General features: G+C 36.6%; 1 protein-coding gene across 1 annotated transcript; it reads right to left on the reverse strand.

The window, feature by feature from the left end:
- Positions 1–720: 720 nt before the first annotated feature.
- On the reverse strand, positions 721–40,146 carry cngb1a (cyclic nucleotide gated channel subunit beta 1a). Its single transcript, XM_083552848.1, has 40 exons — positions 40,075–40,146; positions 38,380–38,493; positions 36,551–36,584; positions 35,811–35,859; positions 34,804–34,906; positions 34,623–34,645; positions 31,157–31,253; positions 30,191–30,229; positions 29,769–29,805; positions 29,603–29,684; positions 29,388–29,512; positions 29,195–29,237; positions 29,080–29,097; positions 28,704–28,770; positions 27,881–27,905; positions 23,207–23,543; positions 21,874–22,023; positions 20,312–20,353; positions 20,069–20,125; positions 16,288–16,302; positions 15,079–15,382; positions 13,852–13,882; positions 12,608–12,734; positions 12,480–12,497; positions 12,282–12,377; positions 10,940–11,094; positions 9,887–10,105; positions 8,565–8,773; positions 8,402–8,452; positions 7,583–7,669; positions 7,303–7,367; positions 5,573–5,695; positions 5,328–5,469; positions 5,047–5,206; positions 4,609–4,706; positions 3,910–3,993; positions 2,937–3,055; positions 2,698–2,844; positions 1,229–1,409; positions 721–1,130 (listed from the first exon to the last, which is right to left on the reverse strand). The coding sequence occupies exons 2-40, from the start codon at positions 38,470–38,472 to the stop codon at positions 873–875; spliced, it is 4,110 nt and encodes a 1,369-aa protein (XP_083408974.1). The 5' UTR covers positions 38,473–38,493; positions 40,075–40,146; the 3' UTR covers positions 721–872.
- Positions 40,147–72,089: the final 31,943 nt, after the last annotated feature.

The following is a 72,089-nucleotide window of genomic DNA, read 5'->3' on the forward strand; positions in this document are numbered from 1 at the left end:
TGGATTCTATTTCTCAAATCTTCAGAGTTTTCTTTGCCATGAGGTGCAGTGTTGAACATCCAGTGGTCAGTATGAGAGAATTGTACTCAAAGTACCAAGTTTTAAATGCTCTAATACAAGATACACAAATTTGTATGGTCCTGTCGAGCAGACAAAAACATGAACATGATCACCAGGACATGTGGCTTTTCATGGTTAAACAATGTACAGCTGTTATCATTTAGGGTGTACTCACTTTTGTTGCCAATTATTTAACGATCCTGGCCGTATGTTGAGTTATTTTCAGAGGACAGTAAATCTATTCTGCTATACAACCTGCACATTGACTACTCTAAAGTAAATACAAGTTTAATTTCTACAGTATTGTCACTTGACAAGATATACTAAAACGGTTGCTGAAATGTGAAGGGTGTACTCACTATTGTGAGATACTGTACATGTATCATAAATACTGCCCATCCCTGGCTATAGTACTTTTATATTGTGCATACAACATTTCTTGCTCAGTTGCTCAATTTCCATACAATAATCTCACCCATGTCATTTACAGCGGTGTCATTTATTTTTGGTGTTTAAACTTGACTGCTCTGTTTATAATATATAAAATGTCAAAAATGTCCTCACTCACTACATCATGTATGTCAATGTATTTGCTAACATGCAAGAATGGCTATAATGTAAGAGAGCGTGGCAGCATAAACACCCACACACTTAGACTCCTTCCTTAAAGCCAGACTTTACTGAACCACTACCAATTCTGACTACAAAGCAAACACACATTTGCATGTGGATTCATTTAAAATATTTCTTTGTAATAGTAAAATCATAATAATATATCAGGTCATTTCCCAAGCCCATGTCTTCTCAAGTTTCTATTTGTCTTTCTTCTCCTCCTGGTCAGTCGTCTCAGCCTTTCCATCTTCTTCTTCTGCCATTTCGACACTGAGGATCTCCTCTCCATGTTGGTGTGGGGTTATGCGGATGATCATCGTGCTGTCCGTGGTCTGTGCAACCATGTCTTCGTCGCCGCCGTCCTGGGTGACCGTGCATTGGATAGGTGAGCGGCGATGAATGGGTGAAGGAGGAGGCACAGACGCTGCTGCAGTGGATGCCGCTGTACTGTCTGAAGGCTGAGAGAAGAGACGGGGCAATGAAAGTTTACGAAAAATCATGTATAATAAACTTTTTTGCCACTTTACCACAGACTGTTTATACACAAGGCAAGCACCTGTAGTGTGGCTCCAGTGTCTTTGTAGGTCTCTTTCAATTTAGCGAACGCTTCTCCTTTTCCCACCTTCAGGGCGGCTTTAAACAGTTTGGGAGTCTCTTGACGTGTTGAGATCACCTGACCAGACTCCTTACCCGACCCTTTTTCTTCTTCAGGTTTCTTATCCTTTGTTAGCATCTTCCTGATTAACACAAAGGAGCAAATATAGTCAGCCAAAAAGATCATAAGCATCAGTTGATGAAGAGACATACTGTAGCAGAGGATAATGTACTGTATATGATTGCTGTATATACAAAGTTGATGTAGGTAGGGAATAAATTGGCATACTAATAATTTGAGCAATAAGGTCTGTAAGAGCAGTAAACAGTGCTGTAGACTTTAAGCACCAGATTCTAAATAAACTCAGCAAACTAGAGTGAGTAAAGCGAGTACACACACACACACACACACACACACACACACACACACACACACACACACACACACACACACACACACACACAACTGAATTAGACCCACAAGTGAGCAGTCATGAGACGCACCTCTGACTGATTTCAATAACATCTCTACTAATGTAATCACACCCAACATTTCTGTTCAGTACTCTGTTTCAGCTACAAGCAGACTGGTTTCAAATTCATGAATACATGATGTCTTTCATACATTGTACTTAACCAGTGTATAAAAATGAACATAAAAGTATGTACATCGCTTGGCAAGAAGATGGGTCAAGCCGAAAATGTCAAAATACTTTGACTATAGTCTTAACAAGAAATCATAGCAAGTGTAAATTAGCAAGAATTACACAAATTGATAAAATTACTTAGTACGAGAAAGCTTTCACTTTGTAGTATCTTAAAGTAATATAGTATGTCTTTTTTCTGGACGGTTTTGGTTATATGTATAAGAACAATGTTTTACTTGACACCTGACTTTTCCAGCCATGTGATTCTTCCCCAAACTGCTTCCACAAAGTTGGAGACACACAGTTGTATAGGATGTCTTTGGGTGTGGTAGTGTTAACGTTCACCTGAATTAGGAATCCTGTTCGAGGTTTACATGGATTGAAGTGGAAGTTCTAAAGATCTCTCACCTCATCCTTAATAAACCCCTTTGGGATGAACTGTAACCCTGTCTGCACTCCAGGCCTCCTCTCTCTATATCAGTACCTGACTTTAATAACACTCTTGTGGCTGAATGAGTAAAATCTCCATAAGCACACCCCAAAATCTAGCAGAACATCTTCTTAGTAGAACGGAGGTTACTATAACAGCAAATGGAGATTAAATGTGAAATGGGATGTTAAAAAGCACATATGAATCTTATGGTCCTTACAATGTATATTCAATAAAAAATGACTAAAATGTCCAGATACTTATTTTCCCCCACTGTATGTGTATGTATATGTGTTTGTATGAGTATAATGTTGTAATGTAATGTTTACTGAGTCAAAGCCTCTCTATTCTTACTTGGCCTTCTTGCGCAGTATTTTTTGCGACTCAGGGTAGTGCACCATGATCTCAGAGAGGTCCTTCTTATCCAGAATGAAGAGGTTGGCAAAGCCATGTGCCACAACATTAGCAGTGCGCCTGTTTCCTCCACCTACAGCCAGCAAGCTGATGGAAGAAACTTACTTTGTTATGGATAAAAAAAACTTGTTCAGAAATGATGGTAATTATTTATACTTTGACATTTTTAGAACACTTACCTGATTTCCCCAAACACAGATCCGGCCCTTAAAGTCACAAACACTGTTTTACCATCAGGGCCTCCAACTACCTGCACCTCTCCTGCTTTAATGATGTACATCTCCCTGCCGATCTCACCCTGAACCAGAAGGAAAGAATAAGTTGTTACTCACAAACTATAAACTGCATTTACAGTATATTAACTTGTGACCTTAATAACAATAACAATATAAATAATAATACAACTTTATTTAATATAGAACCTTTAAAAGTACACCATATACTGTATAGATATAATTTCATATAATTTCATATCATATAATATAATACTGGAGTTTTCTTGTGGAGATTTGTGCTGTGTTATTCAGAGATAAGGGTGTTAGTAAAGTCAGGTTCTGATGTAGGTGGGGAAGCCTGGGGTGCAGTTCAGTGCTCCAATTCATGCTAAAGGTGTTCAGTACAGTTGAGTTGAGAGCTCATATCTTCATGGAGTTCACTTGTACATTGTCATGTTGCAACATGTTTGGGTAAAATGTGGCTAAAAAAGTAAACTGTCCCAATACTTTTGTCCACATAATGTATCTCTAGTGCATATATACACTTCACATTTACATAGTTAATGTCTTTTTTAATTTGTACTTACAAATATACACAAAATGAACATAGAAAAAGATATACTATATAGCTAAAAGTTTATTGAAAACCACATATGGCTGATTCCCGTGGGCTCACCACCTGCAGGAGGGACCGTAAGGGACCGGTGCTGAGAGGATTGGGCAGCAGTCGAAGGCGGGGGCCTTGACAGCCTGATCCCTGGACACAGAGAAGTGTCTGGGGAATCTGCTTAGACTGCTGCCGCCGCGACCCGAATTACGGATAAGCGGGAGAAGATGAAAAACATATGGCTGAAAAAGTCAGGCCGCTTCTGAACAATCAGATTCAAGAATTTAACTGTGCCATGTTATAAACTGGAAAAAAAAAACTTTCTCTAACCTTCTTACAAACATAGTCTCCTGGGAGGTAGACCACAGACTTCAGACTTTTCAACATGTCAAATATCATCTGTCTGTCACAACCCTGAAAATAAGAGCAAGACACATATTAAGATAAGGTGGCAAGACTCTGTGTAGACTGTGTAGCATTGAAAAAAAACAAAACATAACATATCTTAAATATATATTAAATATAATATGCCTCATTATAGCATGATAATGAACCAAATATCTATCTATCTATCTATCTATCTATCTATCTATCTATCTATCTATCTATCTATCTATCTATCTATCTATCTATCTATCTATCTATCTATCTATCTATCTATCTATCTATCTATCTATCTATCTATCTACATTTTTTATATCTGGAAAGAAGAAAGCTATTGCCAATAGAGTAGGAAAATTGGTGTTTAAAATAATAATTATAATGTCTAGAAATAGGCTTTGATTATTCTACTTTATAATACGAATAGTGTGTATAGTATGAATCTTAAACAATTAAACACAAATAATTTTTTTTAAATATTTTCACTTGTTAAGTTAGTAACGAGGTACATTTTTTTACACCTCGTTTCTTAGTTTTGCTGGTGACTCAGGTGACCTGAGTTGAATTAATTTATATACTAAAATAATATACTGTAGAAAATATAATAACATCTCTTCCATGTTCTAATGCATGTGTGTTTTTACTTACCTGGAAAAGGGCCACTTTGCTGACAATGGTGTAGTTAACATCGACGGCGATGTCCAGACGCATCTTATCAGGCAGCTGTATGAGCAACTCCTGTTCATCTATACATAAAGATAGCTCTCTCTTATTAGTATTCGCAAGGATAGGAAAAATCTATCTATCTATCTATCTATCTATCTATCTATCTATCTATCTATCTATCTATCTATCTATCTATCTATCTATCTATCTATCTATCTATCTATCTATCTATCTATCTATCTATCTATCTAATCTGAATTTAGTGTAAAGAAATAAAAAACACTGATCAGCTACATTTGGGGGTATTAATTTTTTAAAACACTTCTTCGAAAACATTTTAACATTTCTATTATAACAATAATCGATTATTTTGCATGTAAATGACAAAAAGCAATTTAACTTCATTCGACTTGCTCTTACCCAGCATGCCTTGGGATTGCCAGGTGTAGTCATACCAGGTCTTGACTCTGTTCTGAACCTCACGTGGGATGCGATAGGCGGTCATGTACTTTACTGTGCTGTCCACACATGACCTGTAGTACGCCGGACCTGCAGTGGCTGCTCCTACTACATCTCTCATCTACACACACACACACGCGCACACACGTGCACACACACATGCACACACACAGATTATATGTGACTTATAATGATGTATGAAATCTCTTTATAGCATTGCAGATGCAAAAAATTTCACCCACCTGCCCAATCATAATTGAGAAAGCGAACACACCCACAAAATAATTAACCAGCTGAAAGACAATTTCGAAGACTGTCGTGGGATCTGGAAGACCTCCGATAGTGATCAGAGTTTTTACAGCAAAGTAGTAGCAGCGGATATAACTGCATGAAAAAAAAAACACACATCCACACAAACTACGTGCATCTATTTCTGTATGGTATTGTGATAATCAGATGTTGGTAGATTGCATGGTACAGGAGTCACCTGTTGCCTCTGCCATCGTAGACCCATTTAGTAGAGCCAAGGCCTTCATAATCAGAGCCCCAGTAGAATAGACAGGCATTGCAGTGCAACGAGTAAAGCAGGTACAGGCTGGTCCGGATCACTCTGAGACAGAAGATAGAAGTGGAAGCTGACACAATAGCTACACCCTTTTTTATTAGAATAATTAGAAGAATTACTTTTACATAAGGAGGTGGGTGATGTAATAATAACTTGAGTATCTGGGATTTTAGCCCTGTCAAAATCAGTCATGTCTGTATTTTTTATAAACTGTGCATGCACATATCTAGAAAGATTACATCACACATTTTCTTTATTACTGTCTAAATAATGGTAAATAATAAACTAAATTCTGTCAATTTCGACAATTACTGTTTTTTAAAAGCCAATTTCCCCCTGAACACATGACTGACCAATCATCAAATGTCTAAGGACCAGTAAAAATTCTTCTATTTTCTAATTAAATACAAACATTCTGATTAAAAATCTTACAACATGAAATAATAATAAAAATATTTACACTACATTTTCGATATTATTAATATTATCTTACTAATATATAATACAATATTAGTAAGATATTATTAATATTATCTTACTAATATTGTATTATATATCATTATATTGTATTTGGTTTGTCCTTTTTTGCTCTAATGATACTGTGCACTTGAGCTGGCATGGACAGTGCAAAAGCTCCTAGAGTTTTGCCTAAACACTTTTTTCTCACCTTTAGTACAAAGAAGCAAATCAGTGACAATTAAATACAGTATCCAGTGCATTTCCACATTTTATGTTACAGCCCTATTTCCATTCATTCATTCATTCATTTTCTCCCGCTTATCCGTAATTCGGGTCGCGGGGGCAGCAGTCTAAGCAGGCCCCCGCCTTCGACTGCTGCCCAATCCTCACAGCACCGTCCCTTACGGTCCCTCCTGCAGGTGGTGAGCCCACTGGAAGGCGGCCCCACGTCACTCCGAAGTCGTCACGGACCTTGATATTTCCCTCGTAAGGGACCCCCTGAGCATAGAGGGTTAAGGGCCTTGCTCAAGGGCCCAAGAGTGGCAGCTTGGCGATACCGGGGCTTGAACCCCAGACCTTCCGATCGGCAACTCAGCGCCTTAACCGCTGGAGCCACCACTCCCTTATTTCCAAATGGATTAAATTAATTATTTATTAATTAGGCATAACATTATGGCCACCTTTTTAATATTGTGTTGGTCCCCCTTTTGCTGCCAAAACAGCCCTGACCCTTCGCTCCTCATGTGCATCAATGAGCCTCGGCCACCCCTGACCCTGTCGCCCGTTCACCACTGTTCCTTCCTTGGACCACTTTTGATAGATACTGACCACTGCAGACCAATTTGGCCCTTGTCAAACTCGTTCAAATCCTTACACTTGCCCATTTTTCCTACTTTTACTACATCAACTTTAAAGACAAAAGGTTGCCTAATAAATCCCACCCACTGACAGGTGCAATGATGAAGAGATAATCAGTGTTATTTACTCACCGATCATAATGGTATAATGTCAATATTATACTTGGTCTATATACTTGGATATATATAATTTTACTGCATCCAAAGACTTTAACTTTGTGGTAACAGTTCGAAAAAGAACCACATATGGCTGGAAAAGTCACTCTTTTCTTTTGTCATATAGTATTGTACTGTGTAATGTAGGGCATTATCGTAATGTATGTACTTTAAACTTACCTGTAAATGTAGGCTTTTTTCATCACCGCCTCCAGACGATCATTAAATTCAAAGAACGCCATGTACTGAGAAAAAAAAGCATTACTATTAATAAAACAAATTTTGTTTTATATGGTAAACAGAGACATATGTTTATTAACCAAACCTATATATATATATATATATATATATATATATATATATATATATATATATATATATATATATATATATATATATATATACACACACACACACACACACACACACACACACAAAGGCTGGTTAAGGCTGGTTTTACCTTTAAAAGACGCGGGAAGCGCAGAATGGATTTAACACCTGTAAAAACGTACAAGATGTCCAGGGGCATCAGACTGATCACGTCCATCTGAAACAATAAGATATCAGTCAAACACCCGTATTTAGTTGATCATCCAAGAAAAGCCTAATGTCGTATGTTTGCTTCTTAAACTTTTATGATATCCATCTATCAATATTATTTATACAAAAGGTGAATGGGGATCCTGAAGCTTATCACAGGGAAATCAGGACACAAGATCGAGATCAAGAACATGCTGGACAGGGTGCCAACCCATTGCAGGGCACAATTACACACACTAATATACTTCAAACATTTGGAAATGCTTAGTTTTAGACTGGGGGTGAGGAGCACTAGACCCCAGAAGTCTCGGACAACATGCAAACTCTGCACAAGCATGGCAGAAGCAAGAGTTCCTCCAATCATATAAATGTGAGTCAAACATATCAACAAATTAATCTATTTAAAAAATTGGAACGTGCTATGCAATGCTGCTTACAAGTGTAATTTCTTCTAAATTAGCAGTTATTAAATATAAAGGAGGAAATACATAAAAGCTAATGTGGGACTTTCCTCCAAAATATCCTGAACATAAGGGCATAGGGGCATTGCTATGTATTTCCAGGTATTTATTACGGGTGAGAGATTTCTAGTACTTCATTCATTATAGTATAACAGCTTATAAAGCAACTGCATGGTGATGAAAAGAAGCTAAGCTCTGACACTGAACATTATTGGTCAAACTCAAAAGATCATTTAGTACATATATTTTTTTTTGTTCCTTTAAAACCTGGTACTCACCTTAAATCGTTCCGTTTTCATGTAATGTTCCCTCATATCTTTTTTATTACACTGAAACACACATCCAGACACACATCTATTAATAAACGTATTATATGTTTTGTGTATTTTTAACGATGCTAAGCTTTAATAGGTTTTCCTGAACAGTGTTTGTGCAACACACCACTATATCTCCCCCACGGACGAACTCAAGCCTAGGCTGAAAGACCGTAATGTCCAGGATGTAGATGGCGTCACATAAGTAATCAGCTAGCAGCCACAGGTGGATGTTCTCTGAAGTTTGATATGGGAATGCCCAACGAACTGGGATCAACCACACGTTATAGTTCCAAGCGCACATCACAAAAAACAGCCACACCACATAGATCATATCTATGGAGGAGAAGAAACAAATTCAAAGCCATAATATGCATGACAACAGCAACTCCATCACCTCTATCAAACTAGTGCATTTCTTAATATAGCAAGCACTAACTATAATAAACCCAGCTTACCCAACTTAATCCAATTTGGATTCTATTTTTACTAAAGCAAAGCTCCAAACCTCTACACCACCACCACAACTGTGCACCTACATCATCTGGAGCACTTCAGAATCAATATTTGTCTTATAACATGACAAAAACATTAAAATTGTAAAAAGAATATAACTTAGTCACTAGAGATGCAGACTCATAATTTGCACCGCTCCTCAGAGGCTGTAATTCAGTGGTACCGTTCGTATTCACTGGTCTGGAAGTGGCAAACAAACCCTTTCCTGGGCTGAGACAAGCTAGCTAGCTTCGGGGTAAGCCAACCTCTCCTCACGATGTCTAGCTTCTCTTAAAACATTTTTTTTAAGTATGTCCGAGACCAAATCAATTTATCTTCATCTGTAGGCATAAAAGGCGCTACACACATGTTTTGCTAGTTGAACTTGGCTGTAACAGTTACCCTCTGACCATCCAAGAAACAGATTTCTAATAGAAACTAAGGTAAAAAGGCCAGCAGTACTGACTTTGAAGGCCCTGGGCAGATTAGATTACATTCAGCACATAGAGGCTGGAATCTGATTGGACAAACATCCACATACTGGAATCAGTGCAGGCAAGAGAAATGGCTACGAAATGAAGAGAATAAACTGTTAAATTAATAAACTTTCATGGAACAATATTAGATTTTAGGGTGTAAATGTAGGTCAGTGCTTCTGATAGTGTTTAGGCCAGCAGAGAAGGATTTGCTGACCCTGACCGCCTACCACTGGTGAAAACAAATGAATTGTGTAAAAAAATGTATCTGAATCTAAATATTGCATGCAAAGAAAAAAATAATGTTTTCAGTAAGGGGTGTGTTTATTTATTTATTTTTTTATCTATTTTAGCCATATCAATATATTATTTTGGATAAATTATATCAGAGGAGCAACAAACACACCAATCAGGAGATGAATTATCTGTCTTGTCAAATTATTCTGTACATACAGTCTAAGTAATTGCTGTGTCTGACCAGTGAAAGGGTCGATGCTGGAAGGGAAACGATACTCCACGATGGCTCTTAGCCAGTCTGGCATTTGAGGCATTTTGGGCACTTTGACTTGGTAGCCCATGAACTCCAGGAACTGCTCCTCTTCTATCTCATCACCAGCAGGAACATCTTTCTTCTCCTCATCGGGAGGAGGTGGTTGAGGTGGAGGTGGAGGGGCAGTAGCAGCCTTTTTGGAAGGTGCTACACATTTGAAAAAAAAAAAAACAGTGAAATGTCAAAAGTGCATCTTTTTCTTGAAACCATCCATTCGTATAATATTTATAGGAAATAAAAGAACAGTTTCAATCTTCTTCAACCAGTTTTAGTCTGATCACGGAGGTCTTTAAAGATTACAAGATAACACCAATGACAGACTTTATAATAACATATTATTGGGCCAGATTACATGATGAAGTTCCACTAATGATAAATCTGTAAATAAAATACAAAAAAAAAAAAAAAAAACTGATTTTCTGTTTACACCGTCAATAAATATGATCCAGGTTGAGGCAGAAAATCTACTCATATCAACAGAAATATTTTTATGACCTTGAAATTTTTTTTGCCCTTGTTTTAATGCCATTTCACCACTGTCACTACCGTATTTGTAACTTTTCCATGGGTCCTCTTACAGATAAGCATTCCGATTAGCTTTATAGCAGATAATATAGTTTGTAATTTATAATGTAATTTAAAAAATAAAAGAATGTAATTTACAAATCCTGACATGCCACAATGTTTTCTTCATTGTTGCTATTGGCACTAAATCACCTGTCACTCATTTTTGCCGATCTCAGCTCACAACTATTAAATTTATTTTACAATTTTGGTCTGTGACAGCAATATCTAAAGACTAAAGTAAATGTACAGTCTAAAGATGGCTTTAAAGAGATACTTCATCCCCTAAGGGAACATGTTTTGGAAAAATGGTGTTCCAATACCCATGCTGAATCTATGTCAATGTGCATCAAAGCTCTCCTTCCGGTTGTTTTTTCCCTTTTATTTGCCACAGTGTCAACACAAACCCCTACTCACTTGCTGAGGGACTCTCTTCTTCAGACTCGTCGGGGTCAATCAGCCTCTCTTTAGCTCGTTCTGTTCGTTCCTTAAACAGCCTGATCAGCACCTGCAGACGTTCATTTACCACAACACTTGTCTGACTGGCTGAAGAGAAAGGACGCTCAGAGTCCCTGCCGCAAAAAAATACAACACATTACATGATAGTACAGGTTTAAGTAAGCACGAATTTCAATTACAAAACTGTGCCACATTTTATATACTGTTTTACTATATTTGTCTTTTGGTCATTATGACATAAAGTACCCATGCTACGCCCTAGGTTCTTTTTAATAGCATTTTAAAAAACCCTCTCCATTAAGGATGTCCCTATGGACAATACTACAGCTTAACGGTAAACAACAATACTCTTGTACACCAATTCTCCTACTCTTATATAGGATTTCTTTCCTTGTTTGTAACCAACAAACAAACAAAGAAAATGCACTCTTTTTCTTATGTAATTGCTTACAACAGCATACAGTGTATCTAAATGTGTATCTCTAATTATGGCTATGGTGAAGGAAACTGTAACTAGAAAGAGAAAACCATGAACAATACAGACACATTGGTAAGCAATTTGGTTATCCTTAAAAGGGTGGTGTTTACAGGATGAAAAAAAAAATTCCCCAACAACAAACAATGGCAAATATTTATATGTAACAATTTTTATATTTTAGTTTAGTAATGTTTAATTGATACAATTACAGAAATAGGATTTACGTTTAGAAGCATGTCTTTATTGAGAGATATGTACACTCACCAGGCATAACATCATGAAATTATAACAATATAATAGCACTGATTATCTCTTCATCATGGCATCTGTCAGTGGGTGGGATTTATTATGCAGCAAGTGAACATTTTGTCCTCAAAGTTGATGTGTTAGTAGCAGGAAAAATGGGCAAGTGTAAGGATTTGAGTGAGTTTGGCAAGGACCAAATTGTGATGTCTAGACGACTGGGTCAGAGCATCTCCAAAACTGCAGCTCTTGTGGGCTGTTCCCAGTCTGCAGTGTTCAGTGTCTTTTAAAAGTGGTCCAAGAAAGGAACAGTGGTGAACCGGTAACAGGGTCATGGGTGGCTAAGGCTCATTGATGCACTTGGGGAGTGAAGGCTGGACTGTGTGTCCGATCCAACAGACATAATGTTGTCTGTTGTCTGTGTGGTCATAATGTTATGCCTGATTGGTGGCCATAAAGTTATGCCTGTTGGGTGTATTTTTGTGTATGTGAAAGATTAAATTGATTGAAAACTGTCTTGTAATTATTCTCTTAACAAGACTCTTTTATAGAATGTTAACCTCAAGGCCATTCACTCACTCTTCCTCTACAGTGAGAAGGCCACGCCTGGGGGTCAGAGTTTCCTCTTTCTCCATTTCATCCCCTTCAATTTGTTCTTCCGTCCGGAGAACCTTCCTGAATTAAATGACAAATAAGCATGCAGTATTAGCTAAAAGATTTCTCATAAAAAAAAAAAAAGAAAGATTAATAGTGTAAATAAAAGCTTTAAGAACTCACTCAATGTGCACTGCTTTGCTGTAGCAGTTTAGAAAATCAAGGTTAAAAAAAGAAAGAAAGACCTTATTAGAGCTTCATAAAGACCAATAAAGACTGTACCACAACTTTGGACATAAGCCGTGGATTACCTCTGAATAGCCATCACGGAAACAGGAACAGTTAGGGTAACAGCGTTAGACTCCTGGGGTTCAACAATTTGAGGTACAGTAGGAATAGATGCATCTTCTACTTCCTCGACATTCACGTGCGGACATTCTGAGATTGCATCAAAAAATATTTCAGAAATGAGTGCTTTCTGGCTTTTTACATCTCTGTAGTCAAAAATCTCCAGATATAGGATCTAAATGAATATTGACAACCATGAACATTTAATGTACAACTAACAGGAAGAGAAATCATAAAATCTTTATCTATTTCAAGATAATAGTAAGTCATTCAACTGGACATTTACCTGTACAACTCATCTATTTATTTTAACCATTGTTATTAATTTCTTGTTGAGATTTATACCACAAGACTACTAATATATAATAAAGAATATTTTTCATCTAACACCTTGGGATCAAACAGGTCATACGTACAGCAATAACAGCAACAGCAAATTAGGACAGCATGCATGAACACATCACAACAAGCTAACACCCACAAGATGCTAATTCACCTGAGTGTTTGCTTGAGGACTGTTGGACCTTAGGTTAAGGACATGCTTCAGACTGAGGCCCTTCAGATTCAATTTAAATGCTTGGGATGCTTGGGATTGTCTCAGGATGTGTTCATCAGGATGTGTTTATAGCACTAGCTACAGACAAACTCATATTGAGGCTTAAGCCGGCTGAGGTGCAGGAGAACATTCTGGCAGCACTGCTGTGCCTGTTTGGGGATTTGCAAGAGGACTTGGTACAGTGGGATTGGTTTATGTTGGCAGTTTGTGATGGTTAAAGCTTTTTTTTTTTCCAAGCTTTTCTGGGTTAACGCTACTAGGGCACTTAGGAGTGTGAGGAAAGCACAGTATATTTGTATTAAGTTTCTAATCTGGCATACCAGTGTAGATTTTTGTCATTGCTAGAGACTCAAAGCACTTTTGTACGTCGCTCTGGATAAGGGCGTCTGCTAAATGCTGCAAATGTAAATGTAATTGCAAATGTAAATGTATCCAGCGCTTTGCTGCAGAGCAGCTAGATGGCGCTGCAGGCAGGCAGATGAGCATGCCCTGGACGTTACTGCAAATGTGATGTTTGCATGATCATTTTTATGATACTGCTTCACATTAACTAAACATAACAGCTAATTCAGAATAACTGCAGACTGCTGTAAAGGTGATAAACTCTATTTTGAATATCAGCAGACTGGTTACTAGATGATCCACACTGACCTCCACATTCTTCTTTAAGCTCCTTAGGTTCCTGTAGAAAGATGAAATAATTATTATGGGGAGGTGGTAGCTCAGTGGTTAAGGCATTGGACTTTGGTTTGGAAGTTCACATCCCAGCACCCCAATCTGTCACTGCCGGGCCCTTGAGCAAGTGTCTTAACTCTTTAACTGCTCAGTTGTAAGTAGCTCTCGATAAGGGTGTCTGCCAAATCCCATAAATGTAAATGTATTAGAACATTAGCCAAAATGGCAAACCCTTGAAAAACAGGCCTCTAGAAAATCGACTCCTAATTACCTAGCACTAAATACAGAAAACCAATCTGTAACTCTAAATGAATGGCAGTGCCTAGAAACATATTCCCTATTTGTGGATTCCAAAAGGCAATTCCAAGTTAAATAGTACATATGGGAAACCAAAGAGTGGTGGTGAAACCGGGTTTTTAATTTGTGGACAAAATCTCAGAGATTACTAGTCATCTTATATCTTTATTCTCATCAACAGTCATAATCTATGGGTGGTGACTAAAATAACGTCAGATGGTGGAGATGAGGCTCTACCACAGGGTTGATTTGCTTCTCTGTAATAGGATAAAATATGTAAAAAATAAAAGATAATCTAAGAGTATAGTTATGCTCCTCTAAAGTGAAAGGGGCCAGATGGTTTGGACAATTTATAAGTATCAATATCAGGAATGTCTCAAAAGACAGAAGCAGGAGCATGTACCTGGGGGAAACCCAGAACTCACTGGAGAACATCATAGGATTGGCATGGAATAATCCAGTCATCCCATGAGAGGATCTGAAGTCTATACAGTAGTTCTAGATATAACTGTCTGGACTGACCTTCCCAGCCTGTTGTCACCGCTTACTACAAACCTAAAGTGCAGTCCCAACTTTTAGTTTCAAAAGATCAGACCCTAGTTTCAATTGTAGTCCTTAGTTATAATAATATAGATAAATAAAATAGTTACAAGTAATAGCTGGCCACATTTTTAAAAAGCAATCTGTACAAAATTACAGATCTCTATCTGCAATAACAGCACCCCAGTGGCTAAAATAGCATACCCTATTATTTGCAATTGTCAAATAGCAATACCTATGTTACAAATCCCTAGTGGATTATTAGAATTAGTAGAATATTCCTTAAAAAGGAAACCTTAGAATTTTCCAATCCCTAGTTACGATCAAATAGTAATCCTTCATTAGTTCCCAGATTTGTTTTATTACCTGTATTGTAGCTAGAGGAGATGGACCTGAAGAAGCCGCTTCAGGCTGATTGATAACATCTGGAGACATTACAAGTGGAGGGCTCTTAACAGATAATGACTCTATAGGTGAAGGGGTCTTTGCTCTTGCTTGATCTTCTCCATCAGGCTTTGGTTGGACAGTTGGCTTTAGTAGTGGGGTGTGTACTATCTCCAGTTGACTTGCAGGAGGTGGCTCTAGTGTCTCCTCCTTTTGTGGCATCTGCTCTTTAATCTCAGTTTTATGTGTTTTAAGATCCTCAACAAGGCAAACATCCACAAGACACCTGTATGTGAAATTCAAAATATGAAATGAGTCATTTATTGGGCTTTTTTACAGTTTGTTCAGGCAGAGTTTCACAAAAATGTAATTGTTGTAAATTTCTGAAATTGGCCTGTTTAAAAGGTCACTTAACTTAAATAAAAAAGGAATAGTTGAAAACATGGTTTAATAATTCTAACTAATGTAACTACAGTAGAAGCAGTGCTGGTCTTTACATTAATTCACATTCACTTAACAGTTTTTTAGGGTCAGGGTAACATTAAATACAATAACAAACCAAAAACACAACTTATATTCGTTTTAGTGGCAATATCTTATTGTACTTCCTGTATACACCATGATTCCACTAAATACTCTTATTTTCACTGCTTAGAACAATAGTCATTATTTAGAAATGCAAAACAGAACTAAATGTTTTTCCTTTCATTTTTTTTGCACAAAATGCTGGCATTATTTATTTTTGGAACTAAGCTTTAAAGATTGATTGATACCAAATTGCATTTACAGTAGATGACTTCACTCATAACATAAAATAAAACTGAATAAATTATGGATTTAGATTTTTTTTTTATGAAAAACTACTGTACTACTAGATTTTTTTAAAACAAAACACTACCATACTGCTGTCAGTTTGTTAGCAAACACATATATCTCTATACAATGACAATTATATGTGTCAGTTTCATATTTGCCAGATGTTCACTTCTCAAACATCAGTGTAGTGGTATTACCTTCCCCTATATTTGTAATATTTGTATTATTATTACCTTGCCTATATTTGTAATATGTAATATTTTAAGTTATTTTTTTTAAGTACTAAATGCAAGGAGATTTCTATGTGCACAACTGAACTATATAAAACTATGGACTTTATTGAAGAGGATGCAGGTTTTGTAAGGAGAAACATACCTCTTAATGTCTGCTCTGTTTACAACAGAGATCAGGATTGCAGTAAAATTTGTGAAACACACACACACACACACACACACACACACACACACACACACACACACACACACACACACACACACACACACACAAACAAAAATCAGTTCAAACACATAAACAGTTCATTTAAAGCCAGAAAGTTTGAAGCAAGCTGTCTGAACTCTACTCAGCCTCTCACTACAAAAGCTAGCTGGACAGAAAACATTTAATTGGAAGTCATGTGTCAGATAAACATCTACGAAACTAAGGAGGATGAAGCTAGTAGTTAGGGTCTGAGATCATTTCTCAAAAATAACATTCTGACCAGAAAACAAAAATAGATGGACATGTTAGAGGCCAGTACCCATTGTCCAAGTTGCTAACTAATTACATTATTTCCTGTACTTAGCCTTTTAGAACAAATCAGAATATAGAAATATACACAATAAATACTAGGAAAAATCTAAGTTTTAGTCGTTCCCAAATTTGGCACATTTTAATAGGTGATTGGGTGACTGGTTCCAGAGGTGAGAAGTAACGAAGTACAAGTACTTAATTTTTCTGGTATCAGTACTTTATTTCACTTCATTTATTTTTGTAACTTTTTACTTTCACTCATTACATTTTTAAAGAAATATCCATATCTTTCTACATTTTCAAAATTGGCTCGTTACTTTAGTTTTAATCTATTTAGTCAAATGTTAATATTTTTTCTTCTCACTGAGTGCCGTTTTCAGCCCATCAACCGATTTCCTGTCATTGTGTGGCTTTTTTAATCTACCACTGGTGTTTCATTTCCTGGCTCTCACACACACCACAGACGTAGACAAAAAAAGTAGTCTGGGGTTAAAGTGGATGAGTCAGAAGGAGTCAGCGATATAAACATGACATAACAGAGACATTCCTGATCATCTTTAGCTTTTCTCTGCTTGTGTTCTATATGGTGGATGTTGAGCCTGGATAACATAAATTAGATAACATAATTAGAAATTCTTTTGTATTAATATATATTAATTAGGACTGTGAAAATTAACGCGTTAACGCAAATTCATTTTAACAGCACAAATTTTATTAAAGCAGATAATGCAGTTCTGTTTGACCATTTGTATTAAAGATATAACTAAATAAATGTAGAGGTGAAATTAAAACAGATATAATTATTCAGATATAAACAAATAAATAAACTTCACAAAAAATTTTTTTGTAATCAGTAAACAATTGTTTTACTGATGCGCCAAGACTCAAATCAGCACCGAAATCCACCATGATGCACAGAATGAACTCTTTGGGGTCGACGAAGGCGCCGGCGCGTTTTGTGGCATTTTTTTCCCTCATAAGGCCGAAAAGAAAATTTATTTAATTTTTTTTTATCGTACAGATAAGAGCAATACATCATTCGAAACTGTAAAGGGTCTACTTTTATTTGTATACACTCATAACAACAAAACGCTGAAAAGAGAATGGGTGCACGCTCTGCCGTCTGTCATCTCTCTTTAAAACACATAAATAAAACAACCTGAATCTCAGTGAAAACTTGCCTCACATCATAATAATAATACTTTTAAACAAATATTCTTTGATTAGGTAATTCGTATAAAAGTTATGAGATACAGTTTTTCCGGTATCACCTCATTAACCGTCCGTGTGGAAACAGTAAAGGTTCCGTTTGGTGTCCTGATAATTTACTTTATTTTAAAGTACTTTAAACCATTTAAAAGAATATTTTGTCTTAATGCTCTATGTTGAATTTGGTTTCACTAATAATGAACATACATTTGCGTAAAGCATCCATATTCTCCATGCCCATGTTGATTAGAGTATTCAAATCTTGAAAAGTATTCATTCAAGATACATTTAAAACAGCTAAAAATGAGCGATTAAGTTGTGATTAATCGTAAAATAATTCATGACAATCACTTGTTAATCGCAATTAAATATTTTAATTGATTGACAGCCCTAATTTTTATATGACGTGAGGTCCAGTTACCAGTGTGACACTAAAACAGGTAGTAGTAATGACTAATCTTTACCTCAAGTACATGTCAGAGCCCAAATGTCTTTAATTTAACTTGAGTAAAAAAGTATAGTCAGTACTTCAACTTTTACCAGAGTCTTTTAAATCATGAGTATCTGTAATTCTAATAAGTGAAGGATGTGTGTACTTTTGCCTCCAATGACTGGTTCTTAAAACTGGCTGTAGACTAGAATGCTGTCATGGTGTAATTTTATTCAAATTATGACCTTATAACATAATGGTCAGTGAAGTAAATAACACTGATTATCTCCTCATCATGACATCTGTTAGAGTGTGGGATTTATTAGGCAGCAAGCGAAGATTTTGTCTTCAATGCTGATGTGTTAGAAGACAAAATTGTTATGCATAAAGATTTAAGTGAGTTTAACAAGGGCCAAATTGTGATGTCTAGACGACTGGGTCAGAGCATCTCCAAAACTGCAGCTCTTGTGGGCTGTTCCCAGTTTGCAGTGGTCAGTATCTATCCAAAGTGGTCTAATGAAGGAACAGTGGTGAACCGGCAACAGGGTCATGGGCCATCAAGGCTCAATGATGCACGTGGGGAGGGAAGGCTGGATCCAACAGATGAGCTCAAATTGGTGAAGAAGTTAATGCTGTTAATGGTTGATGGGTCAAGATTGTTTCGGCCACAAAAGGGGGACCAACACAATATTAGGCAGGAGGTCATAATGTTAAGTTATGCCTGATTGGTGTATATTTTTCTAAGTATTAGCATACTGTTTTCTCCTAGCCCTCCTTCCCAAACATTGTGTGTGCCCAAATTCTATTAAATACTAAATACGCGCCCCCATAAATATGCGAACAAAATGACGCATGGAAACTGTTAGCAGTAGTGCAAGTAACGGGCCATGCACAAGCAGTTATGTTTGAGCACCCAACCTCCAGCACAATCATAATTATAAAAATCGTGGAGTAAAACATTTAATTGTGTATCTACTCAATATATTTTATAGTATACATATACCATAACTACCATTGGTCCCATACCAGGAACTGTTCTGTTTCTCAATTATATAATATTTTTATAAAATAATTATATCATAATAATATTTTAATTATATACTAGTAGGATATAAGTGTAATTGCATTTGGGCAGTTAATATGTATGGAATATAACCTGACATATACAGGTAAAAACATCTGACATGCAGAGTTATTGTTATCCCCTAAATCTGGGTACATTCAATGTTGTGAAACATTCAACATATGTGGATTTTATATCAGATATAAACAGCTATTTGCTCAATAGTAAGAGATAATACAGCTTTATTTCTGTTTTATAAAGTACTGGTAATAAAGATTTTTTTTAATGTTTAATGTATCTAAATGATATTTGATAAAAAAATATATCAAACAAGTATTTATTAAGATAATTTTATTGCTCTAGGGAGCCTCAATCACAAAAAGTATGTAGGTATAACAGGAGAAGGTTATATAGAGAATTAAAATTCACAGGATTAACAGAAATGTTTTTATTAATCTTGCATTTTATATTTTGAGTTATGATGGACGCAGTTGTTGGTAGTGGACCCTAGCATTTAAACAATATTATATTTTTGCGCATGTCTAGTCCTGAAAGGATTTTTGTGTATTTTGCACCAATTTTCGCACTTTTCACGATGGAAACCTAGTTCAAGAAAAGTTCCCCTGTCCTGCATTAGTATTAATGATACACACTGAAAGGTGGGTGCTCATTTCTTTTGTTCTTTTTTGTTTGAAAACCCTTACTCAGCATTTTTACTCTCCCCACTGTCTTCCTCGCTCTCCTCACGCAGGGGCTGTAACCTGTATAGCAAGCCACAAAGAACAGACGACAACTCAGCTTCCAAAAAGGCACCAAACAAAGAGAATCTTCAGCAAAAAGAATATAAAAAGGCAGAATAAGCATTGAGTTTGCAAACTCTCAGTCTGCACCAAAGCGCAATAGATGGAAGGAGAGTATAAAGAAAGACAGGGAGTGATGGCACTTACTCTGGGTCATCTTCATTCTCTTCCTCCTGGATGTTGAAGAGCCTCGGAAAAAATAAATAAACAGTAAACAAGTGCAGACTAAAGATTGTGTGTATAAGACTGGTGTATATGCGGTTAAAATCCAAACCCTTATTGAGTATTTAAATCTGGGTTTTCAAGTATGTGTAGTTTTCCTTGAGTTACATTTTTACTTTTTTACATTCTGTATTTAAAAAGGTATTTGCTACATTCTAATACATCAGACTATTAAATCATTACTATGACAATCATTACTATGACATGGTCCTTAAAATCTTTCTCAAAAACAGCTTTGACATCTAAAATGAACCCTAATATCCTTCACTGTCGTCTATCTGCTTCTACTGTAGGAAAGGCAAGGATTGAATCAAGAAGTTAAAGCTGTACTTCAGTTTTTTAACTACTGTAGTTAATAATTTTGATCCGATAATCAATAATTTGATTGCTCTATTAAATCAGGATTATGGACTGAGACTATCAGCCACTCACCAGTCGCTCTTGGTTTTTATGCTCAAGTTATGATATTTTTATATTTCTTTGATTAAAAAAAAAATAATATAAAATACATTTTATAAACTGAACTTTGTGAATATAATACTGTAACAAAGGGGTGTATATATATATATATATATATATATATATATATATATATATATATATATATATATATATATATATATATATATATATATATATATATATATATGTACATACTAGTATATACAGTATACAGATCAGGCATAACTTTATAGCCAACTGCCTAATATTGTGTTGGTCCTCTTTTTTGCTGCCAAAACAGTTCTGACCCTTTAAGCATCAACAGAATAAACTTTTTCAGCAATTTGAGCTACAGAAGCTCGTCTGTTGGATCGGACCACACTGGCCAGAAGTCGCTCCCTACATGAATCAATAAGCCTCGGCCACCCATTAACCTGTTGCCAGTTCTCTACTGTTCCTTACTTGGAACACTTTTAAAAGCTACTGACCACTGCAGACCGGGAACAGCGCTCAAGAGCTGCAGTTGTAGAGACCCAGTCGTCAAGACATCACAATTTTGCCCTCATCAAACTCGCTCATATCCTTACACTTACCTATTTTTCCTGATTCTAAGACATCAACTTTGAGGGCAAAATGTTGACTGTTACTTGCTGCCTATTATATCCCACCCACTGACAGGTGCCATGATTAGGAAATAAACACATAATCACTTATAATTAATTAAATAAATAAATAAATAAATATATAAATAAATAATTAATTAAATATCTCTGTGTAAAAAAAATAAAATAATAAAATAATATATATATATATATATATATATATATATATATATATATATATATATATATATATATAATAAAATATATATATTAAAAATATATATATAGCGTAAAAATATATTATATATATATTTTTTGTTTGTTTTTTTAATTTGTTGATTTTTTTTTTATACTTTTGTCAGTGAACTCATGTGTGTGTGTGAGTGTGTGTGCATGTGTGTGTGTTTCTGTTTATGTGTATGTGTGTGTGTGTGTGAGACTTACTGCTCTCCGTTGTCTTGTTCAGACAGACGTTCTGACTCTATGATTCTGATTACAGTGTGTTCCTCTTCCAGCTGTCTCACTGCCAATTCAGCAGCCTGGCGTGCCAACTCCTCCGCCATCCTCGCCGCCTCCAGATGCTCACGCACCAGCCTGCATGTTCATTAATCCATTCATCCATTCAAACAGCTACTAAACTATATTACACTATACATTACACTGTACTATAATATGATAATACACTGCTTTTTCAAAATCTACATCTACATACTGGGCGAAAGTGGCCCTATCCAGTTTTTTCTATGTGACATGGATGAGGATTCTTTTTTCATGATATAAGTTAAGATGCCTTTACAATTGTAAAAAGATCTTATTAAAGATTTGTATGTATGATATTTTTAAATATAGCTTTTTTCATGTAAAAATATTAGACCAAATATTGGAAACTTTAACCCTAATTACAACCCCAATTTTAAAAAAGATGATGCTGTGTAAAATATAAATAAACGAGAATGCAATGATTTCCAAACCCGTATTTATGTTTTACAATAAAACATAAAAATATCAAATATTTGACCTAAGTCAATGTATAAGGTATTTTTTGGGATATACTTTAAAGTTTTCATTGTGCAGCTTATATCTGTATAGCAGTACAGATTTACTGTCCTTTGAAAATAATGCAACATACAGCCATTATTGTCAAAATAGCTGGCAACATAAGTTAGTACACCCTAAGTGAACATGTCAAAACAATGTCCAAAATGTCTATATTTTGTGTGCACCACTGTTATCTAACACTGCAGTAACAGTGCAGTAACAGTAGTAGTGCTTCTCCACCTTCTGCTTGAGGATGCCCACAGGTGCTCAATAGAGTTCAGGTCTGGAGACATACTTGGCCACTCCTTCACATTCACCTTAAGCAAGGCTGTTGTCATCTTTTAACTCAGTTTCAGGGTGTTACCGAACTTCTTATAGCTTAGACCATCTCTGTGGAAAGCAACAATTCTAATTCTTAAATCCTCAGAGAGTTCTTTGCCATGTTGAACATCTAGTGGTCAGTATGAGAGAATTCGACTCAAAGCACCACAGATTAACTGCTAATACAAGATACACACATTTGTATGGTCCTTTCAAGCAGACAAAAACATGAACTTAATGACTAGGACATGTGGCTTTGCATGGTTAAGCATGTTATCACTTATGAACTCAATTTTGTTGCCAGCTATTTAGACAATAATGTGTTTAGCTTAGTGGGACAAATCAAATTTGGTGCTTATAAAAAGAAAGATTGCAATATTTTGCTGATTAACACTGAATTCAGAGACATGTCTTTTACCTCTCTTGCATGGCGACCAAAGCTGCTTCCTCAGCCTCGTGTCTTATGTTTTCTATTAAAGGTGTCCAGCGCTCTGTTTGCGTCTCAGCATCTTCCTGCTGTGTGAGCAAGATATAAGGTGTGGTGTTATGTAGAACCTCCAGTGGAGAGCAAATCTGATCCTCCATCTGAGTTTCATCCTGTATCTCCAGCTTCTCAACAAGCAAACCACCCTGCTTGACTTGCTGCTGTTCCCAGTCTGAGTCAACCTCCTCCAGCACCATGTCCTTCTCCAGCACCAGGTTTTGCTCCACTAATAGGTTCTCCTCTTGCACACAGTCCTCCTGCAGGATATAGACTAAGCCAAAAGCAAAAGAAATAAATAGAAAGAACTAGGATGATGCATACTAATTGAATATTAGTAATTAATATGCAATTTCGAGACATAGTTGTGAACTAAAATAATACTTTTAGAGATGCTTATACATTTCTTATTGACTTAGTTAAGATGTGTTATGGTCTATTACATATTCATGCTTTGTTAGACAAACACGGTAGAAAACCTGATCAAAACACCCATCAGTTGGACTTCTGCAAAATGTTGCCCAAAGTTAAAAGCATACAATTATTTAAAATATCACTGTATGCTGTAGGATGAAAAATTTCCTTTCACTAGAACAAAGAGGCGCAGACTGGTTCCAGCATGACAGTGCTCTTGTGAAAAAAGAAATGTGTATATATAGACTTGGCTTGCTACAGTTGGTCTACTGGCCTGCACAGAACCCTCATTTCAACCCCAATTAAAATTTTTTGGATAAATTGTAATACTGACTGCACCCAGGCCCCTTCATCCAACCTCAACCCCTGACCTCATCAATGCTCTAATGGCTGGATGACCACAAATCTAGTGTAATCTAGTTCCCTGAAGAGTGGAGGTTATTGTAATTATTAATGTTTAACAAGCACATATAGGTATATTTGGCCAGGTGTCCACACACTGTTGGCTACACTGTATCTGGCAATAATGGAATAGCCAGAATAGAATAGCCTTTATTTGTCACATATACATTACAGCACAGTGAAATGTTGTTCTTCGCATATCCCAGCTTGCTTGGAAGCTGGGGTCAGAGCGCAGGGTCGGCCATGATACGGCGCCCCTGGAGCACACAGAGGGTTAAGGGCCTTGCTCAAGGGCCCAAGATAATAGGGGGTTTCATAAATAATCATGGACTAAATATTTAATATAAAAGATGAGTTCTGTTTTCAGTTAAGCTTCATTTGGTTTTACTATTACCACTGTATCTTTTTTTTATCCTGAAAGTTTTAAAAGAAAAAACCTGCAAAAGTATTCTAAAAGAAAACACCATACAAACAATTAAATACCACACACTATATTACCAAATATATTAAGACATTTGACTTTTCCAGCCATTTGTGATTCTTCTCTGAACCTTTACTGCAAATTTGGAGGCACCCAATTGTATAGAATGTTTTTGGATTTGGTACTATTAAGTTTTCCCTTCACCTGAATTAAAAGACCTAAACCAGTTCATTATGAGCCCCTGTGCAGACTCAATTAAGATATGGCTTCCATGAGTTGGAGATCTTTAGTGGCTTGCTGTAGACCTCTGACTTCAACCCTATTGAATAGCTTTGGGATGAACTGGAAAGCTGAATGTACCCCAAAACTCCTTACGTTAGATCGGTATGCTGATAACTAACTACTAACTTTAGGGGTCACCACAGCAGATCATGCAGCTTGTAGAGCAGTATAAATTTACTGTCCTCTACAAAAACCTCAACATACACCCATAATTGTCAAAATAACTGGCAACAAAAGTAAATACAAGTGAACATGTCAAAACTGTGTCCAAAGTGTCAATATTTTATGTGAGCAATGTTGTTATTCAGCACTGCCTTAATCCTTAACCCCCTCACCTTAGTAAGGCAGTTGTTCAGCCCAGTTTCTGAAGAAAGGGCATCATGTTCCCAGCAGCATTCATGCAGCCCCAGACCATAATGCTACCACCACCATGCTTGACTGTAGGCAAGACACAATTTTCTTGGTACTCCCCACCAGAGTGTCACCACACTGAGCCATCTGAGCCAAACAAATTTATTTTAGTCTCATCAGACCACAGGACATGGTTCCAGTGATTTATTCTCTTGGACTTGTTGTCTTTAGCAAACTGTTTGCAGGATTTCTTGTGATTCAGCTACAGAAGAGTCTTCCTTCTGGGACGATGGCCATGCAAACTGACTTGTTGCAGTGTGCAGCAACAAGAAGAACATTGCAACCCTTTTAACAGTCAGTAGACTGTGAGGTAGTAAATAACTTTTGGAATATCCATTTGGTATGACAAAACTAGCCTTAATTTACTTATTAGGTTCTGAATAATAATCTCACACCACACGGGGCATTCAGCAATTCAAAAATGATTTATTAAGTATTACAGGCAGCAAACATTTGCAATAAGGTTAGCCTGAACCAATCCAGCAGCAGCAACTCACATACAAAGAAACAACAACCACCATGAACAAAACAACAGCTTGCTAAGAATTTATCTATGTACCACAGCAAATCTACAGCCAGTCATTTTACATATTATGTATACATTTTTAGAGAACTTAAAGGAAACTGTAAAACTTTGTTTCTATTGAAGCCACAAAGCTGACTTTTAGCGTAAATTTTAACAGACGCAGAACAATATCACCACAAGCTGTAAAGATTTGACTGGAAAATTGATCTGTTGAGTGAAATTTGTGCTTTGTATTAGCACAGGTACTGAGAGATTAAGCAATTAAGCGAAACATGCTCCTGAAAAGCAGGAAAATAAAAAAGGCATGGATCACATGATAGCTATTTTTGCTAATTCAGTATTAGATCAATTATAATTAAGCAGTCAGCTGGTATTTCTACATAACCCTGGAATGTGTGTATAGATGTGTACTGTATGTGTGTGTTTCCATTGGACTGAGTTTTCTTTTCATTTTTTCCCCTCTCTGTCTCATTGGGTATAAGTCCCTCTCCCAGTCTTCTTCTCCTTATGTTTAAGGGGCTCTCATGGCTTTCTCCCCTGAAACAGATGGAGAAGATGAACTAAGTTACAATCTGTCTTAAATACTTAAACCTCAACAGCCCAAAGACACACCAAACAAGACTTGGAGTCCTAGAGCACTAACACCAGCCCACATGTCTCAAATCAACTATATAACTAATTTAAAAGCTTACTTTGAAAAGTGTTTTAAAGTGAAGAAAATGCAAAAAGGCATGAGCCTTGGCAATGAAATCTAGAAAAACCCCGCAGTACTACACTGCTATCTTTAGAAATAAAGAAAGAAAAAAAAAATTACGGAAATTTGAAGGTAAACGTAGATGGAATTTAGGCCAAAGGCTATCTGGGATACATAAATATATATTTTTTCTCAAGTGTGTTTTTGTACGCTATAAGTTCAGACTTTAATTGTGGTTAAAGTGAACATTTATACATTTACCCAATTTACTCAAGTAAGAAAAAAAAAAATTAGCTTTCAGTTCTCCTGTACATTTCAACAGGGTGTTTGTTAAACCCTGTGAATAGCCTTCATCATTTTGTAAGCATGGGCAAAGCGAAAACAATAAGGTAAAACCTTACTTTTCTGAAGAACTAAAAAAAACCAAACATTAGTTATCAATATGAGTAGTTGCTGCCTTGCTTTTTGACTAATGGTACCATCTGATTAAAAAATACAGAAAAGCCAAACTGCTGTTCTCCAAGTACACCAATAAGTTCTGCTTCACTAATTTGATTCATCTAGAAGTGTTCCAAGAGTGCCTATATTTCCTATAATAACACTGGAATGATTTAGTATGTGAATTAAATTTGCTCATCAGTGTTCATCATATACAGTTTCACTTCCTGGACTGAAATGGTTACTACAGTAATGTTAATGGACATCATCAGTGGACATGGCAAAGGATACTTACTCATACTTACTCATTTATAAAACTGTTGTATCAAACCAAAACCACACTCATACTTCTGTGATGAATTGCCCTACACATTTCATTGCTTTCAAGCTTGTGCAATTTAGCAATGTGTTCCATTGAAAAAATCGGCATACAAAAACCAGAATTGTGCATAATCAGCTGACTTTAATTACCACATTAATGAAAGATTATGTGTAAAAGATCAGTGATTGTACACTGTAATCAATATTATATGCTATAAAGACAGAAGTATCAGGACACCTGACTTTTCCAGTCATATGGGGTTTTACCACAAACTATTACCACAGAGTTGGAGGCACACAATAGTATAGGATGCCTTTGGATGCAGTGGCATTACATTTTCCCTTCACTTCAAATCAATAGACCCAAACCTGTTCCTGCCTGACAATGCCCCAGTGCTCTGTCTGAAGATATGATTTACATAGTTTACAGTGAAAGATCTTCAACTTTTCTGAATGCATGCCAGGCCTCCTCATCCTACATCAGTACCTGACTTTACTAAAGCTCTTGTGGCTAAATGAGCACAAATCTCCAGTGGAACATTTTCCCAGAAGAGTGGATGTTATTATGACTGTAAATGTGAGATGGGATGTTCAAAAGCAGCTAAATCTTATGGTCAGGTGTCTACAAAGTTTTGTCCATTTAGTGTAGACTGTTCCTATATATACTACACATACAGTATGAAAAAAGTTAGATAGACTTACTGTTTTGAACTGTATCTGAAGTATCCTGTAAAAAAAGAGTTGAAACCATTAGGATGAAATAAGAATGACAGTTTTATAATGGTAATGTCTAATTTCAATGACTAAAATTTCTTGTAGCAGAGGTGTGATTTTTAAGTTATTAAATTACCCGAGGCTCACATTTCACAGTTCTCAAAGCATTTTATATTCATTGTGGTCATTATTTATTCACCCTACAGAGATTTGGGTTTACTTGATTTATTGACTTCGCTGTCAGAATAATGATCGACTTTGTAAAGATGTACTTCTGGTAGTCTCCCAAAGCAATGCCCTGATGAGGCTGTGATAATTCAATAATTCAAACTCCCTTACTTAAGTGAGTCGGCTCAAGTGAAATTCGCTGATATTACACTTTACAGTTGGCAATATTGTAGTCATAACTGCACTAATGTACATGATGTGAGAAAGTGTGATATTGTATATTAGCTGGTATTTTAAAATGCAAAACTATGCAAAAGTTTCTCCTTCTGAGACCTACAGCCAGGCTTATATTAAAGGGATATATAATATAAATGAAACAGATGGAAGTTGCATTTCTTTATAATAATAGTCTCTCTATGACCATTCATTTTACATCTTTGCCACTCTGAGCCAGTTTACTAACTGGTAGAAAAATAAGGAGTATTATTTGAACTTCTCTGAGCTATCAATAAATGTAAAATAAAAAAAACCTGTGACGTTTAGTTTGAGTACAATTTAAAGACAATTCCTTGTTACAGAATATGTTTCACAATTTCTAAACATATCATTATTGAAAGCTAATAAAGCATCACCAATATCTTACCTCTTTTGGTTTCACAACAGGCTGTGGCATAATGCGACCGAGTCCCTGTACAATCCAGCCAACCACACTTTAAAGGGTACGGAATTCAGATTAGTTAATGGATACACCCGAGTTTGCATTCTATAATATGCATAGTTTTAGCCTGTAGTAAACTAACTAAATGTTTCTATCGTGCCATAACAAGGACACTACAGCTGGAGGTCTAAGCTACATGCAACTCAAATGCATTTACAGGAAACAATGAAAAACTTTAATTTAACTCATTACTAGGGCATTTAGTTTTTGTTTTTTTTATACCTAGCACTTTTTATTTATTTTTTATTTAAACAATTCAGGTCTTCAGAAGATCAGAAGGAGTACACAGTAATCTACTTACTTGGCTTCCCCCTCCACACTGGTTGCCATGGAAACAGACAAATGCCCCCAGTTTATTCTCATTTTGAAGGCTGTGTTATTGCTTTAGATATGAGTAAAGATATAAGTAGACCTACTTTGTGCTCTTGGTTGTTTCCTCAGCTGCTGAGAGTTCAGGTGCTAAATGAAAGAAGAAAAAAATATTTCTTTTCACAACACCTTTATGTAACAGATACTTATCTCAAGTATATTTAATTCCTTTTCAGCAACAAACAACATAACCTTTACACAAAGAAAGAATTCACGAAATATAGAAAGAATATTTCGTACCCTTTGGAGTCAGAGGTGCAGTATCTGTAGCAGGTTTCTTTTTTTCTGAAGAATCTGTAACAGATGGAGAGTGTCCAGGCTGAGGAACCACCTTCTCAAATCCTTGCTTTATCCACTCCATTACCCTGACAAATAAAAAAGATGTAGTTCAGTCCAAAATGTTACCCTTTTTTAAAATTATTTTTATTATTTTTAAATAAGTCAAGTAAAGTTACTTGGGAGTTAAGGACTGGTCTCCTTCAGGCTCTGCATCAGAAACCACCTCCACCACAGGGGCTTTAGTTGGAGGCTCAGGTTCTGAACAATTAGATATAATCTTTTTAAAAAGCCAAACAAATGTGAACAAAATAAGAAAATAATTCTTATATTTGATCCACTCACCCACTTTAATTTCTTTAACCTCTTTAACCTCCTGTACCTGTGGGAGAAAGCAAAATAATCACACAACACTAATGCATGCATATGTCGCTATGACTTAGGCACCTATTTAGTGAAGCACAAACCTTTATGTTGAAAACATTGTTCAATGTTTCTAATGAATTATTAATGTTAAAAAACAAAATACAAATTTATTTTAGGCAAAATATCTTTATGAAAATATAAAAAATATATGTGAATGTTAAATGTAGAAATTCTTTATAGATATACACTCAAAAAAAATTATGTTTAACGTATATAATTTAGATTTAATATTAATATTTAGATGTAATATTTACATTTAGGATTGTTTTTAAACATGTGCCAATTCTTTTTTTGGACTGTTTAGCTTCTAGCAGGTTTAGTGTCTGAGGTGATGTACTTACGGTGGGCTCTACCTTCACCTCTGGCACTACTTTTGGAACCTGAAAAAAAGAAAGAAAATCAAGTAAAACAAGAAAACAAGAAAAATCTGATGTTAAGCAGAGTAGATGTTCTCAAAATTATGATTATACAATAACAGCACATGCCAAAATGTTTCATTTTCTCTACTACAACAGCAAATCGCCAGTGATTTGTAATTAATTACTTAATGACAAGTTATACATTTATATTACAACTGTTGTAACTGTTACATCATATGTTTTATTGTAACATTTGATATTGTAGAATATCTAATACAAGCTAGTTCCTGTCATCTTATACATTATAGCACTTTTAGTTTGTCTTTTTCTTGCTCTTTTGAAGTATGAAATCTACTGATCATTAAAAAATGCTGACTCTGGAGACTCCTTCAATAAATGGAAAATAAATACGCCTTACAGAAAACTTTCTTTCGGCTTCGCCCATTAGGGGTCGCAACCCTCCCCATTTATCTGGGCTTGGGATCGGCACTAAGAGTGTCTGGGGTTGGTTCCCTGACCTGGGCCGCAGGGATGAGAGCGCCGCATCCTAACCACTAGACCACCAGGGAACCTTAAATACGCCTTACAGAAAACCTCATCATATCCATGAAAATACATTAAACTTTGAAAAGTTCATTATTAGACTTTGACTATATGGTGTAAAAGCGTTTGCTATAGAAACTAGAACACATGTGAACCAGCGCATTCACGTTAATTTAGCATTGGTAGCTGAAGATTTGTTCAACTGCCCAAATTGCTGTTATAGAAAATCCATTCCAGCCAATCAAATACAGAGCAGAGTGTCTATATAGTTAATCTAATTTTCGCATGTGCAAGGTCTGTGATATAACACAAAACATATTGGGTTGTATGATTAATATAATGGATTTGTTCAGTACTCTGTGCTACATATTATACTGTTAGGTAATGAAAATGCTGTCAGCATACCTCAGTCACCTGGGATTCAGTCTGCTGTTTGTGCTTGTCATCAGGTTGTGGAACCACTTTGCCTAATCCCTGCACAATCCAGGTTATCACCCCTGTCCTGTAAGAGGGAAAATAATCATTCATTAAACTCACTGGCCATGAAAGCAGAGTGAGTCTGCTGTATATAGAAAGGTGCAATGTTCTGAGCAAACACTACAAGGCAGCAGGAGACAGAAGCACAGTTGAGTGTTTATCGTGGGAGTTGCAGGGGTTTATGTAAAGCCTTAACTACAAGTGCCTGTATAAATAACGCGCCATTATGTTTTGGTAGAAGGTACGTTTTTTTCTTGGAAAATGTTACTATATATTTAAGATTTGAAGTATTTAATTTTACCAATAACTAAGCTATAAGAACACAAAAACAACAGTAGTATAGTATTAAAGCACAGTAACTCAAGTGGTCTTCACTTCTTTCTAAATGTCACAAATGTAACATTTAAAAATGCCAGACTGTTCAGGTCCAAATTTACAACAGTGATGCTAAATATTTTTCCTAAAGGCTTGCGTTTAGAACAGTTGAGCTGGACTGTAATATATCTACAGCAATCATGTCCAACTATCCAGATCTCTATAAGCTGTTTTACCATGTACTAGATTTCATTATTGCAGTGGTGAAGTCACAAAATAAATGTAATTTGTTACTGTATTTAAGTAGCTTTTTTATGTATCTGTACTTTACTAAGGTATTTCAATTTGGGAATACTTTTACTTTGACTTTACTACATTTTAAAGTCAAATTTCTTACTTTTTACTCAACTCATTTTTGCAAATTTAGTTCTTTTTTATTTATCAGTGGATAAATATTAAGCTGGTCAAACACACAGCAAGCCAAAAGTCAGGGTAGAGCACACACTCTGTTTTGAACTTGTTTTGATTGCCGCCTATTGGTTTCTACTTTGCACAAACATACAGTTTAGCATCAGTTCAACAGCAACAATAACATTTTGAGAGTAATAAATAAAAAAAAAATTTAAGTAGTTGAAAAGAAGGTTTTGGGCGCATGATAATTTTATTTGGGACCGATATTTGATTCATTTATTCCTATAATAGGTGAATTAATTAACCAATGGTCTTTAAATGATAATAGAAACATTATAGACATAATAAATCATAGTACTTTGGATACTCAAGTACATTTGAAGGCAAATACTTTTGACTTTTACTCAAGAGAACGTTTCAAGGGAGCACTTTTACTTTTACAGGAGTTATATTTTACCTAGTGTATCACTACTTTAAATCAAGTACAGTGAGGAAAATAAGTATTTGAACACGCTGCTATTTTGCAAGTTCTCCCACTTAGAAATCATGGAGGGGTCTGAAATTGTCATCGTAGGTGCATGTCCACTGTGAGAGACATAATCTAAAAAAAAAAATCCAGAAATCACAATGTATGATTTTTAAACTATTTATTTGTATGATACAGCTGCAAATAAGTATTTGAACACCTGTCTATCAGCAAGAATTCTGACCCTCAAAGACCTGTTAGTCTGCCTTTAAAATGTCCACCTCCACTACATTTATTATCCTAAATTAGATGCACCTGTTTGAGGTCGTTAGCTGCATAAAGACACCTGTCCACCCCATACAATCAGAAAGAATCCAACTACTAACATGGCCAAGACCAAAGAGCTGTCCAGAGACACTAGAGACAAAATTGTACACCTCCACAAGGCTGGAAAGGGCTACGGGGAAATTGCCAAGCAGCTTGGTGAAAAAAGGTCCACTGTTGGAGCAATCATTAGAAAATGGAAGAAGCTAAACATGACTGTCAATCTCCCTCGGACTGGGGCTCCATGCAAGATCTCACCTCGTGGGGTCTCAATGATCCTAAGGAAGGTGAGAAATCAGCCCAGAACTACACGGGAGGAGCTGGTCAATGACCTGAAAAGAGCTGGGACCACCGTTTCCAAGGTTACTGTTGGTAATACACTAAGACGTCATGGTTTGAAATCATGCATGGCACGGAAGGTTCCCCTGCTTAAACCAGCACATGTCCAGGCACATCTTAAGTTTGCCAATGACCATTTGGATGATTCAGAGGAGTCATGGGAGAAAGTCATGTGGTCAGATGAGACCAAAATAGAACTTTTGGGTCATAATTCCACTAAACGTGTTTGGAGGAAGAAGAATGATGAGTACCATCCCAAGAACACCATCCCTACTGTGAAGCATGGGGGTGGTAGCATCATGCTTTGGGGGTGTTTTTCTGCACATGGGACAGGGCGACTGCACTGTATTAAGGAGAGGATGACCGGGGCTATGTATTGCGAGATTTTGGGTAACAACCTCCTTCTCTCAGTTAGAGCATTGAAGATGGGTCGAGGCTGGGTCTTCCAACATGACAATGACCCGAAGCACACAGCCAGGATAACCAAGGAGTGACTCTGTAAGAAGCATAGCAAGGTTCTGGCATGGACTAGCCAGTCTCCAGACCTAAACTCAATAGAGAATCTTTGGAAGGAGCTCAAACTCCATGTTTCTCAACGACAGGTCAGGAACCTGACTGATCTAGAGAACATCTGTTTGGAGGAGTGGGCCAAAATCCCTCCTGCAGTGTGTGCAAACCTGGTGAAAAACTACAGGAAACGTTTGCCCTCTGTAATTGCAAACAAAGGCTACTGTACCAAATATTAACATTGCCTTTCTCAGGTGTTCAAATACTTATTTGCAGCTGTATCAAACAAATAAATAGTTTAAAAAATCATACATTGTGATTTCTGGATTTTTTTTTTAGATTATGTCTCTCACAGTGGACATGCACCCAAGATGACAATTTCAGACCCCTCCATGATTTCTAAGTGGGAGAACTTGCAAATTAGCAGGGTGTTCAAATACTTATTTTCCTCACTGTACATGGTTCATGGACTTTGACCACCACTGTATTATTGTGCACTGTATGAAGTGTATACCATCCGAAGCGTATTATTTTGTGTAGCATTGCAATGAACTGAATCAAATAAACTATTTGCTCTATAAAAAATAATCTGAAAAATATCGAAAAAAAATTATTGGACAAATCAAATCAAAACAAAAAATAAAAAACATTAGAGGCGACCATTTGGCCATTTTGTGAATGAAAGCCACACTGTACACTCTATATTAGCCTTTATCGTTTGAGAACACACATAATCCGTTTTGGGCCGAGCCAATTTGATGCAGGGATTTGACCTTTCAAATTAGATTTTCACCATTCTGCACAGAGTACATCTGCTCCTAAGTGTGTTTTTCTATAAGTGTAAATGAATTGGAACTACTCACTCTTCATTTGCTTTACTGCAATCCAGAATGAAATGAAACAAACATATGATAGAGGTAAATCATATGAACAGGTAATCAAATACTCTACCTGATGCACACACACACACACCCACTCACACACACACACACACAATATGAAATAATAATGAAATAGAAATGCAAATAGTACCTGGTGCTGTTATCCTCTTGTTGCTAAGAAATGTAATAGAGACAAAAAAGAAAGAGAGAGAGAGAGAGAGAGAGAGAGAGAGAGAGAGAGAGAGAGAGAGAGAGAGAGAGAGAGATTATTTTGAAATGAGAAGCAAATGTGTATTCACTTTCAAATTATGTCAGGCAAATGACATTCGTACCTTGGCATCACTCTCTGCCTTGTCTGTTTGAGGTGTAGTTGCAGGCTGAGGGAGAGCACTGGTCAAACCCTGAGAAATCCAGGTCAATACACCACCCTGAGTACTACAGAGAGAGGGAGAGAGAGAGAGAGAGAGAGAGAGAGAGAGAGAGAGAGAGAGAGAGAGAGAATAAAACAGAGAGAGGTTTGGTGAGGTTAGGTGGATGGGATGTGGGTGGCCACACTTAAAACAAGTGACTCATGAACGAATCATTCACTTTGAACGAGCTCCTAATGCGATTCAGAAGGACGAGTAGTCTGAAAGAGTGATTCATTCATTTTCTGCTGGACGCACATTAGCAAAGCTTTGCAAAATCTCTGTAAGTTATGTACAGTGAACAGACTTGAGTTTACTTTACATTCTCTTTTGTCACTTGAATCCCATATATGAAATGCATTACACAGGAAATTATTACAGGAAACAGAATTGAGTAGTTTATCTCGAGTCAAAATACTCAGTTCTGTTCATCATAATTTGTCCTTAGTTGCATTGTCAAGTCGAGTTTATTTGTATAGCGCTTTTCATAACAGACATTGTCTCAAAGCAGCTTTACAGAAATCAACAGTTAGGGTAAATTTATCCCTGATGAGCAGCCGTGACGACTGTGGCAAGGAAAAACTCCCTTAGATGTTATAAGGAAGAAACCTTTAGAGAAACCAGACTCAAAAGTGGAACCCATCCTCATTTGGGTGACATCAAGTTGTCACATATTCATTATTGGAACTATAGTCAAAGTTCGTCTTTACAGACGTTTTGGAGGATCTGCCTATTAAAAATGTAACTTTTAACTGTATTTTGGATCAAAGTCACTAAAATGATCTGATCTTCCAATCACTATTACACACTAAACACAGACACAGACACACAGACACACAGACACACACACACACACACACACACACACACACACACACACACACACACACACACACACACACACACACACACACACACACACACAGACATACCTGATTTCTTCCGAAACTTTATCCTCTTTCAGCTTAGCAGGATTGGCTTCTTTTTAACAAAATGGAAAACAAGGCAGTGCTGTCAAGCAACACATCATCAGCTTTGTGTAAAAGTAAAAATACCAATGATCACGAACATAACGGCTCTACTGTATATGTGTAAATACAACTCTTGCTCTATATGGATCAGTAATGAGTGGTATAAATGGTTTGTTCCAGATCAGTGTAAGATGCATAGTGCACCTGTGTGCATTTGTATCAATACTATGCCACTTGACTAATTTTTATATCAGTTATTCTACCTTACCAGTTCTTGTAACGTCTACAGTATGTACACCTGTGCCAGATTTACTGCTAAATGAGTATTTAAGTCTAAATTTTACCTCACATCCCACAGTTTGTCTTACATTTACTGTAGCTTTTATTATTGTCATCAGTGTGTTCATTTTTCAGGTAATTGTTCTTGCTTCCTCTTGCATATTTATTATTTATTTTTTATGTCATTGTGTAGACCGTAGTGTTGGACATTTTGAACTTTAAATATTATAGCATATAATATTATAATATTTGCACTTGCATCCACCTTTGCCCATATGACATAAAAAGCTGCACCTGTGCAATTTGTTGCATTGTCACCAATTTGCTTGTGCACTGTTAAAATGCAGATTTTAGCCCAATAATTATCAACTTTGATGATCACTAATGATCACTGATCAGCTGCCATGTGTGTAATCACTGACCTTTTTTAACCTTTTGCTCCTTAACTGATGGTTCCTAAAAGAGTGGAAAAAAATATAATTGCTTTCAACTGATCAGCAAGTAAACCATTTTTCTATGTTGTCTGTATTTTCTCAGTCATGACAATTTAATATACATTGTTAGATAAAATGTAATTAATTAGAATATAACACAATTCTGTCATAAATAAAATATGTATATTTATGTATCACTTTGTTGCAAAAATGTATCAAGGATTTTTACCTACATGATATACAGTATAGGTATTATGTCTATTTTTTTGTCGTGTTAGTGTTACAGCAGTTCAGTTGTGTACTGTTTCCTAAGTCTTTGCAAACATAATCAGCTTATTTCTACAACTAATTGTACTTTATATTACTAACAAAAGAGAACAACAAACACTAACATTATTATTATTATTACTACTAATAATAATGTTAAACAGGTAAATGAAAAAAATAAATTGCTCAGCTGATGCTGGATCTGTGATGATCACAAATGCTGAGCTCATAAAACTAGGAGCTACTAACCATATAGACTGTATAAGACTGCAGAAAGAACATCACTTATAATCTTATACTCCAGTACTCATGTTAGTTCTCACTCTCCAGTATTCTGTATTGTTGAAAGATTTATGATCAAACTCTTGATGTCACCCAAATGAGGATGGGTTCCCCTTTTGAGTCTGGTTCCTCTCAAGGTTTCTTCCTCATTACATCTAAGGGAGTTTTTCCTTGCCACAGTCGCCACGGCTGCTCATCAGGGACAAATTCACACCATTCACCTTAACTGTTGATTTGTGTAAAGCTGCTTTGAGACAATGTCTGTTGTGAAAAGCGCTATAGAAATCAACTTGACTTGACTTGACTTCACACTTTATTTGTTCTTTATATCTGTAATAAATCTGTGCATGTTTCTTAGTTTAAAAAAAAAACAAGACAGTTATAAATACTTGGTATATACTGTATAATTGGTCCCCCTTTATTTTCTGTCTATACTTGAATCTCTGGTAGACATATTAAATAAAGTCTATCAGGTTTTAGCTTGAACGATTCCGGAGTTGTCCACTAAAGCTTTACCTTTCTGAATATGACAGTACCTACATAATTACTACCTGATGCCATGATGATTAAATTATTAATCTTATACTATATATATAATGATTAAGTACTTATTGATTAATACTTTTAATTTTGAAGTACATTCAAAGTCTTTTCTCTCTTTTTCAGAAATTAAAATTATAAATGTTTCTTTTACAGGATTTATACTCATAAATAATAATATTCATTTAAAATAATTAATTAATTATTTATGATAATTAATATCTAGGTAGTTTATATGTACCGTGTTTTAAGTATAGGAATGGTGTACACGGCTAAGATTTACCAATTTATTTTAGATAAACGTTGTATGAGTAAGTGACCAAAAAGAAAGGATTTGCCTTATTGTTGATAGATTATGCGTTTGATTTATAACAATGCTTCAGCCATCTATAGCTAGGAGGCTATAGGGTTAAATTAAAGCGGCACATTGGGTAGGATAGCATACTCTCTCTCATTTGTCAGCTCAGATATGTGGAAGACTTGGCTTTCCTCCAAGTATGATATATAAAGGTAGGCTGACAGGTGCGTTGCATCTTGTGGGCGACCAAATAAAGATTAAAATTGGGGGAAAAAAAGGGGGAAATTGGTTCCCTTTTAAAAAAGAGAACACAGTTCTACATTTGCAGATTATAACATTACGTAACAATTTTCAGCACATTACTGAAGGTGTTAGAAACAGATTGTGTAATCCACGCTTTGCGTTTACAAACAGACATATGCACACTTACTAATGTTTGTTGTGTATTGCCTTTGACTTCCTCTTCCGGCTTTACAGGCTTCTCTGGAGGTTGAGGGACAACTTTCACCACCCAACTAAACATCCTTCAGCTCAAAACGCACGTCTAATAATAATAATAATATTAATAATAATAATAATAATAATAATAATAATAATAATAATAATAATAATAATTGCGCACACACACACACACACACACACACACACACACACACACACACACACACACACACACACACACACACACAAGCACGCGCGAGAGAGATATTTGAGCAACTACATTGTAATATTGCTAGTTACATCTGCAGCTAATAATTCTATATTATAATATTAATAATAATATTATATTACAATATGATAATATTATATAATTAATATATTCAAATATGAATTATAATGAAAATATAATATATTTTAATTGAATATATTAATATATAAATATTATATTGTAATATTAATATTCTAGCTTATTGTTAAAGGTGATGTGAACACAATTGCATAGGAATTAGGAAATGTGGCCATCAAGTTTAAACTAGCATACTGAATGAGGCAGAAAATTTTGCAGTTTAATAGACAACAACAACAAAAACATTTATAGTCTTTCGGACCATTTTTCCTGTTTGCATGCTCCATAAATATCTGGTAGTCTGGGTAAACTAAAATCTATTTTAAAATAAATTTTTTTCAAATAACAGAAAAACTATTGCAATAGGAGTGTAGCCTGAATTACAGGATAATCCCTACTGCATGGTTAAGCGTGTCAGGAGCTGTTAGTGTTAATTAATGCTAATTGTGTCTGATCCTAATCCAGCTAAAATTCCTGACCTGAATACTGCACTGCACAGGTAAAGTGTGGATCTACCTATCAATTTGATTTAGTGTAAAGAATAATTACTGGCATAAGAAAGAGAATTTCATGCATTATCATAGCTCAGGGAGGAAATTACAAATAATGAAAAAAGAAACATCAGTAATACAATATTACAAAACATTCACATATTAATATTCAGCCAAATGAATATACATTTTTTTTTATCACATTTTTAAACGCAATGATATTTAACAAGATTTTTTTCTTGTACATTTCATAGAATCTGGATTGTTGGAAGTAAAAAAAAGTTATTATTTAGTAAAGTTTCCGAATCAAGCAATTTAACATTTAAAAAGAATATTAAATTGTACCGTATTTATTGTTAGTCCAGGGCTTATCATGGAAACTCTGAATGTCAGTACAAGAGTTTACACCCTGGATTTAATGTCAGTCCATTAAAAGTAGGAGGAAAAAAAAACCTGTTGTTTGCCTCTTTTGGAGCTAGTTGGCTAAATTGTTAGGTTTAACCATTATTTAGTTTATAGTAAGTTTATCACATGCTCCCTGGTTTTCTGAGAAAAAACGACCAATATCCAAACAAGAAATGTTTTAATGATAAATAAATAATTAAGAAATTATTCATATAGCAAAGTATGTGTATCTACATAATACAGATCCATAAAATCAGTAATAAATATTCATTTAACCTTTGTGTAATGTTTATTGTAGTTATATGTGTGAAACCAATTTTATGATGATATTCAAACTAAAGTAACATGCAGTGCATTAATACCTTATATACTGTAAGAGATCAGAGAGAGTAAGTAATAACCATGGGTCTTCACTTTACACTTAAATTATATAAAGACTTACCTTAGCTGTTTAGGCATAGGCAATCATCTCAGAGATTGGAGACCTGGCTAGAGGACAGGTACTTGGAGGAATGGTAGGATTAGCCATACTGAAGTTAAGATAATAGGATTAGCTATGATTAGGTTAGATCAGGAAAGGGTAAAAGAAAGAATGTACACCTGAATGTACTTCAGACACCTGGACCTGATTGCAGCTACGCAAGTTTCTACACATTGAATGGACAATCAGGGCAATTGAACAGCTCCAACAAACAAAATTGCAATGTAAAGATAATGAACAATTAGCAAACTTTGATCGGTTTAAAACAAGTTACAAGTGAGCCAGAATCCAATCATGCTGCAGTAGAGGGTTAAGGACCCTAAAGTGACTCTTTGGAAATCCTTCGCATTAAACTCACATCTCTAGATGAATACACTAGTATACATAGTGTTCAACTTTTGTAGCCAATTGAATATAATCAGTGCAATTACTCATGTAAACAAATACTTTGGTGGAAGCTTTAAGCATGTTGTAGAAACGTATGAGTATGACCCTGAATTTAGTTACAGAAGATACTTTTGTTCCCATTTATACCCAAAGAACTAAGGAAGGTTGGAAAGTAAAGTTGTGCGTCATAAATAACCAAAAATAGCTATATGTCTAAGGTCCCACATGTCAGCTACCATAACATGCTACGTAGCAAGTCTCCTCCACAATTAATTAAATGAAGTGGAGAAGACAATGCTAGAAGATAATGAGATATAAAACAAAAAACAGCTCAAGAAATGAACATCAACAGCTTCATTATCAGTAGAGAAGCATTGGGTGGTTATTTGCCTCCATGTCCTGCAGAAAAACTAGCCATGGATTATTCCTTACATATGGTTAGGGACTGGAATTCTAAGTAATAAGAGCTCAGTGCCAATTCTGTTCCACTGTAGCACAACATGAAGACAGTGGAAAATAGTTTACTTTGTTTTGGGGTAGATAGACCATAAAGGAGCATACAGGGTATGAGAGAGAAAGATACAAAGAGGAAGAGAAATAAGAGAAACAGACAGACTGTAGGTTTCATCCTGATGATGGTTGTTTAAAAGAATGCAATAAGATCTGGTTAATTTCAGAGTAATTGGCAGTCTAATTCAGATTCATTGCACTGGTTTTATGTGATTCCCAAAAGACAAAGTGAAAAACAGGTTGCATATGGCAGCATCAAATTGAATGCAGCTCTGGAAACCCTGGAGACAGGCCTTGTGGCAGCTGGTGCAGGATCTAAGTGTCACTGGACTCTAAAAAATGTAAGCATCCATCTTTTTTGCATCATTATGCCTTAATGTGCCCTGCACAACTTCTTCCTTTGTTGCATAATTAAAACACTCCCTTTTAATATGATGCATCGTAGACAAAAAAGTATCAAATAAATTGCAGGGGCTCCTACCATGACCCACAGATAATACAGTGTTTGTTAAAGCTACCGTATTTTTCGGACTATAAGCCGCTACTTTTTTCCCATGTTTTGAACCCGGCTTAAACAACGAAGCGGCTAATTTATGAATTTTTCCTGGGTTTTTCCCGGTTCCACAAACTTCAAACCAAATAACTGAGCCCCATAACATTAGACCAATGAAATTTCAGAACGGAAACGAAAAAAACGCACTTCACCTGTGTTCTGAGCTGCACAGCATCGGGAGAAAAAAACTTTTTTTTAAACGCACGACGATGCCAAAAGATAAACTCCAGAGAGAAATAGTTGTAAAAGGAAGGAGGAAGACAGTGAATAATTACTTTCTTGGTAGGCTACTGTTTAGATACAAGCCGTTGTAACGCGTTGTGTCTGGGTCATGGGAGAGCTCGCTAACTCCAGTTGCAACACAAATCATATAAGCACAGACAGGTTTCCAAAACTTGTGCTTTTTTATTTTTTTTGGCAACAGCGTTATGGGTTAGTCAAAAAAACGTAGAAATTAGCATCAGAAAATTATAAGGACATATTCCTCGGTCTCCACACATGCAGTAATAGCGGATAAAAGCAGTGGCATGCTATTCCCAAAATACCGCTATGCTCCTAAAGGAAGCGCAACGTATTTCACCCGTTACACCGTGTGTAACGTGTCTTTCGTTAAAGCCTGTGTAAAGTACATTAGTGTAGACATAGTGTTTTGCGGCTTATAGACAGGTGCGGCTTATTTATGTTCAAAAATAAAAATATTTGGAAAATTCAAAACTCAAAACACCTGGAATGAGCAAATATTTTTAATAAATAAAGCACGTCTGATTGTAAAAGTAATCTGATGGTCACTGCAAGACAAAGATCCACAGATTTAATTATTAAAAGTTTAGAAAAAAAATATTGTTTTTCATTTTTAACCAATCCTGAGATTTTTTTTAGCTATGTAAATGTTAATGGGCAACTTTTAAAGGAATGATGTAAAGTTGCCTTTTTAGCTGCTAAAGATTTCCAGAAAAAACCCTCAGAAATAAGGAATCTCTAATCATGTCCTTATTCACTAATGTGAAAGGCAATTAAAGCTTTACTAATGAACTAATTTTGGAGGATATAATGGGTTTTTAATGAAACAAGAGCTTTTTTTAAACAGCAAGGACTGGAAACAAAGGTGCTAATGAATAAACTCTCCATCTCGTAATGCCAAACCTAGCAGGTTTGATTAGATGCAGATTGCTGGGCACACGAGGGGTTTTAGATGCTTAGAAAACACTACATTGAAAACACTAAACACTATGTGTAATGTGATGTGTAAACCTGCAAACATGAATGAGCTCCCAGAATATGTGCATTTTTCCCAATCTATAAACATACAAGTCATTAGGAACTGATGCAATATGATGTATGAATTGCTTGTTTCTAGTCAGTAGTTGTAAATGAATTCCTTCAACACTAATGTCTTTGTGCAGGCAACTTTAAAACCACCTGCACAATATTGTGTAAATCACACTTGTGCCACCAAAACTGATTTGACTTATTGAGACATGGATTACACAAGACTTTTGGAGGTGTTCTGCACCACAACATACCAACAGATCCTTTAATGCATATATTTTGTGAGATAGGGTCTCCTTGGATTGCAATTTGCAGGTTTTGTGTCTACAAAACAAGCCCAAATCATGTCAAGTCAAGTCAAGTCAAGTCAAGTCAAGTCAAGTCAAGTCAAGTTTATTTCTATAGTGCTTTTTACAATGGACATTGTCTAAAGGCAGCTTCACAGAATATAAGAATTAAGGTGAACGATGTGTATTTATCCATGATGAGCAGCCTGGGGCGATTTGAGAAGAACCAGACTCAAAAGGGGAACCCATCCTCATTTGTGCGATATTATCACCAAATCATCACCCGTCCACCACTGTGCTTGACAGTTGGTATAAGATGTTTCTGCTGATATACTGTGTTTGGTTTTCATAATGCAAATGGTGTTGTGCATTATGGCCAAGCATCTCCAATCTCCAGTCTCATCTGTTCAAAGGACATTGTTTCAGAAGTCTTATGGTTTGTTCAGATGCAACATTTTAAACTTAAGCTGTGTTGCTATATTTCTTTATATATAGGTTATCACCTTCAATAGGTTTTCACCTTACAACCCTTCCAAACAAATCATACTTGTTCAGGTTTTTTCTAACAGTAGATCTCACTCTTGGGGTTTTTTTGCAATTTCTTTGAGCATTGCACGGTCTGACCTTAGCAGCTGTCTTGAATGTTTTAAACTTGTGAATAATGTTCCTCACTGTAAAACAATAGATTTTAAATTGTTTGAAAATGGCCTTATAGCCCTTCCACGATCGATGGGCATCAACAATTGCATCTCAAAAATTATTGCTGATGTTTTTCCTACTTGGCAGTGTGTTAACACACCTAAATGCTTTAGACCAGCAAGTTTTTATAGTTTTTATAGAGGTGGTCCCACTTGCTAATTTCAATTAATCAGAGGCATTTAATTAGCAAGGTTTCCTGGTGGTGTAGTGGTTAGGATGTGGCGCTCTCACCGGTGCGGCTCGGGTTCGATCCCTGGTCAGGGAACCAACCCCAGCCACTCTTAGTGCCGGTCCCAAGCCTGGATAAATGGGGAGGGTTGCGTTAGGAAGGGCATCCAGCGTAAAAACATGTGCCAAATCAAACATGCGGATGATCCACTGTGGCGACCCCTGATGGGAGAAGCTGAAAGAAAGTTAGAGGCATTTAATTATCAGCACCTAGTTACTCTTTAGCTTCTTCTTTCCTATGAAAGCATGAAGGGTTTTCAGTTTTCCACACATATTTTTTGCATTTTGACTTAATCTTTGTAAAGTAAATAAATACACAATGCAATATAATCACTTGTTGTTCCTCTAGGTTGTATTTACCTAATTCTAAAACCTGCAAAAGACTAGATTTTTATTATATCTGGATATGCAAGTTCATGAAAATCTTTTTCACATGACTGCATATGTCAGTTATTCTCTCTTTCTTCTTTCTACCCCTACACCTTCTTCTCATACCTGTGTTTTATAGGCTAATGTCACACCCCATTTCTCTGCTCTGTAGACTCTCCTGTACATTTTCAGGTTCTTACTCAGCCTGTAGGCAAGTCTACTGATGTAAGTGTCTATTGAGTAGGTGGAAACAGGCAGTAATTATGTACACTAGGAATGTATTATGGTCTAGTTTGCTTTGCAAAGGTGGGAGGAAATTTTGCATCGAAGCCAGTTCGCACTATCTATGTCTATTATACATACCCATAACTTTAGCCTTTTCAAAATCCCTAACCTAGAATACCAGTGCGAACATCAAAGTAATTGCAAAATTTTTCCGTGTACAATGTGAAAGGTTTTTACTTTTTTTACAACAGCTCAAACCTGCAGAAATTCAAAGAAAAACAATTACAATCTCCCATAATTCAGACGTCTCCCTATTGATTACATGCATTTAAAGCAAACTCTGGAAGAAAAAAGCAATTGTTTTTACACCCAGTTTATTTTATGACCTTGCAAAATCCAAGCATAATTTGAGGCCATGCTTAACTGGTACAGTACATTATACACACAACATATAAATGCTAGTAATGGATGCTGTTCATTTATCCTTAACAACTGAAAAGAAAAAACACTGAACTTATGAAAATAATTAATTTAAAAAATAACAACTAGAAAAAATAGTCTGCTCTGTAATTAAACTACTGTGTTCAGCTTGTTCTCATCAAGACAAATAAAAGAATTGCACACAGAAACATAAAATATAAACTTCTGGCAGGTTTTGAGCTTTTGTTATATAATTGTCCTCAAAGCACAGGTTTGCTGCCATGTTAAAATATGTCTCACTACTAATATTCATTTTGTTGAATATCCTTTTTTTATATTTTTTGTAGCCAACTGTCCTAATGGTATATCATCTATAGGTTTTAAATGTACTTTAAATGTACTTGTACTTTAAAAGTGCTTTAAATGTTCACCACATGTACCTCAGGAACTTGCCAACTCAGCTGCCGAAGACAAATCCACCTAAAAATGTATGGTCTGGGAGACAAAGAGAAAATTTATATGATTATGATTAATAAAGAAAACCTTATTCGAATTCCATCAGGGCCCTAAGCTATTGTCAATAACTAGGCTGGCGTTTGATAATAAAGTTTTCTACTAGACTGTAGATTTGCAGCTTCCAATTATTCAAAATTGTGTTTGTGTTTCAGAACTGAAATCAGTTGTATTTTATCCCGCTTTCAAATTTGCTGTATAGGTATTTACAACATTAAAGGGACATGCTTAAGATTGACATTTAATGCTGCCCTAAACTTATGCAACGTATCTTTCAGTTGTTCACTTATTTAGAAAAGAATATTTTCTTTGAATTGACTTCAGCATAATAAAATGCTTTACACTTGCAAACTCTCTAGCGTAGACACACTGGATGTACTATTCCTTAGACACCATAAAACATGGAATTCTTGGTGGCAAGAACACATGAAGACATTCATAAAACTCTCTCAGCATGTTCAAGTGCAATCAAATTGAGAAGTTGGTTATGATTGCTGTATTTTTTTTTACATATTCAACTGTTAGGTTATTTTTCTGTTAATGTTTAATGTTATTATCTTTTCTTCTTCTTCTGCTCAAGTAGTGATTTCATTGTACATTTACATTTTCAGAATTCAGAAGATGGCCTTATCCAGAGTGACGTACAAAAGTGTTTTGAAGTCTCTATCAATAAATAAATCAACACTCGTTCACTAGGTTGCAAACTTAGGATACCACCAGCCTAAACTCTGTTTGGAGGAGTAATAGAATAGCCTTTATTTGTCACATATACATTACAGCACAGTGAAAGTCCTTTCTTCGCATATCCCATCTTGCTCAGAGCACAGGGCCAGCCATCATATGGCGCCCCCGGAGCACAGAGGGTTAAGGGACCAAGAGTGGCAGCTTGGCAATACAGGGGCTTCTCATCCTTTCAATCAGTAACCCAGCACCTTAACCACTGAGCTACCACTCCCCACACCCTTTTTATTTTACATAAATACAAAATTAACTGGGAAAATAAGTGCTAAATAAGTGTTTCAGGAAAAGGTAGGTTACCTGGAGTTTGAAGATAGTCAGTGGACATCTAGGGGAAGTTCATTCCACAACCTCGGTGCCAGAACAGAAAAGAGCCTTGATGTATACCTACCGCTTTCCCTGAGAGATGGTGGGACCAGTCAAGCAGTGCTAGAAGAGCTGTGATGTAAAAGGGTGCTGGTCTATTTTTTGGCTTTTTAGGCAAGCATCAGTGTTTTGAATCTGATGCGTGCAGCTACCAATAGCCGGTGCAGGGAGCGCAGCAGTGGGGTGGTAAGGGAGAACTTGACAACAAGTCATGCAGCTGTGTTTTGGATCATTCGCAGAGAAGGAATTGCATTCACAGATAGACCTCCCAGCAAGAGTTGCAGTGGTCCAGTCTTGAAATGACAAGACAGTTTGCACCTAAGCAGCCTGTGTGGATAAAAATGATTGAATCCTTTTGATGTTGTAGAGAAGAAACTGATGAGTGTGTCACATTAGTAACGTGAGGAAAAGGTAGATCACATGGTCACCAGGAGTGGGTGGGATAAAACATAAAGCGTCTAAGACTGTTGCAACTTGACTGTATATCGATGTCTTTCTACATTAATATGACTATTTCCACATAAACAAAAAAATCAGTGGTGAATACACAGCAGCAGACGTTATCTTCACAGAGGTATTTGGGTGTAATTACAGGCTCTTTACTTGTTGTTTGAAGTGCTTATCTTGTGAAAGCCAAAAACTGGTAGCTGGCATGTAATAAAGCGGAGGTGGATGCAAGTACCGAGGTGGAAATATGAACAAAAGACACAAAGAAGCAAAAAAACTAAACCTGGAACATAATGCAAGGAAAACATCTAGAGACAACAAAGACAAACAGGGGACTATGAGTGTGCTACACGGTGAGAGTAAATACAAGTGCTAATTATCCGTAAACACAAAACAGGTGCAAACACTCATGTGACATGAGACATGTGCAGGGGCTAATGGAAAATGCAGGTATATGTGGCATAAACCTGACAGTACGGTAGCTCTTTATTGAGCAAACTGATGCAGTAACACTGTCAAAGCAACATCTCAACAAACACACTACAAGACCCGAGAATACAGAATTAACTGCCTGTTGTTATTTGGCTGTTACAGTTTATGTCTCTCACCTAGCAAAGTACTGTTTGTAGAGTTTTACCTACTGTTTTAGATTTGCTGTAGATATAAGAAAGACGATTTACTTGCATTTGAATAGGTTGATCCATCGGATGCATGATTTAGATTCTGGTGAAAGAGCAACACAGCATGATTTTTGTCTTTGTACGTCTTTTACAAAGAATATAGATAATAAAAATAATTTTTTTTTGTTGTTGTTGAGTGGTTTACTTATTATTATTTGTGACTATGTCATGCAGGGCTTGGTGAAGCTTTAGAATAAGTTAGCTAGATTTAATGAACAATTTTTTGTATTGTATTTGTTTCATAAACCAAATATTACATATTACAACATTATGATCATGTAATTTTGGAACCTAGATTTATTTTGGCTAATTAATAAAAATGTTTCCAAGAACAGAGTGTCATTTCTAAAGCCATCTACTATATTTATGGCTGTCAGGCGGAAGAACGTGCCGGAAACCGCAGTGCAGTAAACGATGTTTAATGAAGTAACACAGGACAAAAGCAGAAAATGGCAAACCAGAGTAAAGGTCCAGGCTTTGTAAATCCTGGTTAAGTCCAGAAACAGACAACAGCTCTAAGAGCTACACAGAGTCCCTTAACAAAGAAACCAAGCTGCTACACGTAGTGAAGGTAGCTTGGGTAGTCCAACAGTGTTCGTCAAACTGTAGAACGGACAATGTGCTTGGTGGGGAACGGAGGTTATATAGCCTGGAGGCTGATGAGCTCCAGGTGTAGATGATTAGTATGTAGGAGAGATGCTCGGAGTGATAGGTGGGTTCTGTGAAGGTGTGGCTGGTGGATCCCTGACAATGGCAAGATATTTAGCATATAATAATGAAAAATATATCTACTGTATTACCATAAGTTAATTTGAATGTGTTTAAAACTCCAAAATACATTTTATGGACAAACGAATTGAAAGATCTGAGTTTTCTAGCTATATGTTCTTCCCCACCTGTTACCAGTTGGAGACACACAATTGTATAAGATAAGATAAGATAAGATAAGATAAGATAAGATAAGATAAGATAAACCTTTATTCGTCCCACAGTGGGGAAATTTCTATGTTACAGCAGCAAGACAAAGAGATAAAAATAGATGCAAATATATAAAAAAGAATATACAAAAAAATAAAAACAGAGAAATAAAAACAAATAATAATAATAATAATAATAATAACAAACAAAAAAATAAAAATAAATGCAAATATATGAAAAAGAGAAATATACATATACTACAATAACAGTATATACACAGTTACAATGTATAAATACAAATAGGGGGAGAAAAAATAAAGTACGCGTTTTAAGTAATATTTCAAGGTGGTATTGCACGTAATTGCGGGTAATATTGCACATAATATTGTACATTCATTCATTCATTAATTTTCTCCCGCTTATCCGTAATTCGGGTCGCGGGGGCAGCAGTCTAAGCAGGCCCCCGCCTCCGACTGCTGCCCAATCCTCATAGCACCGTCCCTTACGGTCCCTCCTGCAGGTGGTGAGCCCACGGAAAGGCGGCCCCACGTCCCTCCGGCGTCACGGACCTTGATATTTCCCTCGTAAGGGACCCCCGGAGCATAGAGGGTTAAGGGCCTTGCTCAAGGGCCCAAGAGTGGCAGCTTGGCGATACCAGGGCTTGAACCCCAGACCGAAAAATTTTGTACATGATTCATGTAATCTTGCACACAGATAATGTTATTGCACAGCTTAAAAAGTAATAACAGTGTTGTATTTTGGTGGCCTTCCTGATCAGCTTGTCCAGTCTATTCCTGTCTGCAGTAGATATGCTGCTGCCCCAGCAGACCACACCATAGAATATGGCTAAACCACCATAGAGTCAAAAAAGGTCTTTAGTAGCTCTCCCTGCACTCCAAAATACCTTAGTCTCCTCAGCAGAAAGAGTCTGCTCTGCCCTTTCTTTTTGATTGCCTCAGTGTTGTTTGTCCAGTCCAGTTTGTTGTTTAGGTGAACACGCCTGAATGTTCACTGGTGATAGAGTTTGTTTGTGCCTACGGAAATCCACCACCAGTTCTTTCGTTTTCCCCGCATTTATCTGGAGGCAGCTCTGTTGGCACCAGTCCACAAAGTTCTGTATAAGTCCTCTGTACTCTCTGTCATCATCATTCGTGATCAGACCAACGATGGCAGAGTCATCAGAGAACTTCTGTAGGTGACAGGTTGCTGAGCTGAACATGAAGTCTGCAGTGTAGATGGTGAAGAGAAACGGGGCTAGAACCGTTCCCTGCGGGGCTCCAGTGTTGCAGACAATCATGTCAGACTCACAGTCACGAGTCCTCACATACTGTGGTCGGTCTGTGAGGTAGTCCAGTATCCAGGCAGACAGATGATGGTTCACTCTCATGTACACCATCTTATCCCTCAGGAGCGCAGGTTGGATGGTGTTAAAAGCACTAGAGAAGTCAAAAAACATGACTCTCACAGTGCTCCCAGCCTTTTCCAGGTGTGAAATAGCCCGATTTACTAGGAAGATGACTGCGTCTTCCACTCCAATGCCAGGTTGGTAGGCAAACTGAAGTGGATCCATTGATGGGCTCACCAGAGGTCGGAGATGAGTGAGCACCAGCCTCTCCAATGTTTTCATCAGATGCGAGGTCAGCGCTACTGGTCGAAGGTGGTTTTCGAAGTCTTTTCGGCGCGGCGTCTTTGGAACAGGCACCACGCAGGATGTCTTAGAAAGTCTTTGGATGCAATACAATTTTCCCTTTTCTTAAACTAGTAGACCCAAATTTGTTCCAGTATGAAAATGCCCCTGTGAAAAAAGCTAGCTCCATGAAGATATGTTTTACATGGGTTGTTGTGGAAGATATTGAGTGACCTGCTATAGAACTCTGACCTCAACCCTACTGAACACATTTAGGATGATTTGAACGCTGACTTCACCCCAGGCCTCCTCACCCTACAGTCCATCAGTACCTAAAGCCCTGAATGATCTTTGAATAAGTTGTGGCTGAATAAACACAAAATTCACAACCACACTCCGATATTTAGTGGAACATCATATTAGTGGAGGTTATTCTAACAGCAAATGTTCAAGAATACACACATACAATTCTTATGGGCAGAAGATTTTGTCCATACAGTTATTATAAACACACTATACCCGATATACTAGTGTGTCAGTGGTAAAATCCAAAAATAAATCCTATCGTATGCAAAATTAAAGGAAAAAATCACATGTACATAAGTATTCACAGCCTTTGCTCAATATTTTGTTGAAGCCCCTTTTCATCATTTAGAGCCTTAAGTTTTTTTGAGTATGATCCTACAAGCTTCAGGTTTAATGAGGAGTGTCGGTGCACAGCCATTTTCACATCTCTCCAGAGATGTTTAATCGAGTTCAAGTCTGGGCTCCGGCTGGGCCACTCAAGAACATTCACAGAGTCATCCCATAGGCATTCCTTTGTTGTTTCGGCTGTGTGCTTAGGGTTGTTGTCCTGTTGGAAGAAGAACTGTCACCACAGTCTGAGGTCTAGAGTGCTCTAGAGCAGGTTTTCATCAAGAATGTCTCTTAACATTGCTTTCTCTTAATTCTGAATAGTCTCCCAGTTACTGCCGCTAAAAAACATCACCGCAGCATTACACTTCCACCACCATGCTTCACTGTAGGGATGGAATTGGCCAGGTGATGAGCAGTGCACCTGGTTTCCTTCACACATAACACTTGGCATTCAGGCCAATGAGTTAAAATTTTGATTCTCACGGTCTGAGAGTCCTTCCGGTGCATTTGGGCAAACTGGCCACTCTTCTCTCTTCATAGAGAAACGCTGATGCTCTTTCAGAGTGACCATCGGGTTCTTAGTCACCTTCCTGACTAAGGACCTTCTCCCCTGATCACTAAGTTTGGCTGGGCAGCCCTCTCTAGGAAGCGTCCAGGTGATTTCATTTTTTTCCATTTATGGATGATGGAGGCTACTGTGCTTATTGAGACCTTCAATGCTGCAGAAACTTTTCTGTTCCCTTCCTTCTGTTCATTGTTTGTATCTATTTTGGAATAAGGCTCTAACATTATGTGGAAAAAAGTGAAGCGCTGTGAATACTTTCCAGATGCACGGTACTGAAAACTCTACAAAGGCTTAACATGATATCTTGTTTTCTTCTATGCTCGCTAAAACTCACCACGTTTACTAATTTCTGGGCCAGAAAAATCTAATCAAAACTTTGAAAATGTAAAACTAACCATATCCATTACATGGCAATATTGTGACTCTCTGTATTTATTTCTTTGAAAACACCAGGTACACTGGCCAGCATGAGAGGAAAAAAGCAAATGACTTCTCTTTTTTCATGTTTATTTCTGTTCAAATGAATACATTTTGCTAAACCAATTTTAGCTGCTGCCTTTTCTTTGTAAACACCAGGCACACTGCTTGTGATGCAAGGAGATGAAAAGTAACTGGGGGAATGGAAATGATCAGGGAAACACTACAGTGGTCTTTAAAGTTCAAAACAACAACAACAATAACATCCCTTTTGGCTTTTAGTCCTATGTCTAAATCTAGAAAATGATTTCATGTAAAGATATTAAATAACCCAAATACTTCTGGTTATAACTCTACCAAAACACGAAAAAACATCATATGAAGTCCACAAAATAAACAATAAATGAAAGCAGATTCATTCAAGACCATGTTTCTACATTTCTTTCTTTCAGTCTCTCAGAATACTTTTGTGTGTGTGTGTGTGTGTGTGTGTGTGTGTGTGTGTGTGTGTGTGTGTGTGTGTGTGTGTGTTTCTGTTTTTTTTCGTGCACATCTTATTCAAGTACATTTAATTTTTTTATTTCTAACAATAGACCTTTACCAATTGACCTTTTCCCAAAGTAGCTTTTCCAAAAAAATAAATAAATACAACAAATCTGCACTATATAACTATATGTAAAACGTAAAAAAACAAACACCACGGTACAAAGGTAAAAAAATAAAAATAAAAAAGATTGGAAGCAAACGGTGGGCATCTGTTGTAGGCAATTAGTTTTGGTTAGCTATGGAGAAAGCAGAGAAAGCAAAATAGTTCATGCAGAAAGCACCACATGCTATCGCCTTTGGCAATCCAAATGACATGATTGTTGATGTGTGACTAAAGCCAAATGAATCAATACTTGCCAAGATGTATTGAAGAAGAAAAAAATGAACAAAGTGAAGAAAAAAAAAAAAACATTCCTGGGCATTATCCTATTATAGCCACCTTGCTTTGTCCTATCAGACTCACCCAAGCCTGCATCAGACCACATGAATTATTGAACGACTCGGTTTATGGTGGCAGGCTGTCGAAGGGGTTTTTAGTGCGTGAATGAGTGCGAGCGATGTGTTCATGGTCGCTGCTTTTCCTGCATTTATGCACAGGGGGCACCAGCAGCCAGGGAATGGAGAACACTTTCTTCCGTCTGACTTCATCTCCAGAACCCCCCTTTTAGCTGAGTAATGAAAAGAACAGGGTATTCTTGGGATTTCAACACTGGTGTGTAGTTTTAGTAACAAAATAGGCAAATAAACTCAAAGAACATCTTCCATGATTGCACATCTGGTGGATGTCATGTAGATAATCTCAGTAGGAAAAGCAAATCATTTGATCTTGTTTCAATTAAAATAAACATATTTTGTCAAACATATTTTATCTACGCATGTCAGCCTGCTCCTATTAATTTTTGTTTAATTTAATTATTATTTCTTATATTCATATTCTATTTGTTTTGAGGTAATTTCTTACCCCAGTGTTCAGTAAAAACATATGGTGTCACAGGAGCTTTTAGGATTGCATTTGATTCATTTTGGCTAATTTCCTGACCTATGATTAATTTTTAAAGACTGTTGAAGCTTTATATTTTGCCTTTTTGGCCTTGCCTTATTTATTTATTTATTTTCTTTATTTTTGTCCAGGCTGGTATTTAACTAAGGGCTGAACCCTGCGTTGAAGTAATGCGTCGCCTAATGTTGAATCTCTTTAAAATTCAGTCAGAGTGCAGTATCAGCAATGATGCAGCATCGCTGAAGGACAGCAGGTTAGGGGCCTTGCATAAGGGCCCAAGAGTGGCAGCTTGGTGATCCAATTACCTTTCGATCAGTAACCCAGAGCCTCAACCACTGAGCTTCCACTTCCCTTTAGACTACAGAAAATACTTAAAAAAAGAAACATTACATTTGGAGTAAACTGTTTGTTGTCCTAATCATCTGAACGTATAGGTCATCATGTTTTACTCTGTTTTGGCCTGACCAAATGTTCCTATGATGACAGGAAGCATGCAGACAACATTAACATTATTGCTGTAAAAAAAAATTTAAGCTTTTGGATTTAGCTTTTTTTGAAAATATATCTTTTTCCCAAAGAATATTAAAGACAATAGATAGAGAGGGAAAGAAACAAAGACAGGGAGAGAGAGAAATCTCTGGGTTGACACTAATAAATCAAGGGCTATTTTTTTTTTATAGTCACACATGCCTGCAGCATCAGAATGTGACTCAACTCAGACAGGATTTAACCTTAGGTTTGTGATTTATATATAAGTGGATCTCTGGGAAGAGCTTTTCCTGAGGAAGGTGAAAAAAGGAAAAATGTTTCACTTTTGAGTTTTCAGAAGCTAACTAAGTTCAGAATATCTAATACAGGGCTGATAGGAGCTCTAATCTTATTCAACAAATGAATTGTAAACGACTTCGTGTTCTAAATTGAAATAGTCTTGTTTGGTTAGTCTCTGTTCTTCCACAATGGGGCAGAATAGAGCAATACACTTTCATTACTAAGCAGAACATATTGACACTAATCACGTCTCTTTCTAATTAACCTAATGTAGGAGTTTGAGTGTAATGGATGTAAATACTCTTGTCATCAAACATTTGTTGCTTTTATATTTGCAAGTAATTTTGCTATTTTCCCCCCATAACATACACAAATGTGTCTTAATGCTTTTAATAATTTTCTTCACAGGCAAATCCCAGCTTGTTAGAAAGTAAGGGTTAGAGCACAGGATCAGCCACAGTACAGTGTCCCTAAAGCAGAGAAGGTTAAGGGTTTGGTCAACGGCCCAACAGCAGCAGCTTGTGCTGGGGTCTGAATGAATGATTCACTTTGTAAAATGCAAAAAATCATCCAGATTATCCATTCAATAATTGCAAATAATTGTTTGTTTGTTTATGTGCCATGTACCCATAACCTCTTAAAAAAAACACAAAACGCTGACTCTTAAAGCTTTTAAAAACCACATCAACCCCCACCCCCACATCCCAACACGTTCCTCTCCATTCAGTTATTTAGTTTAATTTAATTAATTTAACCCTTATTAAGGAAGCATATGAATACAAAGCTGGAAAAAGCCTGCAGGAAGAGTGCCGAGCGTTAGGGATTAACTGTAATTCTCCGATAAACGGAGATAGCTCTTTGTGCCACATGGATTTAACTCTAATCCCTTCCTGACAACGGCGCCTGTGTTGGCTGTGAGTTAAGATATGTCACAAGCATTTCAGTAAAAAACTACCAGCAATGCCACATGTGTAAATTGTGCCAATGCAGTGATTTAGAACCAGGCTTTATTCAATACTGTACATTAGTAAGCAATGTAATGTTGTTAAAATGTCTTCAAATCTTACTGTGATATAGCAACAAATTCAAATGAAAAGCCAAATAGTACCAGTTTCAATTTCTTTATCTTCAGTTTGGTGATTTATTGGTGCAAGTTACTTTTTTACATCAGATGAGATAGAGACTGATGTGGGTATTGCTGAAATCAAAGTGAGAATGTATTTGCTATTCTAAACATCTACTTAAAAAAAAAAAAAAAAAGAATTGTCATTTGTATGTCATGTAGTGTATTTCCATAAGTAGAACAGGCAATTAATGCTGAGGTTGTGTATCTTTTTCATTGGGACTGGTTTAAAATCTTAAAATGCACTTTGCAAAATAATTTTTCAGCTTTAGAAGTAATCAGATATTAGAGTTCTTAAAAAGAGACTTGTATATAAGTTTAACCTTGAGCTCTCAGAACTCATGTGTAAAATAAAATTACTGTATTGAGCACGTAAAGGGTTTTCTACAGGACGTCACCATGTCGCCAGATGACATAGGTGGAGTGATAAATGTTGTTAAACAAGATTTTTTCTTTTTTGCTAAATACTATCCTTGGATCTTTTCAATACATTCTTTTGTTGCACCTTCCAGGCAAGAAAAAAACAGCAATGACTAAGCACAATTAAAGAAATGACAAGAACACATGGACTCAAACTAGCACCACATCCACATTTTCTCTTGGTGAGAGGCTTTTTTTTTCAGCACAGGCAACATAAAACACCACGACTACTCTAAATAATATGACCAATAGACAAATACTAAATCTCAGAAGTGCCAGATCTTAGCAGATACATTGTTCCTGGAACAGCAGTGAACATTTGATTTACCTAAAGTCATGCGATTAATTTAATCACATGCAATGTAGTGAGTATGATGCACTCAGAGTATTTGAGCACAGAGTTATTATGTGGGATTCATCTTGACCCTAAGTGGACAGATGAACAGCATGCAATTTCCAATGCATCAAACCAATTTGGTGTAATTATGATAATAATAATACACACCTAAAAGCCACTGCTAAAACAATTGTGGTGGAAAAAAGATTTTGGATACACATAAGTGAATTCTGTGGCATGAGCTCTGAAGTAAACACCAATAACATATTTTAGAGTAAGAGCGTACGTATGTATATACGTGTGTATAGGTAGCGTGTGATGTCGTGACCTTTAAACAGATTTTAAAGTTATTACCGTCTAGTCACTATAGCAACAGAGACTGACAAGTTAAAACCGGCAGATTTTATGCCTAATATTTTGAGCATGTGTGCAGTGTATTTTTGGACACTGACAGAAAGATGATAAAATGGAAATAAAAAGAAATAGAGAAGAAAAAAAATACAAGAAAAGAACTGAAGAAAAAAGAGACAAGAAAAAAAGAAAAAGACAAATTGAGAGGAGAATCAGCAGCTATAAAAATAGAACAGAAGCAAAGGACTGAGAGAAAAAATAAAAGACAAAATTACTTATTTTTCTATTCATTTTTTCAAAAAGAGAAGAGTAAAGATAATAGAAATACAGAAAAGAGGGATGAAATATGTAAAAATTATAAGCTTGTATAGAAGACATAACCTAAAGGAAACATTAAAAAGAGAAGAATACTCAAGAGAAGAAAATGAGAAGAAACCAGACAAAAAGAATATACGATATAAGATAAGATGAATAGACGTGAAAAACGAGAAAGGAGAGAAATGAAAAATGAAGTATATACACAGTATAAGATGAAGAGGGAAAACATGAGAAAAGATTGCACCAGATACAGTAAGATGAAGAGAAAATTTAAAAGAGAAGTAGAGAAGAGAATAAGACAGAACATATGAATAAAAAAAAAAACTACTCACTACAAGCTAAAGAGGAAAACATTAAAAGAAAAAAGAAAAGAATAGAGAAAATTTAGGAGAGAAAAAAGAATACACAAACTAAAACAAAGCAAGGAAATTAGCGAAGAGAAGTGAAGAGAAGAGGATGCGAGAGGATGAAGCAGTCAGGGGAATGCAGTGTGTAGTGAACCTGCAAATGAAATATGATTTCCTTCACCATGAAGATAGTGAATATGGGAAAGGTAAGTGACAGGTACATTCCCTTGTCACGACTCCACTTTCCTCCCTACACAACAATTTTCCTTACAACAGCCGGAACTCTATCTCGGCCTGTATGTTTTTATCTAGATCTGACATATTCAACTGTAAATATTCACTCAGGACTGGGGTGTTATTTCTTATGCTCACTAAACTGTAAAAGTACACTGCACGTTCTCTGCTGAGACTACAGCAAATTTTATGGATGGCCAAAACCATTTAAGATCTTACTGAGGCTATACAATTAGGGGACAGGACATCATTTTAAATGTATTAAACCAATTTGGACCAATTATCATAAAAGCCAATGGTGGACGAAATCCACAAACCACATACTTGAGTTAAAGTGGAGATACAGTAGGTAAAAAAAAATACTCAAATAAAAGTAAAAGTTCTCTCTTTAAACTTTCGCTGGAGTCAAAACACAAAATAATTTTCCTTTAAATGTTCTTAAGTATCCAATGTACTATAATTTATAATGGCTATAATGTTTCTATTATCAAGACTTTTTGCTTAATCAACTCTTTAGGTGTAAAAACTCCAGTGTTACTCTTAGCAAACAAATCTATTAATAGAACGATATAAAGTATACTGATTGATATCTTTATAGTGAGTTAAGTGTTCTTCAGTGACTTCCAGAGTCACCATGTCTGAATCCAAGGGATGTGGTTAAATGAGACTCGTGACTTGAATGTGCAGCTGAAATATCTATTATGTAATAGAGCCATGACAACATGGAGCATAAACTCAAAGGAATTTTTCAATCAATTTACTCTTGTGGAATCAAGACTAATCTAACAGTAAATTGAGGTCCTACACAGTGTTTATGTGGTGTTTTTATTATTTCTAGTAGCTGGTAAGTAAATGTTCATTGCCAGCTGCTTTGGATTTCCAATATAAAAAAAGCTCAAGGCATGCTCATTAATTTTTTGGAAAAGGTTCTACACATGTTGAGCAGGATGCATGCCCGGGTGTTGAATAACTTAGATCGGAGCGCCAACATCTTCTAATAAGTTTCCTACATTAGTCATGGTAGTTATAATTATTTTCAAAGGCTTAGTTAATTTAGTTTTTTACTTATTTTAAGCATTATTTAAGCAATACATTTGCCATAATATTGCACACACCAGTTTTTTTGCACAAAATAGGTACAGAAAGAGACGTGGCTTTTGAGTTCATATATCAAACTGATCTGTCTCACGCAAAGCCCTGCCCACAAAGATCCTCAATCTCCTGCCAGCCCGTCTGCTCTCAGGCCTAGAAGCACAGCTAGTTAGGACTCATTCCAAATAGGCTACAATTAAACACGTTGTAATCCTATCTATCTACTGCCATATATTTTTATTACTAAATATAATTACTATAATTATCAAGCACATTATCCAGTATGCATTTTTGTTTGCTTTTAATTATGCAATGATTGCACTGGGTCTATTTGTTTTCCACTGGGCTCAATGACTTAATTTTCCCTGCATGGAGCTCCTATTTTGTTTTGTGCCAAAAACCCCTATTTGGTAATGCAGTGCGATGTGTTAAGGGCAAAATAAAATGACACATTTGCCAAGATGACTTCGGAATCATTACCGTTTGACACCACATGTGAAAAGTTGTGCATTGACAATAATAAAGACGCTTGTTTTAAAGTTTTTGGCCTTTTGCTGCAGTGGTGTTATATAATTACAGTAATTTACAGGGAGGGAAAAATGGCCTCCCACGCACTTTGCCAGGTCACTCACGCTCCTGTTATGCCAAAACTCAACATGTCCTTAGCTTCACATGGATCTATGCAAGAGCTCACACTACACTGTGACTAACAAATCTACAATTGCAGCTTTACCACACAAAAAAACAGCCTTTATTGGAAACAAGGAGCCATGATTAATTATACTGTATATTATTAAATAATGAACACTAAATTAAACAAATATATAACCCAACCTTCCATCACTTCGTTTATCGTTTTAGATAATGAACAAGCATGCTCACTACCTTATGTATCTATAGAGTTATTATTGCAGGATAGCATTATGGTGCAGAGGGAAGTGTTGCTGCCTCACAGCTCTAGGGTCTCTAGTGTCTGTGCTTTCTGGGATATACTCTATATGTATTGCAACCCTGACCATGATAAAGCACTAACTGAAAAAGAATGAGATATTATTGCAACTATTGCAAAATTTGGAACTGCAGCAAGAACGAGTAAAGGCCCAGTGGGGTGGGATTCACACTGCCCCATGCTCACTGTGTGAACAATTTTTAATTGGAAAGGACAGTTCATGACAAAGTTTCCATGGTCAACATTTTAATGGCAAATTTAAATAAATGTAAGCTACATCTACATGTATTATGGATAGATCCCAAAACTGCATTTCCATCTTGTTGTTTTCATCAAAACAACATTTTATGTCTACACTGGCATTTTTTTAAATTGCTCGTCCACACTTAATATCTGTAAAAGATTACACATTATTTTACTGCACATTTACAAATACACAATTTTTGTTTTTTAAAGGACAGACAAAGAATTAGAGTTGTTGCTGTAACCCAACACTATAAAGGTGTTTGTTTTGTGTTGAATAGGACACGTCGGTACATTATTTTTTTAACACCTTGTTTTTCTTTTTACACCCTACAATAAGAAAAACAATGTGTTTTCAAATATATCTAACTGGAAGAATGTTTTCAAAAAGCTTAATTTTACTGGAGAGAAATAAAATGCAGACAGGCTAAAATGCAGAGTAAATTATGCTTAATTATCTAGATTATTAATACTGATACAGTGTTAAAATACTCCAAGGTTTTTAAATAGCAAATAATAGCTAAATGTATCGCTATGGGTCTGGTTTCAAGTAATTTGTGTGGTTTTTTGGAGATGGAGTTGGACTGGAAATTTGGCTTTAACCAGATAACCCTGTTTAATTTCAGAATGTTAGCTCTTTGGTGTGCACCTATTCAGGTAATAAGAAACGCATATAGTTTTGATGCATACAATACATGGCCGAATGTCTGTGGACACCTTTTTAAACAAACCAATTTCAGATTGAGTTATTTCATTGGCGGTATAATAACCTCCACTATTACATGAAGGGTTTCCTTTATATTTGTCTGTGCAAATTTTTTTCCCCATTCAGCCTCCAAAGCTTTATTGAAATTAGCTACTGATGTTGGTACAGAGGCCTGAGAAAAAGTTATTGGTCTAGTTTATCTCAAAAGTGTTTGTTTGAGTTGAGCTCAGAGTTTTGTACAGGACACTAAAGTCCTAAAGTGGGCAAACCATGTCTTCATGGAGTTTATTTGGTGCACTGGGACATTGCCATACTTGCACAGGTTTGGGCCTCTTCTTTCCAGTGATATTTGGCACAATTGTGTGCTTTCAACTTTGTGGCACCAGCTTGGAGAAGATTCACATTTATGGCATTTAGCAGATGCCCTTATCCAGAATGAATTACAATTATCTCATTAATACAACTGAGCAGTTAAGGGTAAAGAGTTGTTAAAGGGCTTCACAGTGGCAGCTTAGTGGTGGTGGGATTTGAACTCACGAACTTCTGATCAGAAATCCTACATCGTAACCGCTGAGCTACCCCTTCCTCTGTAAGATCCACAAATCAGATGATCAGGTGTTCCCAAAAATCTACTAAGTGCTAGTGTAATGCATATCTTAAGTCATTCGAAACAAGTGGCTGGATGACTGCAGTTCGTTGTAAAATTTCAACTGTTTTTTTATGGATTGATGGATTCTCCAATTTATTAGATAGCCTGAACTTAACTTTGTTTAAGGCTGCATTTCTATGAAAAGTGTCCTGATTCATTAAAATATATGGACACAAGCTGTTGTTAAATCCCTTTGAGTGTAATTATTAAAGAAATCACTGGTGCTTTGTTTTTCTGAATAAAAAAAAACTGTTAGGGATTATCCTATTGTCTCCATTTGTTATTTGCACGTTTACATTTATGACATTTAGCAGTTGTTCTCTTAGATGGGATTCTCATAGATATTGTGTTGATTGAATTTAGGAGTGCTAGGCCGTCAGTTTTAATCTGATAACAGGACGATACATTTCACCAGTACATTATCAGCTCAAAATAAAAAACTGATATATTTCTTCCATATAAGAATGGTAGGTGATGTCGAGCCATTCTAGAGGCTCAGTGGGAGAGTAATGCAGAGTGTAAGTGGGCTTTGGACCATTTTGGCTTCATAGGCAAGCATCAGGTTTAGACTGATGTGGATAATTACAGAGGAAAAAAGATGGGATGGGCTCCCTTTTGAGTTTGATTCCTCTCTGGGATTCTTTCTCATGCCATCTCAGGGAGTTTTTCCTTGCCAGTGTCACTGGTTCGCTCATCAGAGATAAACAATTATAAGGGAACAAACTTATAGGCAATAAACTTACACATGTATTAATTCAACCTTATAACCACTTAATCTGTGTAAACTTTGAAACAATGTTCATTGTAAAAAAGCGCTATACAAATAGAAATTGATTGTATTTAAATTGGGTTTTCATAGCTCTGTTAATTAATAAAAAACTATTTGTGGTAATTTCATACATGTAACCTAGATCAGGTTTATAATATTCACTGCTTTGTAATTAGCCATAAAGTTTCTTTTTTCAAATGCTAAATCTATGAAATATATTGAAATATTGAAATCTTATTTTCTGCAAGCTTGCTCTAACTTATTAGCCTGTAATGAAAAACAGGCCAGTGAACCAATTAACTACAGAACCCAGATTTATGTTTTACTTGAAAAACAAAATGACATTTCATCCATAGAAAATAGATAAACCTTGCGAGTGCTAGATAAAGTTAGTTAACCTAATTCCCAGTGATTAGATCTTTCTTAGTCATCTAGTTTGAAGAGTTGGCAACATACTTTCAAGCATGCATGATTTATCTGTGACTTATTAACCTCCTTTAGCTGCTCCTTGATGCATCACTGAATATAAATCCTGCCAAGTGGGAGTTTTGGCAACGTATTTCAGTAAACAGGTTGAAAAAGGTCAGTTAAGTGTCTTTTGGCAGAAGGAGGGAAGCTGCTGCATTAATTATAAAAGCTGCACGAATGTAAAACTAATGTAACCTCACATTCAGAATCTGACCTCACTTGCTATGTAACTATGTGTGTGTGTGTGTGTGTGTGTGTGTGTGTGTGTGTGTGTGTGTGTGTGTGTGTGTTTCATTAATGGGACTATGGATATTCCCTGAGTGCTTCTCTTGATGCCACCACTAATCTTATCAGAGATTTTACAATGGGAAATTTATCTATGCCATTGCTCTTTATTCTTGAGCCTAAACACCTGCCCTTGTGTTTTTATCTCTCTCTCTCTTTGGTTCTGATAGCTCTGGATCCATTAGAGCCTGTAATAGTTTAGGTATTTTACACTTCCCATCAAACTTCAGGAAGCATTAATCTGTGCTACCTTTGCGATTCAGACATTGTCATATCAGATGCTGCTGACAGGAAGCAAATTAAAATTTCCTGCTATGCATTTCACACTGATGCAGACAGGGGAAACAAATGTCTCACTTTGTTTTAAGCTACTCAGTAAAACAAGCTAGGAAAAGGCCAAACTGACTTGTGTTATTGAAATTGGGACTAAGGGCACACGTTTAATCCTATACACAAATTCGTCAACCAAACAATTCACTCACATTAGTTTCCAACAGGAAAACCAGACAAAAAGGCATCTTTGCATCATCCTTTTTTTTTGGTTTTGTGTAGTCCCTTCACAAAAAACACCATGCATTTGTGATGGTTCTGGTTTTGTTTCTGTGCTCCATCCATCCTGTTTTGTGATTGATTTGTTAATTGATTGTGTTCACCTGTTCTGTGCTTACTTCTGAACTTCTTTACTTGTATTCTGTTTAGGTGTGCAATGATGCATTGTATTGACTTATTTGATCTGAAGCCCTAATTTTCAGTCAAATAATAATAATAATAATAATAATAATAATAATCAGCAGTCAAATAATGCACGGTGTGTTACAGAAATTATCCCTTGAATTACACTCATATAATAGAAAATAGACAAGTGAGATTCATGGGTAAATTTGTATCTCCTTTTTCCAAATTTTTTTTTACTTTAAGGTTTGTGTTTGGGTGGAATTTTATCTAAACCCTGTGCACACATAACATAATATTAATATATAATCTGCCCAAATTCCAAGTGGATCTCAAGGTGATACAGTATTTCAATCTATTTACACACTGCATGTTACACAATGACACAGTATTTCAGCAGGTTGTACATGCATATAAGTTTGGTTCCCTGGTGGTCTAGTGGTTAGGATGCGGCACTCTCACCGCTGCGGCCCGGGTTCGATCCCCGGTCAGGGAACCAACCACTTCCAGTGCCGGTCCCAAGCCCGGATAAATTGGGGAGGGCATATAGCGTAAAACGTGCCAAATCAAACGTGCGGAGGATCCGCTGTGGCAACCCCTAATGGGAGAAGCCGAAAGAAAGTACATGCATATAAGTTTGAGCTTAAAAGTTTTATCGTTGAAAAATTTGCAAAGATGTCAAATTAGCCCAAATTTTTGAACCTAATTTCCATAGAATTGAATTCTGGGTTGCCTGGAAATATATTTCGCTTGCATCTCCCACTGCTTCAAAAAGGTTTTTTAGCTGCAGTGGCTTACTTCAACTGTAGGGAGCTTTAAATGAATGTTTTTGCTTCTTTCCACCTGATTTTGCTCCCGCACAGCCTGATTATTAACAGTCGAGTGGAATCAGGTGGGTTGAAGGAGAGATAAAACATGCAGCGCAGGGCAGGGCAGGGCAGGGCACGCTGTGCGGTTTTAGATTAAGCACATTTGGTCTGGAGCCTGAAAAAAAGGTGCGAATTTCCTCACAGAGGATTTTAAAGCCTTTCATTTAAAGCTAAGTGGTCCCTGCATTATTCATCTAGATGAGAAAAACGATGCCCACTGTCTTGTCTCCTTGTTTGAAGCTTCTGTAGAGATTGATTCCAGTTTTGCATGTATTGACTACAATTAACTTTATTTACAAAAATTAATTAATGTTTAAATGTGCTGCTTGGTTTCTGACTATGAGTCTGTGAATATATATAAAAAATCTCACCAAACTGCTTGACTCTATCAATCTAAACTGATAAATATCTACTTTCCTGTACTGTTTACACTACTAGTACATGATCAGTTAAAGGTTCGGGAAACATTAAGAAGCTCTGCGTATTTTAGACCTTTAAGAAAAGTCTCCTGGGTGAAGCTCCCATGTCAAACTTATTTAAATGATGACACATTACATTTACTTTTATAAAATTTGTCAGACATCTTTATCCAGAGCGACTAACATTTGTCTCAATTATACAACTGAGCAGCGATGGGGTTAAGGGCCTTGCTCAGGGGCCCAGGAATGGCATCTTGGAATGACTGGTATTTAAACTCATAACCTTCATGTTCAAAGTCCAATGATCTAAAAATAGCCCTAAGCTACAGTACCACTGTAAAAATACTACAGTATTTTTTCTGGACAAACACACACATCGAAAAAAAAAAAGAAGCATTCATTAGAAATACTATTAAACATTTGCAATATATCAAATTGTTTTGATTTGCTAAAACATTTCTTAATATAACATAACTTCATGGTGTGACTGATTTATTTATTTCCCTGTAGTTACTGCAGGTTTGCACATCTCCCTTATTCTTAAAAACCGATACAAGCAAACTCCTTCTCCATTCCTCAGGCATCCCCTCACCTTTCAAAATCTTGTTAAACAACCTGGGTAAAAACTTCTACAGGTATGCCATCTGGTCCAACCGACTTTCCACTCTTAATCGCATTATCTAACCGTATCTCTCTCATTTTCCTTGTTCATCAGCTACTCAAAATCTTCTCAACACACTCTCCTCACTAGTCAACACATTTCCATCTCCATCCTTTATTGCTCTAACTTGCGGCGCATAAGCACTGATGACATTTATTATCAACCCTTTAAATTCCAGCTTCACGTTCATCACCCTATCAGAAACGCTCTTCACCTCCACTACACTCTTACTGTACTCCTCCTTCAGGATCACCCCTACACCATTTCTCTTTCCATCCACACCATGATAGAACAGTTTAAACCCAACTCCAATGTTCCTGGTCTTACTCCCTTTCCACTTGGTCTCCTGAAAACACAACATATCTACCGTTCTCATCTCCCTCATATCAGCTACCTCCCTCCTTTACCAGCCATAGTACTAACATTTAAAATACCAACCTGAACCTCCACTCTCCTCCACTTCTCCTTTTCCTGCCATCTCTGTAGACGTCTTTCTCCTCTCCTTCTCCTCCTTCAGCCAACAGTAGCCAAATTTTCACCGGTACCCTGTTGGCTAACGATACCTGTGGCGGTCCTTGTTTGTGAATGAGAAGGAGGGCAATGGAGTGGTGTGGTTGCAGAGAAAAGAGGTAGAGAAGGTGAATGAGTTTAGGTACCTTTTTTCAGGTACCTAAATTTTGGGGACAAAGTGAGGGCGGCCCGATTGAGATGGTTTGGAGATGGGGTTTAGCGGTAGAAGAATGCTGAGAATGGAGCAACCATGAAGAAGGAAAAGAGGAAGGCCAAAGAGGTGGTTTATAGATGTGGTGAAGGAAGACATGCAGGTAGTTGGTTTAAAAGAGGCAGATGTAGAGGACAAAGTAGTGTGAAGATCGATGATCCGCTGTGGCGCCCCCTAATGGGAGCAGCCAGAAGAAGAAGAAGATCACTTGTGATTGTGATTACGTGTGTGATTAAACAGAAACAGAGAATTAATAAAAAAAGTAATTTTCTCTTTTTTGTGTGTGCTCAGAAACAATAATGTCATAATTTACATTGTGTTTTCTCAGACCTAATTCACATTTTGTTTTTTAATTTTGACACAAACAAAGAATGAACACACACAATGAACTTGTCTCATAGAATTTTCTCATTAGCATTGTTTGCAATTCTTTAATGTTACCAGAATATGATCTGTTTTAATACAAAAATGGAGACTTGTTCTACAAAATGAAACGGTTATATGGAAAAAATTATGCTGTGAAACTCTGAGAGTGGTGTACATTCTGGCATGCTTTGGAGATTTGAATGCTGTTCAGTAAGTAAGGAAAGAAATAATTAAAACTTTAATTAAGGAAATCGTTCATTAAAGCACACCATAATGCACATTAACATAATCCAGAAAAGCTGTTATCTCTTTCTCACAATGACTGACGCACTCCAGGTTTATCTTTGCTGAATATAAATGTTACTCATGTTTACTTTATTTCCTGATGCAAAATCTGATCCTTTGGGTTTAAACAATCAATATTCCTTATCACGTTCCAGTCATTTTAAGGTTTATGGTGTAGTTTAACATTTTAGCATAAACACTAAATAGATTTTTAAGAGTTTTTAAACACTAAATAAAGTTCTAATTATAATATATATATGTGTATCTAATAAGGTGTGTAATCTAAATGATTACTATGTGAGCAGTTCAAAAATACAGAAGTTTTTACACCTAATTTTATCTCGTTTACCAAGTATAGAAAAATGGGCAGTAACAAGGAAGAAAATGTTCATCCTAATAAGTAAACAATTTGCTTTGATATTCCTCAACTTTTATTAAAAAATATTTATTTGTAAGCAGATTTGTACAAAGAACTAAATGGTTGGTTCTACTTTATATTAAAAACTGTATGTTACAATATTGACAATATTTACAATATTTTTAGAGCATCTGGGAAGAAAAAAAACACATTGATTTGCTAGGAATTAAGTTGTTTTATACCACGTCATATTTAACTCTTAAAGCAGAAGTTGTGGAATGAATAAATACACCATGAATTAATGCACTATGCAGAAAAAGAGTTGTTGTCACCTGACCATAAGATTTGTATCTACTTTTTGAGCATCCTAATTCCACATTTAGGACCCATTTGCTGTTATAATAACCTCCAATCTTTTAGTAAGATGTTCTTACTTAAGTACATGTTTTAGTCCAAACTTCTTTACTTTAACGTCGGTGAAAAAGTGTAGTCAGTACTTTGACTTTTACCAGAGTCTTTTAAAATGTTAATATCTGTACTTCTACTTGAGTGAAGGATGTGTGTACTTTTGCCATCTTTAATAATCAGGACCTAGTACAATTGATACCCAGATGCAAAAGAGAAAAAACCATAACAATATTTTATGGAGTATTAAATGCTCTAATCTGCAACATTAGCAATTATCAAACAGACACACGTGCGTAACTGACCAACAGAAGAAGAGAGTCGTCCTTCCTGCCCATATAACAGGGCCACATGTATTCTCTTGGAAACCTGCCACCTGGCAACAGCAACAGGATCTCTTGATAATTAGCCCCAATTTTAGATGCTGGTGCCAAAATTAAGGACCGGATCAAATCTTTGAGCATGTCTGTACCAATAATTGCAACTAGTGTCATAAACTAATACTGCAACATTTTCAATAACTGCTGCTGCTGTAGTTCAAGTATACTCTGAACTCCCATAAGCAGCAACAACGTTGTTTAATCCAGGTGCGATATTAATCTCTTTGTGTTGTGGCAGGCATAAAATGGATTAGCAATTATCCAGTGCACCGTGTGAACGATTCTTTCCAACTGGCGAGTCGTTACTGCTCATGCCTGACATTTTTCATCTGCTGAAATTAACATTTAGCTCGCTCACTCAGGCAGCAATATTCAGCCTCATAATAGTCTGATCAATAGCAGTTATTACTATCATTATTACCTCTCTCACTATTATTATTGCTATTATGATCCAAAGTATGTAATTAATCTCCATGTCAAACTCATTATGAGCTTTCATGCTTGGATTGGCATAGATCAACGGGCCAGTATGAATAAGGGTGTGAGTAAGTAAGTAATTTCTGTCACTTCAAAGGAGGGGTAGGCCTACTTAGACAAATACAATTACAGTATATTATTTGTGACAGATTCACCTTAGATTAGCATAAGAAGTGTTGTGACAAATAAAAGGAATAATACATTTTATATTTACTTTTCCTATTGATAATTTTTTCTTCTTCGTCTTTCGGCTGCTCCGTTTAGGGGTCCCCACAGTGGATCATCCATCTTCATACCACTCTGTCCTCTACATCTGCCTCTTTCAAACCAACATACGTGTATGTCTTCCATCACCACATCCATTAACCTCCTTTTTGGCCTTCCTCTTTTCCTCCTTTCTGGTTGCTCAATCCTCAAAATTATTCTATTGATATACCTCCTATCTCTACTCTGCACATGACCAAACCATCTCAATCGCACCTCCCTCACCTGGTCTCCAAAATGACTTACATTTAAAAAAATTGGTACCAGCACACTCCTTTTCCATTCCTCAGGCATCCTCTCACTTTCCAAAATTTTGTTGAACAATCTGGTTAAAAACTCCACTGCAATCTCTCCTAAACATCTCCATGCTTCTACTGGTATGTCATCTGATCCAATCGACTTTCCACTCTTCATCCTCTTAATCGCTGCTCTCACTTCCTCCTTACTAATCCTATCTACATCCTGCTTCACCAACTCCACATCCTCCAACCTTCTCTCTGTCTGATTTTCCTCATTCATCAGCTGCTCAAAATACTCCCTCCATCTTCTCAACACACTCTCCTCATTAGTCAACACATTTCCCTCTCCATCCTTTATTGCTCTAACTTGCAGTACATCCTTCCCAGCTCAGTCCCTCTGCCTGGCCAATCGGTATAAATCCTTTTCTTCTTCCTTAGTGTCCAACCTCCTATACAGCTCCTCATATGCCTTTTCCTTGGCTTTCGCCACATCCCTTTTTACCTGCTGCCGCATCTCCTTGTACTCCTGCCTACTTTTCTGATCACTCTGTCGATCCCACTTCTGTTTTGCCAACCTCTTTCCCCTAATGCTCTCCTGCACTTCCTCATTCCACCACCACGTCTCCTTGTCTTGCTTTCTATTTCCAGATGTCACACCAAGTACTTTTCTAGCTGCCTCCCTCATCACTCCTGCAGTAGTTGCCCAATCATCCGGCACCTCTTCACCACCACCAAGCCCCTGTCTGACCTCTTCCCTGAACCTCACACTACACTCTTCCTCCTTCAGTTTCCACCATCTTATTCTTCTTTCAATCCTTACTATCCTCCTCTTCTTCTTCGCCTCCAAAACCATCCTACAGACCACCATCCGATGCTGTCTAGCTACACTGTCCCCCGCCAACACCTTACAGTCTCCAATCTCCTTCAGGTTGCATCTCCTACACAGAACATAATCCACCTGTGTGCACCTTCCTCCACTCTTATACGTCACCCTATGATCCTCCTTCTTTTTAAAATATGTGTTCACCACTGCCATTTCCATCCTTTTAGCAAAATCTACCACCATCTGCCCTTCCACATTCCTCTCCTTAAAACCATACCTACCCATCACCTCCTCATCACCTCTGTTCCCTTCACCTACATGCCCATTAAAGTCTGCCCCAATCACCAATCGTTCTTTCCTAGGTACACCATCTACCACTTCATCTAATTCACTCCAGAATCTTTCCTTCTCCTCCATCTCACAGCCAACTTGTGGAGCATAGGCACTGATGACATTTATCATCATCCCTTCAACCTCCACCTTCACGATCATCACCCTATCAGAAACTCTCTTCACCTCCACTACACTCTTACTGTACTCTTCCTTCAGAATCACCCCTACACCATTTCTCTTTCCATCCACACCATGATAAAACAGTTTAAAGCCACCTCCAATGTTCCTGGCCTTACTCCCTTTCCACTTGGTCTCCTGAACACACAGCATATCTACCTTTCTCCTCTCCATCATATCAGCTACCTCTCTCCCTTTACCCGTCATAGTACCAACATTTAAAGTACCAACCCGAACCTCTACTCTTCTACACTGCTCCTTTTCCTGCCGTCTCTGTAGACGTCTTCCTCCTCTCCTTCTCCTCCTTCGGCCAACAGTAGCCCAATTTCCACCGGTACCCTGTCGGCTAACGATACCTGTGGCGGTCGTTGTTAACCCGGGCCTTGACCGATCCGGTATGAAATTCTCATTTGTGATCCGCATATTTGATTTGGCACATGTTTTACGCTGGATGCCCTTCCTAACGCAACCCTCCCCATTTACCCGGGCTTGGACTGGCACTAAGAGTGCACTGGCTTGTGCCCCCCTAATGGCTGGGTTAATAGCTACTCTTACTTCCTCCTTACTAATCAAATCCACGTCCTGCTTCACCATCTCCACATCATACAATCTTCTTTCTCTCTCATTTACTTTGTTTATTAGCTGCTCAAAATACTCCCTCCATCTTCTTACTGGCTTGTGGGTGATAGGTGTGGGTATCGGTGATAATTATGCTGTTTATAAATAATTATTTACACATATTCATCTATTAATTCCTTCCTTACTTGCTTTCTTCCTCCCTTTTTCATTCCTTCCTCTCCTTCTAAGTCAGTGTTGGCTCAATGTCTAAGGTTCTGGTTTAGAAAGTCCAATTTCCAAGTCGCACCACTGCTAAGTTGTAAGGTCCTTAAGCAAGGCCCTTAATCCTTTCAATTACATAATAACTTGTCTTTGACTGCACTCTGACTCCATTCCAGTGGTTTAAAGAATTTGAGTAACTTTGAGTCAGTGAGTGACTTTGTTACTATACTTAAGTATACATCTACTTTCTAGTATCAAACACATTTTTAAATCATTATATGCACTTTTTACTCCAATACTTTTTAATTGACAATGACTGTTAATAATTCTACTTTGCACAGCGTCTTTATTCACCATGGCTTAGTAATTCTCCAGAAGGGGGGATATTTGCTTGAATTTATTTGTTCCCTGAATACTAATCGTTCTTCTGCTCGGTAACATGATACTATAATTTTATTTTTTAACTGAAGCTACCTTTTTGAAAGATTGCTTTGACCAACTTGTTTGAACTTTGTTTTATTCTGGCATGTTGAGAAGGCTGTTGTGTTGATCTTAGTTTATGCTCTCTTGAAGTGTACAATTCGATTTGTATTTTAGAAAATAAAACCTCACAAATCACTGTTTTTAACTTTTTACTAAAAAAGTGTCTTGGTGTCTTGGTGAGCGTTCGTTCTATATGAGTAAAATACCCAAGTTCTATTAAAACCAGATACTGTACTCTAAGACTTTACTCAATTTATGTTAGAACTCCATTCATCTGTAATGGAGTAAGTTTTGCAGTACTTTTACTCAGTATGATTTTTAGTTACCTTTGCCAAATTTCGTTTAAGGTCAGATATGCGACTTAAAGAAACTCCCTGCTCTGTAAAGTACAGTATTTACAAAATGTACATGGTATACTTCTTCTTTTCTATCCACAGCCACTGGCTTTCTTGGGGATTGCCCACATGCTCCCAAGCCAACTGTAAGATATACTTTCCCCAGCATGCCCTGGGTCAGCCCTATAATCTCAGTCCAGAGCAGGATAAAGCTCTAGCAAGAGCAAAACCTTATTTAAATCATATAGCCTTAGAGCACACAATACAAACCTGACTAAACATTCCAAAAATATAAAGTTTCCAGAACTTAACCATTCTGGTAACCTAAATTGTTTAGATCATCAATGCATGTTACTTAAGCTTATTTTTTTTCCCCTAAACAAGCTTGTAATTTTAATATTATTATCACATATTTCTTGTTCACATATTTGTTCACATCACTTATTCATGCAGTTCTCCTGTCAGTTCCA

The sequence above is a fragment of the Silurus aristotelis genome (genome assembly GCF_946808225.1).
Source record: "Silurus aristotelis genome assembly, chromosome: 10".
Classification (NCBI taxonomy): domain Eukaryota; kingdom Metazoa; phylum Chordata; class Actinopteri; order Siluriformes; family Siluridae; genus Silurus; species Silurus aristotelis.

Coding starts and splice junctions, on each gene's coding strand:
- cngb1a (XM_083552848.1), bottom strand. CDS start 38,472: ATGTTTAGTTGGGTGGTGAAAGTTGTCCCTCAACCTCCAGAGAAGCCT. Junction 20,354..21,873: donor GAACAAGACAACGGAGAGCA/GTAAGTCTCACA, acceptor ATTTTTTCCGAG/GCTCTTCAACATCCAGGAGG. Junction 3,056..3,909: donor GAGACTATGTTTGTAAGAAG/GTTAGAGAAAGT, acceptor CTTCTGGTTCAG/GGTGAGATCGGCAGGGAGAT.